The sequence below is a fragment of the Grammomys surdaster genome, unplaced genomic scaffold, assembly GCF_004785775.1.
Source record: "Grammomys surdaster isolate TR1022 unplaced genomic scaffold, NIH_TR_1.0 126158, whole genome shotgun sequence".
Lineage (NCBI taxonomy): Eukaryota > Metazoa > Chordata > Mammalia > Rodentia > Muridae > Grammomys > Grammomys surdaster.
This window is the reverse complement of record NW_021620966.1, coordinates 9,557-76,628: the sequence shown is the minus strand read 5'-3', so window position 1 is coordinate 76,628 and position 67,072 is coordinate 9,557. Positions and strand designations below refer to the sequence as shown.

At 39.0% G+C, this 67,072-nt stretch overlaps 1 protein-coding gene across 1 annotated transcript; it reads right to left on the bottom strand.

The window, feature by feature from the left end:
- Positions 1-10,347: 10,347 nt before the first annotated feature.
- On the bottom strand, positions 10,348-27,487 carry LOC114612407 (acidic mammalian chitinase-like). The gene is made up of 11 exons (XM_028757389.1): positions 27,463-27,487; positions 26,170-26,199; positions 25,445-25,646; positions 23,065-23,121; positions 22,274-22,439; positions 13,303-13,427; positions 13,011-13,128; positions 12,555-12,740; positions 11,626-11,745; positions 11,401-11,542; positions 10,348-10,673 (listed from the first exon to the last, which is right to left on the bottom strand). Exons 1-11 carry the CDS (start codon positions 27,485-27,487, stop codon positions 10,663-10,665), a joined length of 1,182 nt encoding a protein of 393 aa, XP_028613222.1. The 3' UTR covers positions 10,348-10,662.
- Positions 27,488-67,072: the final 39,585 nt, after the last annotated feature.

Here is a 67,072-nt window from a genome sequence, read left to right as displayed (position 1 = left end):
GAGAGAGAGAGAGAGAGAGAGAGAGAGAGAGAGAGAGAGAGAGAGAGGAGATGGAGGCAGTTGTTCACCTGTCTGTAGCAGTCAAAGGTAAAAGGTAGCTGGTATATCCAGGTTGGGTATTGGGTTACACTTCTGATTGTATAGGTGTCTTGCTGCTGATCATTACCAAATATATAAGCCTTTGATTAATCTTTAAGCTCTTAAGAGTCTTATCTTTCTACTGGGCCCTCATGGATGGTGGGATGGTCTGGGCAATGCCCAGCCTTGTGGAGACCATTTGGAAGATTGGCAGAGACATTGCCCACGCTAGCATCTTGTGGGTGGCAGGGCTGGTGTTTCTGGTTGGCTGTTTCTAGCTGTGGCACACACATGGCCTCTGACCGAGAATCATGGCAGCTGAGCTAGGCAGAGCTGCTGCAGCTTAGATAGTCAGCTTGACCGGAGACCGATACAAATAATTAACACAACAGAGATCAAACCATTTGCCTGTGAATTTCATGAAGTCATTGTTTTTAATAGCTTAGTAATACTACTATGGAAAAATGTACCACATTTTCTGTATCCATTCCTCTGTTAAAGGATACCTGGGTTCTTTCCAGCTTTTGGCTATTATAAACAAGGCTGCGATAAACTTAGTGGAACATGTGTCCTTGTTATATGTTGGAGCATCTTCTGGGTATATGCCCAAAAGTGGTATGGATGGGTCCTCAGGTCCAACTTTCTGAGGAACTGCCAGACTGATTTCCAGAGTGATTGTACCAGCTTGCAAGCCAAGCAACAATGGAGGAGTGTTCCTCTTTCTCCACATCCTCGCCAGCATTTGCTATCACCTGAATTTTTCTTCTTGGCCATTCTCTCAGGGTTGTTTTGATTTCCATTTCCCTAATGACTAAGCATGTTGAACACTTCTTTAGGTGCTTCTTGGCCACTCAAGTTTTGTCAATTGAGAATTCTTTGTTTAGCTGTGTACCCCATTTTTAATAGGGTTGTCTGGAGTTCTTGAGTTTTTTGTATGTATTGTATATTAGCCCTGTATCAGACGTTGAATTGGTAACGATCTTTTCCCAATATGTTGGTTGCTGTTAGGTCTTATTGACAGTGTTCTTTGCCTTACAGAAGCTTTGCAATTTTATGACATCCCATTTGTCAGTTCTTGATCTTAGAGCATAAGCCATTGGGGTTCTGCTCAGGAACTTTTCCCCTGTGCCTAATTATTCATGGTTCTTCCCCATCTTCTTTTCTATTAGTTTCAGTGTATCTGATTGTATGTAAAGGTCCTTTATCCACTTGGACTTGAGCGTTGTACAAGGAGATTAGAAGGGATCAATTTGCATTCTTCTCCCTGCTGACTTCCAGTTGAACAAGCAACATTTGTTGAAAATGCTATCCTTTTTCCACTGGACAATCTTAGCTCCTTTGTCAAAGATCAAGTCACCATAGGTGTGTGGGTTCATTTCTGTGTCTTCAATTCTATTCCTTTGATCTTCCTGCCTGTCTCTGTACCAATACCATAGAGGTTTGTTTTTTGTTTGTTTATTTGTTTGCTTTTTGTTTTTTGTTTGTTTGGTTGGTTGGTTAGTTTTTTGTTTGTTTGTTTTGTTTTTTATTTTATTTTTTTATTTTTTGTTTTTTACCACTATTGCTGTATAATACTGCTTGAGGTCAGAGATGGTGATGCCCCCAGAAGTTTTTTTATTGTTGAGAATAATTTTTGCTATCCTGTTTTTTTTGTTATTCCAAATGAATTTGCAAGTTGCTCTTTCTAATTCTATGAAAAATTGAGTTAGAATTTTTATGTGGATTGCATTGAATCTGTAGATTGCATTCAGCAAGGTGAACATATTTTACTATATTAATCCTGCTAATCCATGACAGGGTAGATCTTTCCATCTTCTGAGATCTTCTTTGATTTTTTTTTTCTTCAGAGGCTTGAAGTCCTTGTCATACAGATCTTTCACTTGCTTGGTTAGATTCACACCAAGGTATTTTCTATTATTTGTGACTATTGTGAAGGGTGTCATTTGACTACTTTCTTTCTCAGCCTGTTTATCCTTCGAGTAGAAGAAGGCTAGTGATTTGTTTGAGTTAATTTTACATCCAGCCACTTTGCTGAAGTTGTTTATCAAGTTCAAGAGTTCTTGAATCGGAAGTTTGGGGTCACTTAAGTATGCTATCATATCATCTATAAATAGTGATATTTAGACTTCTTCCTTTCTTTTTTGTACCCACTTGATTTCCTTTTGTTGTCTAATTGCTCTGTCTAAGACTTCCAGTACTATATTGAATAAGTAGGGATAGAGTAGGTAGACTTGTCTAGTCTAGTCTGATTTTAGTGGGATTGCTTTAAGTTTCTATCCATTTAGTTTGATGTTGGCTACTGGCTTGCTGTATAGTGCTTTTACTATGTTTAGGTATGGTCCTTGCATTTCTGATCTTTCCAAGACTTTACCATGAAGGGATGTTGAATTTTGTCAAATGCTTTCTCAGCGTCTAGTGAGATGATCACGTTTTTGTTTTGTTTTGTTTTTTGTTTTTGGAGTTTGTTTATATAGTGGATTAAGTTGCGGGATTTCTGTAAATTGATCCATCCCTGCATTCCTGGGATAAAGCCTAGTTGATCATGACAGATGATTGTTTTGATGTGTTCTTTGATTCGTTTTATGAGTATTTTACTGTTTTTGCATCGATATTCATAAGGGAGATTGGTCTGAAGTTCTCTTTGTTTGTTGACTCTTTGTGTGCTTTAGGTATGAGCATAATTTTGGCTTCATAGAATGAGTTGTGTAGTATTCCTTCTGTTTCTGTTTTGTTGAATAGTTTGAAAAGAATTGGTATTAGGTGCTCTTTAAAGTGCTGATAGAATTCTTCACTAAAATTATCTAGTACTGAGCTTTTTGTTGGGGAGACATTTAATGACTGCTGCTATTTCTTTAGGGGTTATGGGACTGTTTATGTAGTTTATCTGCTCCTGATTTAACTTTGGTACCTGGCATCTGCCTAGAAAATTGTTCATTTTACCCAGACTTCCCAGTTTTTGGTGAGTATAGACTTTTGTAGTAGGATCTGTTGATTTTTTGAATTTCCTCAGTTTCTGTTGTTATGTCTCTCCTTTCAGTTCTGATTTTATTAATTTGGAATCTCTCCCTTTGCCCTCTGGGTAGTCTGGCTAAGGGTTTATCTATGTTGATGATTTTCTCAAAGAACCAGCTCCTGGTTTTGTTGATACTTGTATAGTTCGTTTTGTTTCTACTTGGTTGATTTTAGCCATGAGCTTGATTATTTCTTGTTTTCTCCTCTTGAATATGTTTGCTTCTTTTTGTTCTAAAGCTTTCACTTGTGCTTTCAAGTTGCTAGTGTATGCTCTCTCCAGTTTCTTTTTGTAGGCATTTAGAATTATGACTTTTTCTCTTAGCACTGCCTTCATGGAGTCCCACAAGTTTTGGTATGATGTGTCTTCATTTTCATTAAATTCTAAAAAGTCTTTAATTTCTTTCTTTATTTCTTCCTTGATCAAGTAATCATTGAGTAGAACATTGTTCAGTTTCCACGTGTATATGGGCTTTCCATTGTTTTTCTTATTATTGAAGACCACCCTTAGTCTATGGTGATCTCATAGAATCCAAGGGATTATTTCAATCTTTTTTGTATCTGTTGAGACCTGCTTTGTGACCAATTATATGGTCTGTTTTGGAGAAAGTCCCATGAGGTGCTGAGAAAAAGGTATGTTCTTTTGTTTTAGGATGAAATGTTATATGTATATGTATATGGGGTTATGGGACAGTTTATGTAGTTTATCTGCTCCTGATTTAACTTTGGTACCTGGCATCTGCCTAGAAAATTGTTCATTTTACCTAGACTTCCCAGTTTTGGTGAGTATAGACTTTTGTAGTAGGATCTGTTGATTTTTTGAATTTCCTCAGTTTCTATTGTTATGTCTCTCCTTTCAGTTCTGATTTTATTAATTTGGTATATATACATATACGTATACATAAGTGTATACGTATATGTATGTGTGTGTGTGTGTGTGTCTGTGTGTGTATCTTAAATCCATTTGGTTCATAACTTCTGTTAGTTTCAATGTGTCTTTGTTTACTTTCTGTTTCCATGATCTATCCATTGCTGAGAGTGGGGTGTTGAAATCTCCCACTATTATTGTGTGAGTTGCAATGTGTGCTTTGAGCTTTAGTAAACTTTCTTTCATATATGTGGGTCCCCTTGCATTTGAAGCATAGATTTTCAGAATTGAGAGTTCACCTTGGTAGATTTTTCATTTGATGTGTATGAAGTTTCCTTCCTTTTCTTTTTTGATAACTTTTGGTTTACAGTCAATTTTATTCAATATTAGAATGGCTACTCTAGCTTGTTTCATAGAACCATTTGCATGGAAAATTATTTTCTAGCCTTTTACTCTGAAATAGTGTCTGTCTTTCTCACTGAGATGTATTTCCTGTGTGCAGCCAAATGCTGGGTCCTGTTTATATATCCAGTCTGTTATTCTACTTCTTTTTATTTGGGAATTGGGTATATTTTATGTTAAGAGATTTAAGGAAACCTGATTGTTCCTTCTTGTTATTTTTGTTATTAGAGGTGGAATTATGTTTGTGTAGCCATCTTCTTTTGGGTTTGTGGGAGGATTACTTTCTTGCTTTTTCTAGGTTGTAGTTTCTCTCCTTGTGTTGGAGTTTTCCATTATTATCCTTTGTAGGGCTGGATTTGTGGAAAGATATTGTGTAAATTTGGTTTTCTCATGGAATATCTTGGTTTCTCCATGTATAATGATTGAGAGTTTTGCTGGGTATAGTAGTCTGGGCTGGGATTTGTGTTCTATTAGGGTCTATATGATATCAGTCCAGGATCTTCTGGCTTTTATAGTCTCTGGTGAGAAGTCTGGTGTAATTCTGATAGGTCTGTGTTTATATGTTACTTGGCCTTTTTCATCTTACTGCTTTTAGTATTTTTTCTTTTCTTTTTTTTTGGCCAATAAATGTTTTGATTATTATGTGACAGGAAGAATTTCTTTTCTGGTCTAGTCTATTTGCGGTTCTGTAGGCTTCTTGTATGTTCATGGGCCTCTCTATCTTTAGGTTAGGGAAGTTTTCTTCTATAATTTTGTTGAAGATATTACTGGCCCTTTAAGTTGGGAGTCTTCACTCTCATCTATACCTATTATCCTTAGGTTTGGTCTTCTCATTGTGTCCTGGATTTTCTGGATGTTTTTGGGTTAAGAATTTTTTTAATTTTGCACTTTCTTTGACAGTTGTGTCAATGTTTTCCATGGTATCTTTTGCACATAAGATTCTCCCTTCTATCTCTTGTAATCTGTTGGTGATACTTGCTTCAATGACTCCTGATCTCTTTCCTAGGTTTTCTATCTCCAGGGTTGTCTCCCTTTGAGATTTCTTTATTGTTTATACTTCCATTTTTAGATCATGAATGGTTTTGTTTAATTATTTCACCTCTTTGGTTGTGCTTTCTTGTTCTTCAAGGGATTTTTGTGTTTCCTCTTTAATGGCTTCTACCTGTTTACCTGTGCTCTCCTGTATTTCTTTAAAGGAGTTATTTATGTCCTTCTTAACATCCTCTATTATCATCCTGAGAAGTGATTTTTAAATCTGTATCCTGCTTTTCCAGTATGATGGGGTGTCCACGACTTGCTATGGTGTGAAAAGTGAACTCTGATGATGCCAGATAATCTTGGTTTTGTTGCTTATGTCCTTGTGATTTCCTTTCACCATCTGGTTATCTCTAGTGCTACCTGCACTCACTGTCTCTGACTGGGCCTTTCCTGTTATCTTGCTTGTGGCAGAACTCCTCAGAGTCCAGCTGTCTCTGTGATCCTGTGATCCTGAGATCCTTGGTAGAAGATTCCTGGGAGTCAGGCTGCCTCTGGGATCTTGAAATCCTGCTGCTCTGAGTACAGTGATTCCTCCATTCCTCTGAGTACAGTGCTTCATCTAGGATGGGTCAGGATATGGTGTCTTCATGGGAGCAGACCAGCTAGAACTCTGTCCCAACCAAAAAGACCAAGGGAGGGACAGAAGGGGAGTGGTATTCCAGAACGGGAGGTTTTGGGTGGCTGGTGGGTCCTGAGTGCCCCAGGCTCCTAGTTGTAGCTCTGAGGCATTGGGTTGTGGGAAAGGGTTCTTACCCATGCTCTGAGTGCAATGGTGGACAGGGTTAAGGTGTGATGGGTCATGAGTGCCCCGGGCTCCTAGCTGCAGCTCTGGGGCTTAGGTTTTGGGGGAAGGGTCCTTATCCACTGCTCTGAGTGCAGTGGTTTCTCTAGGATGGGTCAGTATATGGAGTTTTCAAGGGAGTAGACCATCTAGGAGTCTCCCTCAGCCAAAATGACCAATCGGGGGGCAGAAGGTAGTGGTATCTCTTCAGCTTTTTTTTTTTTTAACCCAAGAATCTGCTTAGTTCATTGTGGTTATGGGTATGGGCAGAACTTCCTATATTTGTAAGAGATCAGGATCCATGCTCCTAAACAAAACTGACTCTCCATTAGTCAGCAGCAATCTATACCAAGAGGATCTCAGGAATATTTAAAAGTTCCTTCCTCCATTTTCTATGCTTTAATTTAGTCTGGTTTGATTTGGCATGAGTCCTGCGCATGTACCTACAACTGTTGTCAACTTCTAGGTGCATTATCCTGCTGTGTCCAAAAAACACAGCTTGACTAGAGTAATCCACTGCTTCTGACTCTGACAATGATGCTGCCTCTATCCTGGATGATCTCTAAGATTTTGGTGGTTTTATAGTGATGTATGTGTTACATTTATGGGTATACATTCTGCAATCTCTTAATCTCTACACAGTGACAAACTGTGTTTCTGGGTTGGTCACCATCTACTTCAAGAAGAATCTTCTCTCATAAGGTTCAATAAATGCATCTAACCCTGTAACTCACACTAAAACTTTAGGAGATAGTTTAGTATTATAACATTTTAGAAGAATAAAAGCAGGAGAAAATCCCTAGGAAATATGAGCAACTAGACTGCCAGGTTTCAACACACTAACACAATTAGAAAGTGTACAATCAGTGCAGCTTACAATAAATACTGTAGAAAAAAACAAAAGTAATTTTAACTTGACAATTAAAAGAGCCTTATCACATGCCCTAACACTTGTTTGAAATCCAGATCCTGTCCCAACTTTATCTCTTGCTAACATAACATCATAGAGAACTGCCTCTAACTTCCAAATAAGTCTCTGAAAATGTCCAGATCCAACCTTCCTAATGAATACTGTTATTTCCAATATTGGATTGATTTATAGACCAGTACATGATTGAGTCTGAATAATTGGTCACATTTAAGAAAAATACAAGAGTCATTATAACTTCTCTTTTTTATTCTCTGTCCCACAAGGTCTAAAAACATTATGCAAGGCAACTTGTCCCTTCTGAGATATAGGAAAGCAAAAGTGAGTCAGGAACATATGTCCAATATAGTTTCCTAGTCACCATTGTCAGGGCACACAGCAACCTCACAGGTCAGCGTCATTTTTTGTCCAGGCATCAGCATGTCTCACCAATCTCTCTGGCAGCCACTGTAACAGTATATTTTTTCCTGCTACATTAAACTTGGTATTTTGGGAGGAGCTAATGTGGGAGGAGTAAGAAGAGGAAGAGGAGAAGGTAGAGGAGGAGCTAGGAAGAGTAGAGAGGAGGGAAGATGTAGGAGCCATGGAGCACCATGGGTCCAGGACCACCCTGGGTAACAACTTATATCTAGGTTAGGTAACTGGGTAATACCTCTAATTGTGTGAACATCTAGTTAGTTGAGCATTACAAAACATATAAAGTCTTTGTGTAATCTTTAAGCATTAGAATCTCATTTCTACCAGGTACCGCATGGATAGCGGGATGGTCTGGGCTCAGCCCAGCCTTGTGGAGACTGTGTGATAGATTGAAAGAGCCATCTTCCACATTGGTGTATCATCTGTGCCAGGGCTGGTGTTTCTGGGTGGCCGTTTCTAGCTGTGGTGTGGACGTGGCCTATGGCCATTTCTAGCTGTGGCACACGCATGGCCTCTGGCCAGGGAATATGACAGCAGAGCTAAGCATTTCCACCACCACTTAGATAGTTGGCCCAAGAAATAGCCTTTCTAAAATATTACCTTAATAAGCCACCACACTCCTGCAGCATCCTGCAGAAAACACAAGCATGCCATCTTCCTTATATTAGATACCTGGTCTGAATCATGCTATATTCCAGTAAGTGGATCCTTCCTTTTCACCTAGGTATAAGTATGCCTGGTTGAAAGGTGCCATAGACACTCAGCAGAAAGTTCCTTGGCATCCAAATTTAAAATATACAAATCCACTTTTCATTTTTTAAAGATGTTGTTTTAAAGTTTCATGGGCCTTTTCCATATTACCTTGTCCTTGAGGATTATAAGGAATCCTTGTAATAAATTGTTTACAAAAAGTCTCAAATGCTTGACTGCAATTGCCAGTTCCATTATCCATTTTTTATTGAATATTTTATTTACTTACCTTTTAGATGGTATCTTCTTTCTCCATTCCCCCTGAAATCCTTTATCCCATTCCCCCTCCTCCTTCTATGAGGGTGTGCCCCTATCCAACCATTCCTGTCTCCATGCTCTTGAATTCCTTGAAATTGGAGAATGCAGCCTTCCAGGTACCAAGGCCCTCCTCTCCCAATGATGTCTGACAAGACCATCCTCAACTACCTATACAGCTGGAGCCATGGGTCACTCCATGTGTGCTCCTAGGCTGGCAGTTTAGACACTGGGAACTCTGGTTGATTTGTACTGTCGCTCTCCCCATGGGGCTGCCAGCCCATCAGCTCCTTTAGACTTCTCTCTAACTTTTCCACTGGGGACCCTGTGATCAGTTCAATGGTTAGCTGCTAGCATCTGCCTCTGTTTATGTCAGGCTCTCGCAGAGCCTCTTATGAGGCAGGTATATCAGGCTCCTGTCAGCATGCACTTCCTGGCATCCACAACAGTGTCTGCATTTGGTGACTGCACATAGGATGGATCCCCAGGTGGAGCAGTCTCCAGACAGTTCCTCCTCCAGTCTCTGCTCTACACTTTCTCTCCATACTTGCTCTCCTTCTTCTCCTCCTACTCTCTATGTTTTCTTCTCTTCTTCTTCTTCTTCTTCTTCTTCTTCTCCTCCTCCTCCTCCTCCTCCTCCTCCTCTTCCTTCTTCTTCTTCTTCTTCTTCTTCTTCTTCTTCTTCTTCTTCTTCTTCTTCTTCTTCTTCTTCTTCTTCTTCTTCTCTCACTCCTCCTGCTCCTCCTCCTCTTCTTCTTCATCTTCTTCATCTTCTTTGTGGGCATTCATTGTCTCCTTCTTTCCTGATCCTTTCAGTCTCCCTCCTCATGGTAAGTTCGCTGTCCACATACTTGGAATCAGTGAACTCATCTGAGAGTTGCTTCTAAATGAACCTGCCTTTATATGCTTTAATCTGGCTTGAATTGACTTTTACCCATGGAGAATAACCAGCCATACAGTCTGTTTTGGCATTAATGGTCTCTTATTTTCTGTAAGCACATCTGTCCAAGAACTTCTTGATTTTATCATTTCAATCGCGAAGTTAGATGTAATTCTAATAGGTCTGGCTTTATGAATTACTTACTCTTTTTCTTTTACAGCTTTTAATACTGTTTATTTAAACCTTTAGTGTTTTAAATATTATGTGTCAAAGGAACTTTCTTTTCTGGTTCAGTCTATTTAGGGTTCTTCTTTTACTATTTGTTATTCTTCTTGTACTTTGATAAGCATCACTTTCTTTAGGTTAGGAAAATTTCATTCTAGGATTTTATTGAAGATTATCTGGGCTTTAATTTGTGTTTCTTTCCCTTTCTGTGGCCTGTAGTCATACCATCTATCTGTGGAAGGGCTAGTAGGGGCTTTGTCCTACATGACTGATGGCCATAGATCACTCTGTGGGGTGCTGTAGCTGGGTGAAAGGAGCCAAGGGCCCAAGAGCAAGGCCAAACCCTGACCTTCTTTGAGGGTCTCCAGGGTTGAAAGTCTACTCGACCAGGTACTCAGCTGCCTCTCACAGCCCCACACTCTTGAAGTTTTCATCCACCTCTGCACTAATATCAAATTTTCCCCTCAGAGTCACAACCATTATGGATACAAATATTGACAAGAAAAAGACTAGGAATTCTTTGGCTACACAATTACTTAGCAAATTGTCTCTAATACTACAACTTATTCCAATACACAGAACTGTTATTTTCACAAGGATGAAAGATGTTCTCAACACATAAACATACAGACACACACATACACATACACACACACACACACACAGAGAGAGAGAGAGAGAGAGAGAGAGAGAGGGGGGGGGGAAATAGACTCATATTTTGAATGCTGATTTTATTTTAGCAATGCAGTGATTAACAAGGTAGCTGTGCAAGGAGCAAGGGAGGCTGTTCAATTCAGAACAGTGAAAACATCTGAAAAGACAAGGTCATGCCTAGTCTCCTCATAATAGATAAAGTGAGGATAAAGTCCATTTGGGATTTATGCAAGGATTAGATTGCATTCAGGCAATACAGGCAGGCATTTTTATTCTCTTGGCACAGGAGACAGATGATCCACTGCCCCAGAGATGTCCTACCAACCTGTACTCTTACTGTCTAGTGGAGGATTTAGCTGATGAGTCTCTGAAACAGATTACATGCAACCTGAAAGACACAGCACAAAGTTATGAAAGGGACAATCATGAGATAAGAGGCCTTTCCTAGAAGTGAAGTGTGGACATAGTACCATGCATTAGAGAGGAGAGGGACAATTATCTCCAGAATTCCTCTCAGGTTATCTCAGAAGAAATCTCCATATTTCAATGTTTAAGAAGGATGTCATCTCAACACATGTTCTCATAAATTGTCTTCCCTGTTTATTCTGTGTTAATGACACTCTTACAATTTACTATGGCTTGTAATATAATTCTTTTATAACACTAACTAGTGATGGAAGCCAAGTGTGCAAAAGATTCTTAAATAAAAGGTTTTGTTATGAACACAAGTTAAAAGGTCATTTTGGTAAGAGAACTAAGTACTCTTGTATAATTCTTGTTATGTTCCCCCAAGAAGACAGTGGTATTATGAGGATGGCTGTCACAAGGAATCAGATACCTACAGTGAAAGTCAGTACCATTTTTGAATACTCTCATACATCTTGAAAATTAGGAAACTGTATGCCCCCATTGTTCACAAAGGAAATCCTGATTTCCTTTAGGATCTGAAAATTCTAGTAAGGACTTTCAGGCAATATCTTTCTCCCACTGGGGGAACAGCAATGGGATGAATTGAAAAGATTCTCCCTGTACTATGGTGATGTGCATGTTGAGGGTGTCTTTGAGTCAGTAAAGAGACATTTATAAACTATTACCATAATCTTGCTGTCACTTACTTTCACTATACACCCCGAGGGCTTTCTTCAGTGTAGAGGTTAGAGGGAATTTGCTTTGTTTACAGAAAGAGCCAGTAAAGTCATCCATCCCAAGGGTCCAAATCATGGCACCTCCAAAATTGTTCTGCTGAAGCCAGTTGGCCTGGTTAAGAAGAGAGGGCTAAATCATTTGGATTCTTGCCACTCAGGTGTGGGCCCTCAGTATATCCAAGGGACTGTACTTACCTTGATAAGGAAACTGTGGACATCATCATACCCAACCCACTCATCATCATGATATGCATAGGGAACATCCTGAGGCTCATCCCAGGCCTGAGTAGCTCCTTTGGCCAGGAAATCACAAACCTGTTAAAAGACGAAAGCTCTAATCCTTGAAATGTTATGGTATGAAAGAAAAATGTCATTTTACTTGATATTCTTTGTGCCTCAATTTTAATGAAAGTTATTTATTATTAAAGACATTGAGATACATTTTTAGTAGGGTTGAGCAAGAGTCCCCTGTTAGAAAAAATCACTGCAAATATACTATATTAAAGATCAACTTTCCTTTTTTTCCTTTTGTTTGCATTTAGTTTTGTCCCATTGTTTCATGTTCTGTTTTAGGTGTGCTTTAGGTGTATAGCATAGACTAAGTTTACACAAGTGCATTTCCTCCATATGTGGCTTGAATGTTGTCTACAGGTTTGAGAAATCACAGTTGCCAAATCTACTCAACCACAATTTTCCCCATACTGTACTAAAGATTGAACCCACAGTCATTTTCATTAAAAAAAAAAGGTGGGGGGAGGAGGGAGCTGGAGCACAGCTGAAAACCCATCTCACATTATTTTATATGCTCATTTAAGGTACAGATTTCAGCAGTCAAGTAACAGAATCCAGAGTAGTATGATACTTTTATTTTAATTTGCCTTTCCTCTAGGTTAATGTAGCTATACATCATGATGTGGCCTGTTATGTGTATAAATGCTGTTCAACTTTAAGTATTCTACAGGTGTATTAATGTAGAAATATGCAATAAAACATTTTACAAATTTAGAACTGATAAAAATGAATATTCAGATTGAGATGATACTACCATCCTGCCTCCAGATCCTGAGCTACAGCACAGTTCTGAGCCTGAAACTGAAACAACACTGGACATCCAATCTACTGACCTCATAATAGGCCAGGATCCCACTTTCTTGCGTGTAGGGGCCTTTAGGGCCAGGGCTTGAGGCTGGGGCACCAATTCCCTTGATAGAGGAGTCAGTCAAGGAGAAGGTCTGCGCATATGTTGGGAATCCAACAATAAGCTTCTCAGCTTCAGCCCCATTTGTCTTCCAGTAGTTCATAACGGAATCCTGAAACACAGCTGGGAATCAATAGATCCAGCCAGATGCTGAGTTGCTATTATATATGTTTACTCTTATATTCTAATAGTACAGATTCTGTGATTAAACATGGATTGATTCAATTTTTTCATAAAATATATCCCACTAAATTTATTGTTAATGTTTTATGACCAGTAGTTTGAGAAGATTGCTTATGCTGACTTTCTATTTATTTTATGTCTTAATATTTATTTAGGTTATCTCTAGTGTAATCTGAATTATAACTTTTTAGGGTCTTACCACATTACAGAAGGTGTTAGTGTCAGTTGGGTATTTGTAGAGGGGACTGTTTTCTCCAGTGACTCTCTCTTTATAGTCATGAAGATTATAAGTCATGACAAGGAAGTAGTCCAAGACCCTTGAGAGGAACAACTCTTAGATCATTTCTGATGTATATTTTTCATATTTATTCAGAAAAATGATATAATTTCCAAGACCTGTACACAAAGCACTAAAGCAGCAATTCCCCCTAAGAATTAGTGCCCTCTGCCTGAATTCCAAGAGGTAATAAAGAGTATGAAGGACCACTTACTGAGACAGCTGGGGGATCTCATAGGCAGAATCAATGGTGGAAATTATACCAGCTACTGTAGCAGTGACCATCAGCCTTGGCTTACTGCTTTGCATGGATTCCTGTTGAAAAGCTTCATACATTTCCTACAAAATATTTAGGTATACTGCACATTCATTTTTCCTATTCAAACTTATATATATGGGGATATATATATATATATATATATATATATATATTATAATTATTAAAATATTTTTTACACTTTGTTTCATCTTACTGTGACGCCTTTATCAATCAACTCATTAAACATTTGACATATATCTAATAAGTATGGATATCATAAAGTTTCACTATGCCCATCTAAATTTCTTATCTGGTCATCCAAAATCTAACTTTCAGCTTCCTGGTCAGAGCTTCTCCAAATCCCACCACACTGAAAAGTTTTGTTAGCAGGCTTTTCTCACAACTAGTTTTACATCGTAGTTAAAAAAAAAATCTGCTTTCTCTGAACCTGAAGTATGTCATGAAAGCAAGATTTCACAGAATGAAATGTACAGTTAGAATAATCCCATGAGGAAGTTAGTAAGGACTGGGTAACAAGTACAATTTTATTTCTGAGGAAATTCATATGAATTAAGGTCAGCTCTAATAAAAAATTAATTTGACATGAGGCAAATAATTTTCTAAGAGAATGCCCACAGACATTATCATATATATCCGTAGTCATTTGATTAAAAGGTTTTAAAAGATGGATAGATCAAAGAAAAAGGATTCAGTATCTGCCTTCAAATAATAAAACCATATATGTGATATTATATGTGCATTGATTTTGTGTTGTTCCAAGGGCAAATTGGCATCAAGGACCAGGAATCATAACTGTACTTGTAGACTGTTTTCCTTGAAAGTAAGAAGAATTATGTCTGACAGTTAGAGCTATTAAACAAAAGAAAACTATATTTCACTTGGTGTCTTATGTTAAAACTACTCAGAATAGCTGAGGATCTGGTGTTGGTGGTGTGTCACTAGAAGCATCTATCAGTGAAGATAAAGGTAAAGAATAAGAAAACAAATCTAGGTATCTATCCAAGAGTGGTATAGCTGGGTCTTCTGGTAGATCTGTTTCCCATTTTCTGAGAAACCTCCACTACGCCACAGGGTCACCTGTTCCACCATATTCATAGCAGCTTTATGTATGATATCCAGAAGCTGGAAGCAACCCAGATGTCCCACAACAGAAGAATGGATACAGAAAATGTGGTTCATTTACACGGTGGAATACTACTCAGCAATTAAGTATGAGGACATCATGAGTTTTATAGATAAATGGGTGGAACTAGAAAATATTATTCTGAGTGAGGTAACTGAGACTCAAAAGGTCATGCATGGTATGTACTCACTAACAAGTGGATATTATCCCCACAAGTACAGAACACCCAGGATTCAATCCACAAAACTCAAGAAGCTTAATAACCTGAAGGCTCCAAATGAAGATGCTTTAATCCCACTTGGGAGGAAGAATAAAGCAATCAGGGGAGATCTGTATAAGAAAGAGGATGGGGGAAGAAAAGGGGAACATGATCAAGTATTGTGAGGTAATAGGACTAAAGTCCTGAGGGTCCCAGATAGAATGGAAACAGGAAAACTAGGGAGGTAGGAGAACCCTTTAGAATTTACCAAAGATCTGGGAGATGAGAGTCCCTCAGGACTCAAAGGAAGGGATTTTAGATGAAATGTCCTACAGTGGGAGAGTGAACTTGAAGTGTCCACCACCAGGAGAAAGACATGATATCAAGTGGAAGGATGGGGTTGCCATCCCACAGTCAAAACCTTTGACCCAGAATTGTTCCTCTCTGAAAGAACTGCAGGGTCAAAAATGGAGAAGAGCCTGAGGGAAATGAGGTTTAGTGACAGGCTCAAAATGGATCCAGCTCAAGGGGAGGCCCCAAGGCCTGACACAATTACTGATACTATGATGTACTTGAGAGCCTAGCATGACTTCCCTCCAAAAGGCTAAAGAAGCAGCTGAAAGAGTAATATCCAGATACTTACACTCATCCAATGGACAGAAGCTGCTGACCCCTGTGGTTGAATTTGGGAAAACCTGAAAGAAGCTGAGGAGAAAGGCAACCCTATAGGAAGACAAGCAGTCTCAAATAACATGGACCCCTGACATTGCTCAGGCACTGAGCCACCAATCAGACAGTCAGCTTATAAGAGGCCCCCAACACATATATAGTAGAGGACTGCCTGGTCTCTACTTAGTGAGAGAAGAGGAACATAACCTTAAAGGGAGTGGGGAGATATGTTGGGGTGTGGGTCAGACATTGTCTTGGATACATGGAGGGGGATGTGGTATGGGATGTGGAATAGTCAGAGGGCAGACCATGAGGAGGATAAAGACTGAACTATAAAAACAATTTGAAGAATAAACTGAAAGGAAAGGAAAGGAAAGGAAAGGAAAGGAAAGGAAAGGAAAGGAAAGGAAAGGAAAGGAAAGGAAAGGAAAGGAGAGGAAAGGAGAGGAAAGGAGAGGAAAGGAGAGGAAATAAAAGGAGAGGAAATAAAAGGAAAGGAAAGAATTCTAGAAAGTAAAGATTCTGGGTTGCAAATGGATAGATGTGGAAACCATTTGTAGTCCTTGACTTTACATTATTTACTCATTTTGTTTCTTGGTCACCTACTGTTGATGATAACATCAGTAAAGTAGATTATCTCAGGTTCTTCTTCATGAACCATTGGCTAGTATTCATTCCAATCATTTTGGACTTCCAGATTTATCACACTCAGAAGGTTTGTGGATATTTATCAGTTCTTATTCAAAATCTGTGTTTACTGTCTTAGCTACCATAGTAAAGCTCGAATGATCCCATCAGAAACACGAGATTCTCAATTTGTCCACAAAATGCTTCCAAGATTCTATTGACACTGTCTTTGTTATATTTTTGTATACCTCAGTTTTCCAACTCTTGTTTGGTACAGATTTAACTTTTACATTGTTGAACTTCTATAATAATAGCCAGAAGTTGGAAAGAACCCCAAGGTCTTTCAACAAAGGAATGGATACAGAAAATGTGGTACATTTACACAATGGAGTACTACTCAACCATTAAAAACAATGACTTCTGAATTTCCTCAGTTTCCATTGTTATGTCTCCCTACTCAACTAAATTGAAAAATCTGAATGAAATGGACAATTTTCTAGACAGATAACATGTGGCAAAATTAAATCAGGATCAGATAAACCATCTAAACAGTCCCATAACCCCTAAAGAAATAGAAGCATTCATTAAAAGTCTACCATACAAAATAAACCCCAGGAACAGATGGGTTTAGTGCAGAATTCTATCAGATCTTCAAAGATGACCTAATAACAATACTCTTCAAACTGTTCCACAAAATAGAAAAAGAAGGAACATTACCTAATTTGTTCTATGAAGCCACAATTATACTTATACCTAAACCACACAATGACCCAACAAAGAAAAAGAATTTCAGACCAATCTCCCTTATGAATATCAATGCAAAAATACTAAATAAAATTCTCACAAACCAAATCCAAGAACACATCAAAACAATCCTTCACCACAATCGAGTAGGCTTAATCTCAGGTATGCAGGGATGGTTCAGTATATGGTAATTTGCCAACATAATCCACTGCATAAACAAACTCAAAGGAAAAAAACACATGATAATTTCATTAGATGCTGAAAAATCATTTGATGCAATACAACAACCCTTCATGTTAAAAGACTTGGAAAGGTCAGGAATTCAAGGCCCATACCTAAACAGAAAAAGCAATATACAGGAAACCCATAGCCAACATTAAACTAAATGGAGATAAACTTGAAGCAATCCCGTTAAAATCAAAGACTAGACAAGACTGCCCACTCTCTCCCTATCTATGCAATATAGTACTTACTTGAAATTCTAGTCAGAGCAATGAGACAACAAAAGGAAGTCAAAGGGATACAAATTAGAATGGAAGTGTAGAACAGTAACAGGATGGTTGGCTTTGGTCGAAGCACTGGCTGGAAATAACCCGGAGACCCAACAGGTGTCCATTGCCTGTGAGGGATGAGCATATGTTCTGATGTGCTCCCAGAATCCAGGCTACTGACACTTGGTGTGATCTCCATTTGATCTGCACCTTGCAGTCACATTTGGCTAGGGAGGGCATGACTACAGGCTTCAGCCTCGAGAGATTTCCATATTCATGATTTACCTAAAGGTGGGCGGGGGGCATAGCTAAATTAAGCTATTGCTTTTCCCAGCCCCTCTTTTTTCCCCTACCTATTTAAGTCAGGCTCGCCCTGGCTTAGATTGGGGGTTGCACATCCAGATCCAACTACCACACCATGGCAATAAAACTCTTGGAACCCATGGACTTCTTGTATTATTGGGGCCTGCCATCGCCAAAGCTTCCAGCCTTTGGATCACCTGACTTTCTCAAGTTATTGGGACCAGCTGACACAGAAAGCACCCCCCCAGGTTTCCATCACAGTTTTTTCCACAAGGAAGAATTCAAAATAACACTATTTGCAGATGATATGATAGTATAATTAAGTGATGCCAAAAATTCCACCTGAGAACTCCTAAAGCTGATAAACAACTTCAGCAAAGTGGCTGGATATAAGAATAACTCAAATCTGTAGCCTTCCTATACTCAAAGGAAAACAGACTGAAAGAAATTAGGAAAACAATACCCTTCACAATAGTCACAAATAATATAAAATACCTTGGTGTGAGTCTAATCAAGCAAGAGAAAGATCTGTATGATAAAAATGTTAAGTTTCTGATGAAAGAAATCAAAGATTATCTCAGAATATAGAAGTATGTTTCATGTTCATGGATTGGCAGGATTAACACAGTAAAAATGCAATATAAAATAATATAAAAAACATAGTAAAAATGCAATTTCAAAATTCAATGCAATCCCCATCAAAAGTCCAACTCAATTCTTCATAGAGATAGAAAGAGCAATTCTCAAATTTATCTGGAATAACAAAAACTCCAGGATAGCAAAAAACATTCTCAACAATATAATACCTTCTGGGAGAATCACCATCCTTGTTTTTAAGCTGTAGTACAGAGCAATAATAATATAAAACTGCATGGTATTGGTACAGAGACAGGCAGGTAGAACAACGGAATAGAATTGAAGACCAGGAAATGAACCCACACACTTATGATCCCTTGATCTTTGACAAGGAAGCTAAAACCCTCCAGTAGAAAAAAAGACAGCATTTTCAACAAATGGTGCTGGTTCAATTGGAGGTCAGCATGTAAAAGAATGCAAATTGACCCATTCTTATCTTCTTGTACAAATTCCAAGTCCAAGTGTATAAAGGTCATCCAAATAAAACCAGATACCTGAAACTAATAGAGGAGAAAGTGGGAAAGAGCCATGAAAACATGGGCACAGGAGAAACTTTCCTAAACAGAACACTAATGATTTCTGCTCTGAAATCAAGAATCAATAAATGAGACCTCATAAAATTGCAAAGCTTCTATAAGGCAAAGGACACTGTCAATAGGACAAAATGGCAACCAACAGATTGGGAAAAGATCTTTACCAATCCTACATTCAATAGAGGATTAATATCCAATGTATACAAAAACTCAAAAATTAGACTGCAGTGAATCAAATAACTCTATTACAAAATGGGGTACAGAGCTAATAAACAAAGAAATCTCAACTTAGGAATACATAATGGTTGAGAAACACCTAAAGAAATATTCAACATCCTTAGTCACCAGGGAAATGCAAATCAAAACAACCCTGAGATTCCACATCACACCAGTAAGAATGGCTAAGATCAAACAAACAAACAAAAATACCCAGGTTCCAGAAGATGCTAGTGAAGATGTAGAGAAAGAGGAATACTCCTCCATTGTTGGTGGGATTGCAAGATGGTACAACCACTCTGAAAATCAGTCTGGTGATTCCTCAGAAAATTGAACATAGTATTACCTGAGGATCCAGCTATAACCACCCGTGGGCATATACCCAAACATTCTCCAACATATAACAAGGACACATGCTCCACTATGTTCATAGCAACCTTATATATAATAGCTAGAAGCTGGAAAGAACCCAGATATCTTTCAACAGAGGAATGGATACAGAAAATGTGGTACATTTTCCCAAAGGAGTACTACTCAGCTACTAAAAACAATGACTTCATGAAATCCTTAGGCAAAAGTATGGAACTAGAAAATATGATCATAAGTGAGGTATCCCAATCACAAAAGAACATACATAGTATGTACTCACTGATAAGTATATATTAGCCTAAAAGCTCATAATACCCAAGACACAATTTACAAACCACATGAGGCTCAAGAAGAAGGAAGACCAAAGTATGGCTGCTTATGTCCTTTTTAGAAAGGGGAACAAAATATTCACTGGATCAAATAAAATAGTGAGGAGCAGAGACTGAAGGAAAGGCCATCCAGAGACTGCCCCACCTAGGGATCCATCCAATATACAGTCACCAATCCCAGACACTATTGTGGATGGCAAGAAGTATATGCTGACAGGTGTCTGATATAGCTGTCTCCTGAGAGGCTTTGCAAGAGCCAGACAATACAAAGGAAGACGCTCTCATTCAACTACTGGACTGAGCATGGGATACCCAATGGTATCCCCAGTGGAAGAGTTAGAGAAAGGACTTAAGGAGCTGAAGGGATTTGTAACCTCATAGGCCCATAGGAAGAACAATAAAAACAACCAACAAGACCCCTCACAGCTCTCAGGGACTAAACCACTAACCAAGGCATACACATGGAATGACTCATGGCTCCAGCTGCATATTTGGCAGAGGATGGCCTTGTCAGGAATCAATGGGTGGAGAGGCCCTTAGTTCTGTTAAGACTCAATGCCCCATTGTAGGCAAATTCAAGGGCAGGGAGGTGGGAATGAGTGGGTGGGCAGAACACCCTCATAGAAGCAGGGGATAGGGCATGGAATGAGGGGGTTTCAGGGGTGGGAACCAGGAAAGTTGATAACATTTGAAAAGTAAATAAAGAAAATATCCAATTAAAAAAGCCAATGACTTCATGAAATCTCAGGCAAATGGATGGAACTTGAAAATACCACCCTGAGTGAGGTAACACAGACACAAAAGAACACAGATAACATGTTATTACTGATAAGTGGATACTAGGTTAAAAGCTCGGAATACCCATGATACAACTTACAGACTATATGAAGGCCATGAAGAAGTAAGACCAAAGTGTGAATACATCAGTTCTACTTAAAGGGGGAACACAGGAGGTACAAGGTGGAAGGGATTTTGGAGGAATAAAGAAAGGGGAGAGGAAAAAAAGAGGGAGCTGTATCAGGTGTGATAGGAGACAGGGGACATGTACAGAGAGTCAGGAAACTGAACAGAGATGTGTAGCAATGGGAGAATAGAAAACTAGGGGTAGCCACTAGAAAGTCCCAGATGCCAGGAAAGCAAAGGGCTCCAAGGATCCAACAGGATGACATTAGCTGAAAGACCCAAAAAAGAGGAGAAAGAACCTGTAGAGACCATATCCAGAGGTTAAGCATGGCCCCTGGTTGAGGGATGGGGCCACCCACCCTTCTCAAAATTTTAACCCAGAATTACTCTTATCTAAAGGAAATACAGGGACAAAGAGTGGAGCCAGAACTTCTCCACCTGTGGATCCATCCCATATGCAGACACCAAACCCAGACACTATTGCTGATGCCAAGGATGCTTGCTGATAGGAACCTGATATGGATGTCTCCACAGATGTGGAAGATTACATCCAACCATCTGACTGAGCATGGGGACCCCAATGGAGGAGTTAGGGGAAGAACTGAAGAAGCTGAAGGAGTTTGCAACTCCATAGGAAGAACAACAATATTAACCAACCAGAACCCCCAGAGCTCCCCAGGACTAATCCACCAACCAAAGAATACATATGGTGGGATCCATGGCTCCAGCTCCATATGTAGCAGAGGACAACCTTGTCAGGCATCAATGGGAGGGGAGGCCCTTGGTCCTGTGAAGGCTTGCTGCCCCATCAAAGGAGAATGCCTGTGCAATGGGGTGGGAGTCAGTGGGTGAGTGGGTTGGAAAGCACCTTTGTGGAGGCAGGGGGAGGAGGTGTGGGATAGAAGGTTTGGAGGGGAATCTAGGAAGGGAGATAACATTTGAAATGTAAATAAAGAAAATAACCAATAAAATTTTTAAATAAATAATTCTAAATACTTGAATACATACAAAGTACCCCATTATCAGATGCTAGGCATTTTTCAAATGCATCTTCTACCCAAGGTGAATACATATTTGCTTACATAGATCCCTATGTCACATCCCTAACATGTCTATCCTGACCTTAGTGGATAATACCTGAGCTTTTCAAACCTTAGATCAAGTATCAATATAGGAATTTCTTTCTCATCCTGATATATCACAGACTTGGTTAATGAGCTGTAAGAAATTTTGCACCCCTTAATCATTTTAATTATCTAAATGAGCTGTGACTGTGTCAGTGTATGTCAGGATTCCAAATCAGATATGCATTTTTTAAATCTAATGATACTCAGTCTTCTCAGTTTTGGCCTTGTCCCAAAATTTTTCATAAACCATACCTTACTCATTAATAAAAAAATTCTCATATAATTGGTCCAGCCATTGAACTTTGTAATCAGATTGCTCTGGTAGTTACAACATTCAGTATCTTCATGCTCTCAAATGAGCCACTTATAAATTTTCTATACTTTACTTAGTCATTTGTGGATTAAAGACACATGTTAAGGGTACCTTTAAGATAGAAAATGTGAAGATAAATTGTGGTTATTTTTAAAACACACAGAGTAATGTATTTATATAGCTGGTTTCAGTAATGCATTGCAATATCTAAGAATCTTGGTGACACTCAAACCCTAAACTATTGTTAGACTTCACTCAGCAACACTTCTTAGAAATAACATACTTTTGTTCTCAAGCTCAAAATATTTTCTCCTTTTCCTCACCTGCACCAGGACAGTGAAGAGATGCTTGTCCTCAGGAGAGCCCCCCGGTGACCCAGGGTATTGCCAATCCAGATTCAACCCATCAAATCTATACTTGCGAAGGAAGTCAATAACTGAACTGATAAAAGTCTCACGGAACTCAGGAGTGGACACCATGTATGAAAAACTGAAGAAATCCATCAAAGTTAGTGTAAGGCCTTGAGATGGACACATTAAAAATAATGTGAATAACTTAAATTTTTCCTTTGACCCCTTCCCCCAGCTTCCCTGGTTTCCATCTACAACCTTCCATAACAATGGCTCTTCCTATTTTACCATGGCATGATTTTCTTGTCTCTGTGATTCCAAATTGCCTGTGACATTGTTAGTAATCAGATACCAGACTTAACCATGTTTATTTATTTTCAAAATGCCTTCCAAATACAAGACACTCAACAAATCTTATACATAAGTTGCCCTTTTATTTCCTTCTTCAGAAGACAGAAAAGGAGAATTTTTTTACATCTTCTGTTCACAAAATTTTTAAGAAGAGGAGGCTCTTCTGAAGGCATAAACATACAGTTCAGAGGATTCTGCTCATTCATGTCATTGCAAACTCAAATATTTGAAAGCCAGAGTAGTCTTTCCAATATGTTCCACTTACTATTAAAGCTCTACAGGAAGTTTTGATTGAATTTCAACATTCATGAATAGATATCCTTAACAACCTTGCTAGTGTTGTGAAGAAACTGTAGACATGGACTAGGTTGTATCAAAGCAAATAGAACAAAAACTCTGAAAAGAGAACTCACGGTGCAGGTCCCATATCACTGCCTCCAATGGCCAGAAGAGTTTTCAGCTCAATGTTCCTTTAAAGAAGAAGTAAAGATAAGGATTTCACAATCCGTGGGTCTCTGGTTATAAAGTAGCACTGTTGTTTGTAATATTGCTCATGTTATTCAGTGTTATCTAACATAACACAACATACTATAGGTTAATTGTTCATATGCCTGAAAGTTCTCTGTTTTGTGATAAATAGGGTCCAAAGCCCATAGGATATAATCCAATTTTCAATCTGATTTTCTGGAGGTAATAACTACCTGGCACTTATATTTCTATAATGGAAAAGTAAACTTAGATTATATTCTTTAGCACAACTAATTTTGTTCAGTTTTCAAATATGTACAACAAAATATGAAATGTTACATAATTCTTTGTTATCTACACTTGGCTCCTGGAACAAAAGGGTGAACATCATTTGCTGTTATCTGGCTTTAAATAAGGTCATCTCCACATACATAACAAGAAAGTTGACTTCCAGTGTTACACTATATGCAAAAGTCATTTGTAATTGAAATAAAGATGATGTGTATTTGTGGAATGATTAGAATAAAGTATTAATAGATCTCTGTAACAGTGCTGGTGCAGTGTTTTTCTTAATATGAATGCAAATCAAAAACAACAAATTCCCAAAGGAACAGTGGGATTGAATCCTTAAGGTAAAAAAAAAAGAGAGAGAGAGAGAGAAGGAGAGAGAAAACAAAATAGTAAAAGAAGTTTGGAATAGAAGAAAATATTTGTCAGCCATTCGTATAACAGGTTTAATTTGAAATGATGTGAGGAACATTCAAGATCCACTTAGATGAAGAAAGGCAGTCCTTCTTTATCCACCATCTGCAACTTTTTGCCCTTTTGAGCTCACTGAGGCCACAGCACCCATTCAAAGATCATGGTAGATACCATCAGGTACCATTTCAAAGTGAAATTCCTATAACCTTTCCTGTCTCCTATAGCCCACTGAACTATTCCTGAGCCAGGCAATACTGAGTAAGTCAATCATGTCAAACTCCATGTCTATACATCCTTCTTTAACTCTAAAGAATGCTGGAGCTTCCCAAACACTAGTGATCCAGCTCATCCCAGATCAGAAACACACTCCATCCTCACCCCAGTGTCCTATCTCATGAAATTCAGAATGGCTGTCATTAAATAATCAAAAGACTATACATAATGGTTTATATGGCAAATAAATGCCACTGATGTATATTTAAATTGGTACAGCCAGTCTAAAATTTTTACTGATAAGCCACAAGAGTTCTAAGAATTCATCCTACATAATGTAGATCTCAATACTTGCAATCTCTGTTCCTTACAACTCTATACAATAGCTATGTAAAAGAATCACTTAACATTACATTAAGTAACAAAAGTATAATGAAAATTTGGTACATTTTAGGCAGCTATACAATAAAAGAAAAATGTAAAATTTTCAGAAAAAAACAATAAAATTGGAAAGAATTATAAATATACTGAGAGAAGTAACGCAGGTAGAGAAAGATGAGTGTAGCATATTGTCTTTCGTATATTGATATAGCTCCATAGTTTTCTGGTATTTGCTTTTAATAACTTAAAAATTCAACAGAAGAGGAAGGAAATGGATTGTATAGGCAAGTCAAACCAATACAGACAATTCCAAAAAGCTTAAATGAGTATAAAGAGGAATATACTGATGGTGTAAATTTTCACCAGGGAGATGTGTATAAGTTGAGAAAATAAGGGGAAACAGAGGAAAGAGCATTACAAAAGTGAAATGTGTATGACAGAGCCACTGCATAATCTACTATTGGGAAACACAGTTAAACTGGGGAAGTTTGAAGACAGGAAACCTACAAGATGAAACAGTGCATGGCAACAGGAAAGGAGTCATAAAATAAAAACTCACTCAAAGTATAAGGACCTGTCTACAAGAGTCACGAATTAATGAGTCCACAGGGGCTGCAAAACAGTACAAGATCTTGCCAATATTCTTGGTTTCACTTATGAAACTACATGATGAGACCATTAGGCCAAGTAGAAAATAAAAGGTTAAAAAGTTTTGATGAGAAAACAAAATCACAGTGAGATAAGGATAGATTCTAGAATGCTATATCAAGGAATTCATTGATGAAAAAGAAAATATGTAAGGATACATGCCAATCATCCTATAAAACATTCTAAAACATAGACTGGATGCAAAGTTTGTGTGGTAAAACTCCATAATCTCACTCAATTAAAATATAGAAAAGCAGGTATTGGCTGGGTCCACATGCCAAAAAAAAAAATTAACTTCTGAGCTACTTTTTTAGAAGAATTGATGTGTGACAACTATTACAAATAAAGACACCAAATTAGACATCTCTGCCCTTCTCTGACCTGTTTTTTAGTGTATTTAAAGTTTGATAGTCAGTCAAGAAATCCACCCTTTGGGGGATGATCCTGTTGTTCTTCATCCCAGCAAAGGCATAAATGAGGTGAGTACACAAGCAGGGGTCGATATCTGCAGGACTGAATCTGCCCATTCCTGGCCTGGCCTTGGCCACATTGTTGTAGTAGCACATCAACTGGTAGGAAGAACCTGTGGAAGCTGAAAAGTATAAAGAGCAGTCTGCTGTTAGATGACAGTGAAATCTGCTGATATTTTGGCTTTTCCTCTTTCCCTTTCTGTGTCTCAGATACTTTTCATCCCAGAGAACTTGATTATATGAACACTCATGAACATGAGTCCAGAGATTTCATCTTAAGTGTCAAACTCTGACTTGATCTTTTTTATTTAGAGTTGGTGAATATCGATGTTCAGAGATTGCATGAATATAGTAGCTTACATTTCCTGTGAAGCTCTACACTTAGCAGTTTCTTAATTTCCAGACAGGCATACTAATGAAAACAGTACAGAGAGCTTAACTAAGAGTCATTCCATGATAACCTGTCTCTTTACCTGGTTGGTTTATCTCTTCATATTGTTCTATAAGTATACTAATATGATATAATTTTAAAAGCACACATAACAAGCAGACATCTAGCATAAAAATAAATTTGGTTACTTGATATTTATGATCGACAAAGACTGTCAATAAAATAAGGGAACATCACTAACATACCTAGCAGAACATTCAGCAGAAATGCCAAACCTAGAGAAAGAAAAAACATTTACTGAGGCAGCTGTAGGAATCCTTAAGAATTCTGAGAAATTTGATCAGTTCTACTAGAAGTAGATTGGTACAATACAGAGGAAAATTCACATCTTTACTAAGGGTTGCACTTTCTATTAACATTCATACCATTCCTGATATTATTTATACATTCAGAAAACAAGGAAAGAAGCTCCTGCTCCCCCTTCTGTGTCATAATTGAGAATTATTTTTGTCAAAAATAAACTGTCTATACTCACAACATGCTATGAAATTTATACAAATTGGTTTTCTCTGTGACTCAACATCCAGAAGTGCCTACCCTGCCAGAGGCATGGTGATCCCAGACTTCTAATACCAGAGGCATACTCAAGCATCAAACAACACCAACTATAGATGAGGTTTATTGGAGGCATCTTTGAAGACTTTTTTCCATAGACAATATGATGTGAGAATCCACAAGCCTATTCTGGGCTTCCAAATAAATCCCTTTTAAATGGATTTTATCTTGCATTTTGTTTTGGTTGTTTGCCAGCACTCTTACTATGTAGCCCAGTCTGGCCTTCAACTGAGACCCTCCGAACTGTGGTTTCCAATACATGAAATGATAGACATCCAACATTAACATGGTGTCCAATCTCTGAGTTGCTTATGCTTACACATTGAACTTAGGATCATTTGAATATATTCTACATCTTAACAAATTTGGCAAAAATAAATTTAGAGCAACTAACAGATTTACAATGCCATGACTTCAGTAAGAACTGACACAATCTCTTTAAATGCTCCAATCCTCAAGACTGTCACATTTATGTCACCTGTGCCAAATAGTCAAGGACAAGTGAAGGAAATATCTCCAAAGGAACAAATAATACTTGGATATCTCTAGCTTCTCCCACTCATTTTCATCTCTGCAAAACTCTAGTTTCAAGACACTAACAGACAGGTAAGCACAATTGCAACATCAGGCAGCAGGTAAACAAAGAGTAGCTGAGAGAATGAATAGCTACAAAAAATAAAAAAGATTACAAGCATTGGACATGAGTAAGACTTTCTTCTAGGACAGTGGCATTAATATCAAAGAAGCAGAAGTGTCACAGTAGCCCATTGTAGAAGAACATGAGAAATCTTGACTAAGTAAAAAGAGAGAAGTCAATTCATAATGGCAGAATCTGTACTGTGAAATATGCTCCATGGTTGTCAGATCATGAGATGAGAGAAAACCAGGCAAGACTGAGGGTCTCCACTTGATTATCAACTCACCTATGACAAGAATTAGCCTAGACATGGTGCCTTCAGGACTGCTAAAGCAGAGCCTCCCTGAGCTTTTTATACATCTGAGACCCTGATTATCTCAAGGGTTTTCAGGTGGAAAGCAAACACTTAATATATGTGTGAGTGACTAATCAGTAAATCTACAGATGTGTGTATAATATGTCTGAGCTCCTTCAGTATCCTAACACAATCACCATTGTTTCCACCATTTATTGAAAAACAATGCCATGTCTTCTAGAATTATGGTGTATTAAATAGTCCTAGGGAACATTCATTCAATCAGTATCTCTGGGTAAGCAGTCTGTCACATAATACCTCCTTAAGATTTGTTGTGCAGATATTTTATATCTGGAATTGACTAGCATTCTTATTGAAAGGCAAATAATTCTGTGGAAGTTACTAGCTTTTTCAAACAAATTTTTTTTCCTGGAACTATTACCACAGAAGCCTTAAGTGTCCACTTGATATAACAATAGACAACAAGGAAATCCTAAGAATTATAAAGGCATACTTTAAAAAGCAGCATTCCACCAGGTTAGAAAATATAAAAGAAGTAGATGATTTTCTTGAAAGGTACCACTTGCTAAACTTAAATAAAAACCAGATATGCAATTTGAACAAATCTTTAACCTCTAGTGAAAGAGAAGCTGTCATTAAAATTTTCCCAACAAAATTTTAATTATTCAATTATTCAGTAAATATAGTTCACATATAATCAAACTGAAATACAAAACTACATTATCATCTTGTTAGATACAGAAAATGCATTTTATGCAATCCATTGCTCCTAACAGAAAAAAGATCTGGAGATATTTGTGATACAAGGCTACATAGCTAAACATAATTAACTTAAATGGAGAAAACCTCAAAGTAATTTAACTAAAATCTGGAACAAGGGAAAGTTGTCTAGTCTCTCAATACCTAATCAATACAATCCTTGAAGTCTTTACTAGAGCAATAAAACAACTGAAGAAAATCAAAGAGGGAAGCTTGACTCCCAGGGGCTCTGACACACCCAGGATCACAAGTGAAGCCAAATATCTGCCCAACACCGGATGTAACTAAGATCCCTGGAATCCAGGGACACAGGAACAGGCTTTATCTGGTTTGAACCTGTACCATGAACTGAACAGGCCTGGGGTGCTGTGTCCCTACCATCCATTCCCACAATACCCAGAAGAAGCTCAACTCCTGACACACCCAGGATCACAGGATCTCAGAAGCTGGGACAAACAAGAAGCTCAGCATCCCAGAGGCAGCTTGATTCTCAGGAACTCTGAAAACACTGAGGATTTCAGGATTACAAAACCTCAGATCACAGGATCACAGAAATAGCTGGACTCTGAGGAGTTCTGATATAATCAGGCTCACAGGATGAACAAGGTCTAGTTAGAGACAGCCAGGGCAGTTAGCACTACAGATAACCTGATGGGAAGAGACAAGCACAAGAACATAAGTGTCAGAAACCAACTCTATGTGATAACACCAAAATCCAGTTCTCCCAACACACAAAGCCTAGATAACCCAATACACTTGTAAAGCAAGAATCAGATTTAAAGTCCCATCACATGAATATAATAGAGGACTTTAAGAAGGACATAAATAATTCATTTAAAGAAATACATGAGAGTCTTCCAGTCTGCATCGGTGTCCTGAGCAGACCTTGAGCATCACCTCTGCACCCAATCCCACAAAACTCAAGAGAAGGCTGGACTCCCAGGAGGTCTAACACACAGGAACATAGGCTCATAGGATCACAGGATCTCAGGAGATTGGTCACACCAGGATTTCAGGATCCCAGAGACAGCCTGACTCCAAAACCTCCTACACCCAGGATCTCTGGATCACAGAGACAGCTGGACTCTGAGAAGTTCTTACAAAAACAAGATAAGGAAAGAGACAGGCTCCAGTCAGAGACAGTGAATGCAGGTAGCACTAGAGATAACCAGATGGCAAAAGGCAAGTGCAAGAACATAAGCAACAGCAACCAAGGTTATTTGGCATCATTAGAACCTAGTTCTCCCACTGTAGCAGGTCCTGAATACCCCATCATGCTGAAAATTCAGATTTAAAATCACTTCTCATGATGATGAAAGAGGACTCTAAGAAGGACATAAATAACTCCCTTAAAGAAATACAGGAGAACACAGGAAAACAGATAAAAACCCTTAAAGAGGAAACACATACACACACACACACACACACACACACACACACACACACGAAACAACAACAACAAAAACAAAAAAAAACAAAAACAAAAACAAAAACCTTTAAAGAACTGCAAGAAAACACAACCAAACAGGTTAAAGAATTAAACAAAACCATCCAGGACGTAAAAATGGAAGTAGAAACAATAGACAAGTCACAAAAGGATGCTGTGGATAGCCCCAGCCTTGTATTTTGATGCTAATTCTACTTTCCTGGGAAAGGCTGCAGAGGAGGAGTGAATCAGTACACAGGTGATTTCTTGTGAGCCTTCTGTCCACCTTAATTTGTAAAATAAAGGCTAGAGCCAGTGATTGGGCAGTAGAAGTGGAGAAAAAGGCTTGGGAGAGGAGAGAAAGAGAGAGAGGGGGGAGGGAGGGAGGGAGGGAGGGAGGGAGGGAGGGAGGGAGGGAGAGAGAAGAAGGCAGTGGAAGAGGGAGGCAACAGAAGAGGAAGTCGACAGGGGAGGAATACAACAAAGGAGCAGGAGGTGGAAGGACAATGGAGGAGAAAACCTCAAGTTAACAGGTATCTCATAGCTGGAAAATAGAGTAGTGTAGTGGCAACTCTGCCCAATCTAGGCGTGCAGTTTATATCCATATTTATTAAGTTGTTTTTTCCTTGACTGGTCTTATTTGGGTTGGAGAATTAACACAACAAAGGGAGACTACCGTGGAGATAGGAAACCTAGGAAAGAGATTAGGAACCATAAAAGCAAGCATCACCAACAGAATACAAGAGATAGAAAGAGACAGTCAAGTGCAGAAGATACCATGAAAAACATTGACGAAACTGTCAAAGAAAATGCAAAATGCAAAATCTCCTAACCCAAAACATGCAAGAAATCCAGGACACAATGAGAAGACCCAACCTGAGGATAATAGGTATAGAAGAGAGTGAAGATTCCCAACTTAAAAGGCCAGTAAGTATCTTGAACAAAATTATGTAAGTAAACTTCCCTAACTGAAGAAAGCCGAGGCTTGTGCTGGCAACATTCGCCATTGCAAGATGGCGCTGGCATCCGGTGCTCCTCCAAGTAAACAAGTAAACTGCGCATGTGCTACGGTAAAAGCGCGCCAAAGTCAAAGCCCATCCCAGGGCGTTTTGTCGGGCAACGAGTAAGCAGCCAATCAGAACTGAACACGCTGCTCCAAGGGTATATAAGCAGTGCCTTTTCTGGGCCTGGGGTCTTCCTCCATTTTCTTTTGGAATAAACGTTTCCTGCGGAAGGATCCTGGTGTGTTGCCGTGTCTTCCTTGCTGGCGAGGTGGGCGCGCGTCACAAGTGGTGCCGAAACCCGGGAGATTCACCATCACCGGCGCCAAAGAGACCCCCGTTTATGGGAAGGGTTCAGAACCACAGGACCAAGGTAAAGCTCTGAGAGACATGTTTGGACTTGATCTATTTCGTCTCCCTCCCCAGGCGGCATTCGTTCTCTTCCTTCTGGTTTTGCGGGATGAGAAATGCCACTCGACTGTAGTGGCAGGCCAGGGAGTGCTAGACGGATTACAGGCCAGCGGGTCAGAAACAGAGCAGCATAAGCGCTTAGGAGTTCAGAAAAAAAAGAGAGCTCAGAAGGCATGCCTAAGTAAACAGACCCTTCCCAAGACACTCAGTCCGCGGAAGGGAGAGGTAAGGGAAAGCACGCCCTTGGGTGAGTTGAACACGAAGGAAAGAGAAGCCTCCAAAAGAAAATCTCTTTATCCGGTAAAGGAGCAGGAGGTTTTGGGGCTTGGTGGCTCTGAGTCAGAGGAGCTAACTTCCTCCGAGGCGGAAGACTTAGACGAAGAGACAGATGAGGAGGAAAGATGCCAGCCAGATGAGCGGTTGCCGCCGCGAAATTTAAAGCAAAGGAAAACTGGAGATAGGAGCTGCATGGCCTCTTGGCCTGTCGCGCCCTCCCAACCTAATGTTCCCAGCGCACTTCTGCCTTATGCGGACAAGTGCTGCTCAGACTCCTTCCTTTCAGAGGAAGACAAAAGAAGGATGTTACAAGCCTTTCCAGTATTTGAGGACGAGTGGGGAGGCAGTGTCCACACACCTGTAGAGTATGCCTCTATCAAAGAATTTGCTGAATCAGTTAACAAATATGGAGTTAATGCTAATTTTACAGTTATGCAGCTTGAGAGATTTCCCACTATGACAATGACTCCGAATGATTGGCAAAATACAGTAAAAATACAGTAAAAGCTGCTCTCCCTAATATGGGAGAGAGAGAGAAAAGGTTTTAGAAAAACAGTTGTCCTCTCTCTGAGCTGTGTCAACAAAAAAGAATGTAAAGGCTATTTCAGAGCTCATCTAGAAAAAGAAAGAAATTTGGGAGACGTCCTGAATTTCTCTTTATTTAGCTCCTAGATGTCCTTCTTTGTTGTCTGTCCTTGGCGCGCCAATGTCCACGTGTTTGTGTTTGTCTTTTGTTTGATTGTCTAAATGTTCTGTGTTTGTTACATGTTCAAAAGAAAAGATCATTAAAACTGCTTGATCCAACTCTTGGGCTAGTTTACCTTTGTTTTAAAGGCAGTCTTAATTTACACAACAGAGGCTGATAAGCTACCCTACACCTGTAGCTAAGAGTTGAGCTGAGCTGAAAAAGCCTTTCCAGGAATTGAAGTTGGCATAAGCTGCTTTTAAAAGAGACCAGTAACTTTTTGGGTTTTATAAGGAAGCTAAGAGTTGTTTTGTCCTAGAAAAATCTCTGTGACAAGGTGCTTTTCTCTTGAAATTACAGATAGAAAAAGCAACAGATTTTGTTTGATCTAAAAATAAGATATGTAGCCATTTTATTTTGTTTCTAATTGGTTTTAAAAGTATAAAAATGTTCTACATGTCTTGGTTATAGATTATTGGCTTAAATTATTGGATGTGATTAGAAATTTACAACTTTGGTAATGGAAAGTTGGCGTAAAACTAACTCAGGGTTGGAGTCATTCAAAAACCAGATGTATAAAAATAAGATTTTAAAACAGTATCTCCTCAGTGAGATATTAAAAGCTGCTTCATACACTCATATATAAGAATTGGCAGCAAAACATTGTAACATAAAGGTAATCTACTTGGTCTTGATTTTAGAGAAAATAGATTGTTTAAATTGGTTTTGCTTTTGCTTCTCAAAATTAATGGTTATACTCTAATGTTACAAAAGAAATTTAAAAATTTAGTTAAACTGTCAGTATTCCATTGACTACAGTTGGCAGTTCAATTGTGAGTTTAGAATTCTTTGACTCACCCATGTTTATGGTTGAGAAGAGGATAGAGGAGAGTTGCCTATTTTGTCAAGAAGAGATTACTTGATTTAGAGCTCAGATTAGAGTGATACTAGTAAAAATCATAGTGCCATGATGAATGCTCAGACAGGCATGTAGACTGGGATCTTAACATGCTTCTAGAAGAAGGTCAGTGTGAAGACAGTGTTAATCAGGTTGAATTGCCTATACAGCTCTCAGACCATACAAGCAAAGACAGACTTAGATACATTCATCTTTGCGATGAAATTACACCCTCATACAATCAGGATCTGGCCATAGCTTGCACAGAACCATAAAGATAAAAGATGTTTTAGATGTGGAAATTTAGATAGTTTTTAAAGTGACTGTCCCAGGAACAGAGGCTTGAGCAACAGTCAGGTGACCAAGGTTACATGACAGAAACTTGTCCTTGGTGCAGGAAGGATAATCTTTGGGCCAGGCCTCAGGATATAGGCCAAGATTAAAGACATTTACATTTAAATTTAGGCTACATACAGAGTGGGTGCGGCAGAAGCTTGTGTTTCAGACATTCCTTTTGTCCTGACCTGCCTCTAGAAGGGTGTTTTCTAGAATTTGTTTATTGCCTTGTTTGTTCCTTAGGGAGGTGCCAGCCTCAGACTCAAAAGAAATTCAAAACAGCTTATGGGCCAGGAGTTAGAGATAATGAAAAGTTAAACATTTAAATCTCTCAGTGTATATTTTCATTTTCTTGAATCTTCCCCTGCTTCAGCACAAATAATTAAATTATGTGCTGTAACCACTGTTTGAAATGATGAAAAATCAAGCTTTCAATTGGTACACTCATAGCCAGTATATGGCTCATGGTTTGTAACTACTTAAAATTGTTGCCTTTTTAGACATTGCTAATTCTCAAATTTTACAGTTATTTATACAAACACAGTTTAATTTAACCAGCTTACACTTCTCAAAAGTTTGGACAATTTTGTCGCCAAATGGAGGTGACCCATGTGACAGGTCTCCCTTATAACCCTCAAGGACAAAGCATTATAGAACGGGCTCATCGCACTCTTAAGTCTTATCTAATTAAAACAAAAAGGAGGAGTCGAGGAGGCTCTCCCTCAGTGCCACGAGTCACCGTTTCTATAGCACCTTTTACCCTCAATTTTTTAAAAATCTGGACAGTCAGGGCCATTCGGCAGCTGACCGTCACTGCTTAGAGCCTGACAGGCCAAAAGAGATGGTCAAATGGAAGGACATCTTGACCGGACAATGGAAAGGCCCGGATCCTATTTTAATAAGAGCCAGGGGAGTGGTTTGTGTTTTTCTGCAGGAAGAAGACAACCCGTTTTGGCTACCAGAGCGACTGACGCGAAGACTCGCGATATTAGAAGATGACACACAGGCAGACCCTCCAAACTCTGATGACAGCCCTCGTGCTGATCCAAGGGATACAGGTTCCTAGTATATCGGGGGAACAATGATGGGCCATATTATCTGCCTTTCCAAAACCCATACCAGTCAGGCATAATGTAGCTAATCTGTCCAGGAAATTGTCTCAATATCTCGCAGGAAATTGGTCAGAAAACTTCGATGAGACACTCAAAAAATTGAGAGCGTCTGTGGTGGCCATCAACTCGACGCGCTTGGATCTGTCCCTGACTGAGGGACTCTCCTCCTTGATCTCTTCAGCTTTCTCCTTCTTTTAATAGTGGGTGGGAGTAGGTCTGTTTGGTATGCCCTAGGTTGCGGATTAGTGTTCATGCTTTGGTTGGTTTGCAAACTCAGAGCTCAACAAAAACGTGACAAGGTCGTTATTACCCAAGCACTTACAGCCCTAGAACAAGGCTCATCTCCTGAAATTTGGTTATCCATGATTAAAGAAATAGCCAGTAGACAGATTCCTCAGTTGTTGCACCCCAAGGGATTTGCCCATTGCACTGGGTCGGTGAGGAGTCTTGGCCTGGCTGGTCCTTGTCTGTGTAGCTGTGGTACCTGAATTTTGAGGCAAACAGCCCTTGCACCCCTAGGAGATGACTTCATTGCACAGGGATGGGTGTTTGCATCTCTTTCTGTTTCCCTTAGCCCTTGCACCCAGAGGACTTGTTTCCATTGCACCTGGTAGGGTAAGGGAGACCATCTTAAACTATTAGTCCTTGATCGCTTATTCCCCCATGATGGAATTTGCTTGATCGGGCTTGAGTTTGAGTCATATTGGTACCACGCTAGACAGGCCAAGGACAGCTCCATCTTTTCTTCTCCAGGCCAGCTGCCATTGGTCCCAACGACGGGAATAGGTTGATGCCATATGCCAGAGGTACACCATGAGCTGTGAGTTTACCCCATGACGGGCATTGCGAGTGGCCACAACCTGGGAAGCACATTCTGAGAATGCCAGGTGTGGGTGCGTGACCCTCGTAGCCTAAGACAGGGAGCTCACCATTCTTTGGTGCTGGCTATGGAAGAACGTCAACTAGCCTAAGACACGGGAAATGGCCAGTGCCTGTGATTCTTATTAAAACAGAAAGGGGGAGATGTAGAAAGCCGCGGCTTGTGCTAGCAACATTCGCCATTGCAAGATGGCGCTGGCATCCGGTGCTCCTCCAAGTAAACAAGTAAACCGCGCATGTGCTACGGTAAAAGCGCGCCAAAATCAAAGCCCATCCCAGGGCGTTTTGTCGGGCAACGAGTAAGCAGCCAATCAGAACTGAACACGCCGCTCCAAGGGTATATAAGCAGTGCCTTTTCTGGGCCTGGGGTCTTCCTCCATTTTCTTTTGAAATAAACATTTCCTGCGGAAGGATCCTGGTGTGTTGCCGTGTCTTCCTTGCTGGCGAGGTGGGCGTGCATCACATCTAACCTAAAGAAAGAGATGCCTATGAACATACAAGAAGCCTAAAGAATTCCAAATAGACTAGACCAGAAGAGAAATTCCTCCCATCAAATAATCAAAACACCAAATGCACAAATAAAGAAAGAAGCCTTCTGAAAGGCTCTGCCAGAGTCTGACATATACAGAGGCTGATGCTCACAGCAAACCACTGAACTGATCAGTGTCCCCAATGGAGGAGTTAGAGAGAAGCCTGAATGAGCTGAGGGGGCTGGCAGCCCATGGGGAGAGCTACAATACCAACCAACCGGAGCTCCAAGGGTCTAAACCACAAGTCTGGGAACACACATGGAGGGACCCATGACTCCAGCTGTATATACAGTTGAAGATGATCTTGTTGGGCATCAGTGGCAGAGGAGGGCCTTGGTCCCAGAAAGGCTGGATGCCCCACTGCTGGGGAATTCAAGGGCAGGGAGACAGGAATGGTTGGATGGGTGGCGGCACACCCTCAGAGAAGTTGGAGGATGGGAGATGGGATAAGGGGGAAAATGAGGAAAGGGGTAACATCTGAAAGGTACATAAATAAAATATCCAATAATTTAAAAAATAGATAACGGATCTGGCTATAACAATCAAGTATTTGAGACTTTTTGTCAACAATTTACTATTACCCATATTACTGGAATTCCTTAAAATCCTCAAGGTATTATGGATGGGGCCCAAGGAATGTTAAAACAATAACTTCATGAAATAAAAAAGGATGAGGCATATCCCCATATACCACTAATTTATTTAAATCATGCTCTTTTATTTTTTTATTTTCTTTTTTTGTTTTTTGTTATTTTTTATTGGATATTTTATTTACATTTCAGATGTGATCCCCTTTCCAAAATTTCCCCCTACCCAGAAACCCCCTACCCCATCCCCCCTTCTCATGATTCTATCAGGATGTGCCCCAACCAACCTGCCCACTCCTACTTCCCCACCAATGAATTCCCCCACAGTGGGGCATCCAGCCTTCACTGGACCAAAGAATTCCCTCCCACTTACATCCAACAATGCCATCCTCCCCTACATATACAGCTGGAGCTATGGGTCACTTGCTATGTGCTCCCAGACTGGTGGTTTAGAACCTTGGAGCTCTGGTTGGTTGGTATTGTTGCTTTCCCCCTGGGGCCACAAAAACTTTCAGCTCCTTCAGTCTTCTCTCTTGTTCCTCCATTGGTAACCCCTTGATCAGTTCAATGGTTAGCTGGGAGCATCACCTCTGATTATGTCAGGCTCTGTCAGACCTCTAAGGAGACAGCTATATCAGGCTCCTGTCAGCATGCACTTCCTGGCATCCAGATCAACACCTACTTTTGGTCAATGCACATGGGATGGATACCCAGGTGGAACAGTCTCAAGAATACCCCTCCTACAGATTCTGTCCCACGCTTTGTCTTCATGCTTGTTCCCTTGAGTACATTGTTACTCCTTCTAAGAAGGACCGAAGCACCCACACGTTGGTCTTCCTTCTTCATGAGCTTCATGTGATCTGTGAGTTGTATCTTGGGTATTGAAAGCTTTGGGGATAATACCTAACTATCAGTGAGTGCATTCCATATATGTTCTTTGTGATTGGGTTACCTCACTCAGGATGATATTTTCTAGTTCCATCCATTTGACTAAAAATTTCTCAAATTCATTGTTTCTAATAGCTGTATAATACTCCTTTGTGTAAATATACCACATTATCAGAATGAATTCCTATATTGAAGGACATCTGGGTTCTTTCCAGCTTCTGGCTATTATAAATATGGTTGATACAAACATAGTAGAGCATATGTCCTTGTTATATGTTGGAGCATCTTCTGAGTATATGTCCAAAAGTGGTATAGGTAGGTCCTCAGATAATGCTATGTCCAATTTTCTGAGGAACTGCCAGAGTGATTTCCAGAGTAGTTGTACCAGCTTTAAATCCCACCAACAATGGAGGAATGTTCCTCTTTCCCCACATCCTTGCCACATCTGCTATCAACAAAATTTTTTATCTTAGCCACTCTGACTGGTGTGAGGTGGAATCCAGGGTTGTTTGATCTGCATTTCCCTGATGACTAAGGATGTGGAGCATTTCTCTAGGTGCTTCTCAGCCATTCGAGTTTCCTCAGTTGAGAATTCTTTGTTTAGCTCTGTACCCCATTTTTAATAGGGTTGTTTGGTTGTCTGGAGTCTAGTTTCTTGAGTTCTTTGTATATATTGGATATTAGCCCTCTATTGAATGTAGGATTGGTAAAGATCTTTTCCCAATATGTTGGTTGCCTTTTTGTCCTATTGACAGTGTCTTTGCCTTACAGAAGCTTTGCAATTTTATGAGGTCCCATTTGTCAATTCTTGTTCTTAGAGCATAAGCCATTGGGGTTCTGTTCAGGAACTTTCCCCCTGTACCTAGATATTCAAGGGTCTTCCTCACCTTCAGTGTATCTGGTTTTATGTGAGGGTCCTTTATTCACTTGGACTTGAGCTTTGTACAAGGAGATAAGAATGGATCAATTTGCATTCTTCTACATACTGATCTCCAGTTGAACCAGCACCATTTTTTGAAAATGCTGTACTTTTTTCCCTCTGGTTAGTCTGGCTAAGGGTTTATCTATCTTCTTGATTTTCTCAAAGAACCACTTCCTGGTTTTGTTGATACTTTGTATAATTCTTTTTCTTTATACTTGGTTGATTTCAGCCTTGAGTTTGATTATTTCCTGCCATCTACTCCTCTCCAGTGTATTTCATTCTTTTTGTTCTAGAGCTTTCAGGTGTGCTGTCAAGTTGTTAGTGTATGCTCTCTTCAGTTTCGTTTGTAGGCACTTAGAGCTATGAGTTTTCCTCTTAGCACTGCTTTCATAGAGTCACATAAATTTTGATATGATGTGTCCTCATTTTCATTAAATTTTAAATAGTCTTAATTTCTTTCCTTATTTCTTTCTTGACCAAGTCATCATTGAGTAGAGTGTTGAGTTTCCACGTGTATGGGGCTTTCCATTGTTTTTTGTTTATATTGCAGACCAGCCTTACTCCATGATAATCTCATTGGATGCAAGGGATTATTTCAATCTTTTTGTATCTGTTGAGGCCTCCTTTGTGACCAATTATATGGTCTATTTTGGAGAAGGTACCATGAGGTGCAAAGAAAAAGGTATATTCTTTAATATTAGGATAATACATTCTATAGATATCTGTTAAATCCATTTAGTTCATAATCTATGTTAATTTCACTGTGTCTCTGTTTAGTTTTGGTCCATGATCTGTCCATTGCTGAGTGTGGGATGTTGAAATGCCTCACTATTATTGTATGATGTACAATGTGTGCTTTGAGCTGTAGTAAAGTTCCTTAATGTATGTTGGTGCCCTTGCATTTGGAGAATACATGTTCAGAATTGAGTTTATCTTGGTAGATTTTTACTTTGATAATTATAAAGTGTCATTCCGTATTTTTTTTTATTACTTTTGGCTGAAAGTCAATTTTATTTGATGTAAGAATGGCTACTAGAGCTTGTTTCTTGGGATCGTTTGCTTGGAAAATTGTTTTCCACCCTTTTACTCTGAGATAGTGTCTGTCTTTGTCACTGAGGTGCGTTTCCTGTTTGCAGCAAAATTCTGGGTCCTGTGTATCTATCCAGTCTGTTAGTCTTCATCTTTTATTGGGGAATAGGGTTCATTGATGTTAAGAAATATTAATGAAAAATGATTTTTGCTTCCTGTTATTTTTGTTATTAGAGGTAGAATTATGTTTGTGTAGCTTTCTTCTTTTGGGTTTGTTGGAGGATTACTTTCTTGCATTTTCTAGGTTGTAGTTTCCCTACTTGTGTAGTGTTTTCCATCAGTTATCCTTTGTAGTGCTTGATTTGTGGAAAGATATTGTGTAAATTTGGTTTTGTCATGGAATATCTTGGTTTCTCCATCTATAGTGATTGAGAGTTTTGCTGGGTATAGTAGTCTGGGCTGGTTCTCATAAGGCCTGTATGATATCAGTCCAGGATCTTCTGGCTTTTATATTCTCTGGTGTGAAGTCTGGTGTAATTCCTATAGGTCTGCCTTTATATGTTACTTGACCATTTTCCCTTACTGCTTTTAGTAATTTTTCTTTATTTTATGCTTTTGATGTTTTGATTATTATGTGATGGGAGGAACTTCTTTTCTGGTCTAATCTATTTGGCATCCTGTAGGCTTCTTGTATGTTCATGGGCCTCTCTATCTTTAGGTTAGGGTACCTTTCCTCTATAATTTTGTTGAAGATATTTACTGGTCCCTTAATTTGGGAATCTTCACTCTCATCGATACTTTTTATCCTTAGGTTTGGTCTTAGGTTTGTGTCCTGGACGTTTTGGGTTAGAACCTTTTTGCATTTTGAACTTTCTTTGACAGTTGTGTCAATGTTTTCCATGGTATCTTCTGTACCTGATATTCTCTCTTCTATCTCTTGTATTCTGTTGGTGATACTTGCATCTATGACTCCTAATCTCATTCCTAGGTTTTCTATCTCCAGGGTAGTTCCCTTTGAGTTCTCTTTATTGATTATACTACCATTTTTAGATCCTGGATTGTTTGGTTTAATTCCTTCACCTGTTTGGTTGTGTTTTCTTGCAATTCTTTAAGGGATTTTGTATTTCCTCTTTAATGGCCTCTACCTATTTACCTGTGTTCTCCTGTATTTCTTTTTTTTTTATTAACTTTTTTTTTTGAACATGAAATGCTTTTTTATAGAATGTTTTACAAGGGGAGGGGGTAAGAGGGGCCAGGTGGTGGAAAAGTACAGAATCTTCTTGGCCTGTGCCTTGAAACATGTCATGGTCTATACGGTACACTGCCTTGAATTATGATCTACCTGATGTTCTTCAGAAGATATGGTACACTGCTTGAGTTATGGTCTCCCTGCTATTCTTCAGAAGATATGGTACTCTGCTTTGAGTCTATCTGCAGTTGCTAAGCAGGATCTTGCAGTTGCCAAGCTTCAGAGGACATTGTGCAGGTAGGGAAAGGTAGGGGGTGAGGGTAAGGGCGAGGGTCCTGGCTTCTGGCATCTCCCCCTTCTCTGTTTAGTTAGAGAAGGCATCTTATGATCAATCCCAACTATGTGAATTTTGAATTTGGATGTCTAATTAAGGGGTGTCTTAGACAAGTTCACAACCGCAAAACACTGATGTGAGACGAGTCACATCGATGGTCGAAGGCTTTAGGCTGTCGAAGATGGGCAACGTCAAGGGACTCCGATGTGGGTGAAAGGAGGGTGAGAGCCCTGTCTTAGGCCATGTAGGCTGCACCCACTCCCAGCACCACACACTCCTTTTCGGCTGCATTGGGTGGGCCCCTGGGAAGTGGACCTACAATAATCCCGTCATTGGGCTAACTCACAGCCATCCTAGTCTCTTGTAAATGTTCAAGTTACCAACCATTTGTCAGTTTGGGGTATAATATTGTCATAAAGGAAGGCTCCCCAATGTTAGTGGCCATATCAAGGGTGGCCTTGGTTTAGGAAAAAGCCAATTTTTGTTGTGGTGATCAAGAGGCCAAGCTCTCTAGCGAGAGAAACGAGGGCAAAGCCAGGCATACCAGGAACACATCTGGAGGGCGTGGAAGTCTAGGGGTCGACCGTAGGGGGAGGCAGGGGAGCTGGCAGCTGTGTCAGTCTCCTGCGGAGTCACTTCTGGATCCTCTTCAATTTTCAGCTGATGGTAATGAACTTCAACCGTCTTCTTGATGGCAGCATCAACCTGGTTCCATGGACGACAGGTCACGGGTGACGATCTCTGTCTCACTCAATCTTGATGTCATGCGCACATCCTCTCAATGAGGGTCCGTCCGGAGAGGTCCGTGCCTCGAGCCCCACGTCTGGGTGCCACTTGACCTGACCGGCGGGTCCTAGTTATTCATGGGGGCGAGGAGGACTGCAACCTGCTATTCTTCAGAAGATATGGTACACTGCTTGAGTTATGGTCTCCCTGCTATTCTTCAGATGATATGGTACACTGCTTTGAGTCTATCTGCAGTTGCCAAGCAGGATCTTGCAGTTGCCAAGCTTCAGGGGACCTTGTGCAGGTGGGAAAAGGTAGGGGGTGAGGGTAAGGGTGAGGATCCTGGCTTCTGGCCCATCTGGATTAGAACTTCTAACAGCAGGCATCACGGGTGATTCATTTTTACCTTGAAAGAAAAAGAAAGGGGATTCTCAGGGAGATTTCTCTTCCCTGGATGTAAATTGTTATTCATCTTATCTATGGTTGGGCCTGGCTTTGTGAGGGTATCTATTTTTTTCATTAATATTTGAGGTAGCCGGTTAGCTGTGCCTTCTGTGGTATTGGACAGGCATATCAGTCCTCGGCTCCATAAGGGAACTGGGTCTGGGCCATTCCCTTTACGGGTATGAGGGTCCTTCCCCATATCTGTGGCAAAGTTTTGTTGGTCTTGGTGGTGCCCGAGGTCACCAACATGGTTAGCAAGAGATTTGCCATGAGCTTTCAGCTTTAGATAGAGAAAAGTGAACAAGGCATGATGGAGAGTATTTCAGGGGGACTCCTTCTGAGGGGGTACCGTTCCCCCTCTTTTGTTTTTAAAGCCAATTTTTCAGAGTTCTTGTAAAATCAGGGCAGAAGTGCCAACAGTTGCTCCTTCCACACTCAGAGAGTGATGAAGACCTTATTTAAGGATATATAAATCTATATTAATAATCTTTTGTCTAAGGACTTTTATCACACCACTGACAATTAATCAGACTATATGATATATCGATTAGAAATAGCTTTTTCTACTTTTTGTGAGATTACCTCTCTTTTGTCAATTAACTGTTGAGGAAGTTAGGGTTTACCTCTCTCTTGAGAATATTGAACAGAGATTTAAATTCTTTTGTGGAGAGCTTAAAATAGGATCTTAGCCAATTTGCAACTCCTAGAAACTTTTGAAATTAATTTAAAATAAGTAAACTCCCTTTTTTAAAATCCTTTATCTGTGTGGGTTTTTTATTGGATATTATATGTATTTACCTTTCAATGTTATCTCCTTTCTCATTCTCCCCCAAAACCCCTTATCCCATACCCCCTCCTCCTAATTTTTGTGACGGTGTGCTCCAAACATCCTCCCAGTCCCATCTCCCTGCTCTCGAATTCCCACACAGTAGGGGATCCAAACTTTCAGGGACCTTGGCCCTCCACTTTCACTGAAGTCTAACAAGGTCACCCTCAATTCCCTATACAGGTGCATTAGTCCCTCCCTTTGTGCTCTCTGGCTGGCGGTTTAGACTTTGGGAGTTCTGGTTGAAACTTTTGATGCTCCTTCTAAAAAGGACCAATGCATTCATACTTTGGTCTTCCTTCTTCTATGTGAGTTTTATGTGGTCTATATATAGATTCTTAGAAATTGTGAGCTTTTGGGCTAATATCCACTTATCAGTGAGTGCATACCATGTATGTTCTTTTGAGATTGGGTCATCTCACTCAAGGTGATATTTTCCAGCTCCATCCATTTGCCTAGGAATTTCATGAACTCATTGTTTTTAACAGCTAAGTAGTACTCCATTGTATAAATGTACCATATTTTCTGCATCCATTCTTCTGTCGAAGGGCATCTGGGTTCTTTCCAACTTCTGGCTATTATAAATAAGGCTACTATGACCATGGTGGAGCATGTGTCCCTATTGTATGTTGAAAGTTCTTTTGGGTATATGCCTAGGAGTGGTATAGCTGGGTCCTCAGGTAACACTATGTTCAATTTTCTGAGATATCTCCAGACTGCCTTCCATAGTGGTTGTACCAGTTTTCAATCCCACCAACAGTGGAGGAGTGTTCCTCTTTCTCCACATCCTCCCCAACATGTGCTGTCACCTGTGTTTTTGATCTTAGCCATTCTGACTGGTGTGAGGTGGAATCTCAGTGTTGTTTTCATTTGCATTTCCCTGATGACTAGTGATGCTGAACACTTCTTTAGGTGTTTCTCAACCATTCGAGCTTCCTCAGTTGAGAATTCTTTGTTCAGCTCTGTGCTCCATTTTTTAATAGGGTTCTTTGATTGTCTAGAGTCTAATTTCTTCAGTTCTTTGTATACCTTGGATATTAGCCCTTTATCAGATGTAGGGTTGGTGAAGATCTTTTCCCAATCGGTTGGTTGCCGCTTTGTCCTATTGACTGTGTCCTTTGCTTTACAGAAGCTTTGCAGCTTTATGAGGTCCCATTTGTCAATTCTTGGTTTTAGAGCACAGGCCATTCGTGTTCTGTTCAGGAACTTTTTCCCTGTGCCTACGTATTCCAGGCTTTTTTCCCAGTTTCTCTTCTATTAGTTTCAGTGTGGCTGGTTTTAGGTGGAGGTCCTTAATCCACTTGGAATTGAGCTTTGTACAAGGAAATAAGTATGGATCAATTTGCATTTTTCTACATGCTGACCACCAGTTGGACCAGCACCATTTGTTGAAAATGCTATCTTTTTTCCATTCGGTGGTTTTAGCCCCTTTGTCAAAGATCAAGTGACCATAGGTATGGGGGTTCATTTCTGGGTCTTCTATTCTATTCCACTGATCCTCCCGCCTGTCTCTGTTCCAACACCATGCAGTTTTTATCACTATTGCTTTGTAGTACAGCTTGAAGTTGGGGATGGTGCTTCCTCCAGAAGTTCTTTTATTGCTGAGAGTAGTTTTTGCAATCCTGGGTTTTTTGTTATTTCAAATAAATTTTAAGATTGCTGTTTCTATCTCTGAGAAGAATTAAGTGGAAATTTTGATGGGGATTGCATTAAATCTGTAGATGGCTTTTGGCAAAATAGCCATTTTTACTATATTAATCCTTCCAATCCATGAGCATGGGAGATCTTTCCATTTTCTGAGATCTGCTTCGATTTCTTTCTTCAGGGGCATGAAGTTCTTGTCATACAGGTCTTTTACTTGCTTGGTTAGGTTCACACCAAGGTATTTTATATTATCTGTGACTATTGTGAAGGGTGTCATTTCCATAATTTCTTTCTCAGCCAGTTTATCTTTTGAGTAGAGGAAGGCTATTGATTTGCTTGAGTTAATTGTATATCCAGCCACTTTGCTAAAGTTGTTTATCAGGTTTAAGAGTTCTCTGGTGGAAGTTTTGGGGTCACTTAAGTATACTATCATATCATCTGCAAATAGGGAGATTTTGACTTCTTCCTTTCTAATTTGTATCCCTTTGACGTCCTTGTGTTGCCTAATTGCTCTGGCTAGGACTTCCAATACTATATTAAATAAGTAGGGGGAGAGTGGCCAGCCTTGTCTAGTCCCTGATTTTAGTGGGATTGCTTCAAGTTTCTCTCCATTTAGTTGAATGCTGGCTACTGGTTTGCTGTATATTGCTTTTACTATGTTTAGGTATGGACCTTGAATTCCTGACCTTTCCAAGACTTTTATCATGAAGGGGTGTTGAATTTTGTCAAATGCTTTCTCAGCATCTAGTGAGATGATCATGTGGTTTTTTCTTTGAGTTTGTTTATATAATGGATTACATTGATGGATTTCCGAATATTGAACCAACCATGCATTCTTGGGATGAAGCCAACTTGATTGTGATGGATAATTGTTTTGATGTGTTCTTGGATTCGGTTTGCTAGAATTTTATTGAGTAATTTTGCATCAGTGTTCATAAGGGAGATTGGCCTGAAGTTCTCTTTCTTTGTTGGGTCTTTGTGTGGCTTAGGTATGAGCGTAATTGTGGCTTCAAAGAATGAGTTGGGTAGTGTACCTTCTGTTTCTATTTTGTGGAATAGTTTGAAAAGAATTGGAATTAGGTCTTCCTTGAAGGTCTGATAGAATTCTGCACTAAAACCGTCTGGTCCCGGGCTTTTCTTTGTAGGGAGACTTTTAATGACTGCTTCTATTTCTTTTGGGGTTATGGGACTGTTTAGATGGTTTATCTGGTCCTGATTTAACATTGGTAACTGTATTTGTCTAGGAAATTGTCCATTTCATCCAAATTTTCCAATTTTGTTGAATATAGGCTTTTGTAGTAGGATCTGATGATTTTTTTATTTTCCTCAGTTTCTGTTGTTATGTCACCCTTTTCAGTTCTGATTTTATTAATTTGGATACTGTCTCTCTGCCCTCTGATTAGTCTAGCTAATGGTTTATCTATCTTATTGATTTTCTCAAAGAACCAGCTCCCAGTTTTATTGATTCTTTGGATAGTTCTTTTTGTTTCTATTTGGTTGATTTCAGCCCTGAGTTTGATTATTTCCTGCCGTCTACTCCTCTTGGGTGTATTAGCTTCTTTTTGTTCTAGGTCTTTCAGGTGCTCTGTCAAGCTGTTAGTGTATGCTCCCTCCAGTTTCTTTTTGTAGGCACTTAGAGCTATAAATTTTCCTCTTAGCACTGCTTTCATTGTATCCCATAGATTTTGGTATGATGTGTCATCGTTTTCATTAAATTCTAAAAAGTTTTTAATTTCTATCTTTATTTCTTCCCTTACCTGATTATCAAGGAGTAGGGTGTTGTTTAGTTTCCATGTGAATGTGGGCTTTCCATTCTCTTTGTCATTTTTGAAGACCAGCCTTAGACCATGGTGATCTGATAGGATGCAGGGAATTATTTCAATTTTCTTATATCTGTTGAGGCCTGTCTTGTGCCCAATTATATGGTCTATTTTGGAGAAGGTACCATAAGGTGCTGAGAAAAAGGTATATACGTTTGCTTTAGGGTGAAATGTTCTATAGATACCTGTTAAGTCCATTTGGTTCATAACTTCTGTTAGTTTTACTGTATCTCTATTTAGTTTCTGTTTCCATGATTTATCCATTGCTGAGAGTGGGGTGTTGAAGTCTCCCACTATTATTATGTGAGGTGCAATGTGTTTTTCGAGCTTTAGTAAGGTTTCTTTTATGAAAGTGGATGCTCTTGTTTTTGGCTCATAGATATTCAGAATTGAGAGTTCATGTTGGTTGACTTTTCCTTTGACAAGTATGAAATGCCCTTCCTTATCCTTTTTGATAGTTTTAAGTTGAAAGTCGATTTTATTCGATATTAGAATGGCTACTCCCGCTTGTTTCTTAGGTCCATTTGCTTGAAAAATTGTTTTCCAACCTTTTACTCTAAGGTAGTGTCTGTCTTTGTCACTGAGGTGGGTTTCCTGTAAGCAGCAAAAAGCTGGGTCCTGTTTGCGTATCCAGTCCATTAACCTATGCCTTTTTATTGGGGAATTGAGTCCATTGATGTTAAGAGATATTAAGGAGAGGGTGTTGTTGCTTCCTGTCATTTTTGCTAATAGTGGAGACATCGTTTGTGTGGTTATCTTCTTTTGGGTTTGATGGAAAAGGATTATTTTCTTGCTCTTTCTAGGGTATGATTGCCCTCCTTGTATTGGAGCTTTCCTGCTATTATCCTTTGTAAAGCTGGATTTGTGGGAAGATACTGTGTGAATTCAGTTTTGTCATGGACTATCTTAGTTTCTCCGTCTATGGTAATTGAGAGTTTTGCTGGGTAAAGTAGCTTGGGCTGGCATTTATGTTCTCTTACGGTTTGTATGATATTTGTCCAGGATATTCTGGCTTTTATAGTATCTGGTGAGAAGTCAGGTGTAATTCTGATAGGTTTGCCTTTATATGTTATTTGGCCTTTTTCCCTTACTGCTTTTAAAATTCTTTCTTTGTTTTGTGCATTTTGTGTCTTGATTATTATGTGACGGGAGGTATTTCTTTTTTGATCTAGTCTGTTTGGCGTTCTGTAGGCTTCTTGTGTGATTATGGGCACCTCATTCCTTAGGTTAGGGAAGTTTTCCTCAATAATTTTGTTGAAGATATTTACTGGCCCTTTAAGTTGGGAATCTTCACTCTCATCTATACCTATTATCCTTAGGTTTGGTCTTCTCATTGTGTCCTGGATTTCCTGGATATTTTGAGATAACAACTTTTTGCATTTTGCATTTTCTTTGATAGTTGTGTCAATATTTTCTAAGGTATCTTCTGCACCTGAGATTCTTTCTTCTATCTCTTGTATTCTGTTGATGATGCTTGTGTCTATGACTCCTGATTTCTTTCTTAGGTTTTCTATCTCCAGGATAGTCTCCCTTTGTGATTTCTTTATTGTTTCTACTTTCATTTTTATGTCCTGGATGGTTTTGTTCAATTCCTTCATCTGTTTGTTTGTGTTTTCTTGTAATTCTTTAAAGGATTTTTGTGTTTCTTTAAGGACTTTATCCTGTTTTCCTGTGTTCTCCTCAAGTTTTTTGATAGTGTTATTTACTTCCTTCTTGTAGTCCTCTATCATCATCATTAGAAGTGATTTTAGATCTGGTTCTTGTTTTCCTGGTGATATGGGGAGTTCAGGACTTTCTAATGTGGGAGAACTAGTTTCTGATAATGGCAAGTACCTTGGGTTGCTGGTGCTTGTGTTCTTGTGCTTGCCTTTCGCCATCTGGATCACCTTTGTGTTATCAGGGCTGTCTCTGACTGGGGCCTGTCTTTCCTATTATCTAGGTTGTGTCAGAACTGTTTGGGATGGGTTTTGCTGCTTGAGTTAGAGCTGAGGCCCAAGATGTGCTCGGTGCTCAGGTGGTAACCGGAAGGGGCCGGGGCTCCTGGTCAGGAGCGGATTCCTGGGTCCCAGTGAGTCCCAGTGGGCCCCAGTGGGTCCCAGTTGCTCCCTGATTGGGGGAGAGCACTGCCACCTCCTAGCCTAAGAAACTGCTTGAGCTAGCTAGAGCCACCGAGAGCCCCGCTGCCTCTAGGATCTGTGAGACTGGGTGCAGAGCTGACTCTCAGGATCTGCTCAGGCACAGACCAGAAGGAACCCTTGCTCCGGGCCTGGAGTGAACTCCTGGGTCTCAGTGGGTCCCAGCCGCTCCCTGTTTGGGGGCAAGCACTGCCACCTCCTAGCCCAAGGCCCTGCTTGGCACAGAGGTCCTGTGAGCCCTGTTTCCTCTGGATTCTGCGAGATTGGGTGCAGAGCTGCCTCTCGGGATCTGCGATTGCTTGGGCCCAGACCAGATGGAGCCCGCTCCGGGCCAGGAGCGAATTCCTGGGTCCCAGTGGGTCCCATTTGCTCCCTGTTTGGGGTGAGTGCTGCTTTTTCCTTACCTGGGATGCTGCTTGAGTTCAAGCTCCTGGGAGTCCCTGTTTCTCTCGGTTTTCTGGTTTCCTGTATTTCTTTAAAGGAGCTATTTATGTCCTCTAAAATCATCATGAGAAGTGATTTTAATTCTTTATACTTACATTTTTAGATCCTGGATGGTTTTGTTTAATTGCTTTACCTGTTTGGCTGTGTTTTCTTGCAATTCTTAAAGGGATTTTGTGTCCTTAATCCTGCTTTTACAGTGTGATGGGATGTCCAGGATTTGCTATTGTGGGAGAATTCTTTTCTGATGATGCCAGATAACTTTGGTTTTTGTTGCTTTCGTTCGTGTGATTTCCTTTCACTATCTGGTTAACTCTAGTGGTACTCGCATTCACTGTCTCTGACTGGAGCCTATCTTTCCAGTTATCTTGCTTGTATCAGAACTCCTCATAGTCCAAATGTCTCTGTGATCCTGTGATGATTCTGACCTCCTAGGTGGAAGAACTCCTGGGACTCGGGCTGCCTCTGGGATCCTGAAATCCTGCTGCTCTGAGTGCAGTGGTTCCTTAGCTGCTCTAAGTGCAGTGGTTCCTCTAGGATAGGTCAGGATATGGTGTCTTCACGAGAGCAGATCAACTTGGTGTCTGACCCAGCCAATAGAACCAAGGGAGGGGAAGAAGAGGAGTGGTATTCCAGAGGGGCATGTTTTGGGTGGCTGGTGGGTCCTGACTGCCTCAGGCTCCCAGTAGCAGATCTGGGGCTTAGGGTTGTGGGGGAGGGTACATACCTGCTGCTAGAGTGCAGTGGCTCCTCTTGGATGGCTCAGGATACGGTATCTCCAGCTAGGTGTCTTCCCCAGCCACAAGGAAAAAGCAAAGGGCAGAAGGAGTATTTTACATTTTTTATAAAAATTATATGCAAAGGCTCTTTCTGCTGAGTGTCTATGGCACCCTAAATCTAGGTATACTTATGCCTAGGTGAAAGGAAGAATCCATTTACTGGTATATGGCATGATGCTGATCAGGTATCTACTATGGAAAAGAGGGCATGTTTGTTTTTTTTCTGCAGGATGCCTAAGGTGCAAAATGGATGCTAGAGTGATTTGTAAGACATGCTGATGATGGGACAAAGAATAATGCTGACCTGTGAGATTGCTAAGTGCCCTGACAATGGTAACTGGGAATCTGTATTGGACATAGGTTTCTGACCCACCTGTGCTTTCCTATATTCCAGATGGGACAAATTGCCTTGCCTCAAATTTTTAAACCTTGTGGGACAGAGAATCAAAAAGAGAAGTTATAATGACACTTATATTTTTCCTAAATGTAACCAATTATTCAGTCTCAGTCATGTACTAGTCTAGAAATCAATCCAGTATTGGAATTAACAGTCTTCATTTGGAAGGCTGGATCTGGACATTTTCAGAGACATATTTGGAAGTTAGCTAAAGTTTTCTATGATGTTGTTTTAGCAAGAGATAAAGTTGGCATAAGATCAGGATTTCAAAAAGTGTTAATGCATGTGTTAAAATTGTTTTAATTGTCAAGTTAAAATCACAGGAGTGTTCACAGAATTTTGATTATTGCCTTGTTTGTTCTGTGACTGTTTGTGTTTATTGTCTTACTTGTTCCTTGACAATTTGCATCTATTGTATTGCTAGTCCTTTGACCTAGAACTGACCTTAATACTTCACGTAATTTAAATGGTATAAAAGAAAAAGGAGGAGGGAGGATGGGATAGAGAAGTTCTAGGTAGAGGAAATGGGGAAAGGGGATGACATCTGAAATATAAATAAATAAAATATCTAAAGAAAGAAAAAATTAGGTTTGTTTCTTTTATAGTATTTATTGTAAGTTGCACTGATTGTACACTTTCTAATTGTGTTAGTGTGTTGAAACCTGGCATGTCTATTAAGGGGGTATATTAACCAGTTTTGGCCTTATTGTCCTGAGTACTACAGAACCTCGGTTTTCTGAAAAAAAGGTTGCAACTACTGAAAGAAGTAAGTTAGGCTTTAAGTAGAAGCAAGAGTGTAATAGGGCTGGATTATTGCTGGTATAACAGCATTAATTACATTATTTGCTAGCACCTCTCTTTCTGCAATTGCTTTGACACAAGATGTTAAGACAGCTACTTTAGTTCATCATTTACGAAAAAAATTTACTAATGTGTTGAGTATACAAGAGGATTCAGATAGGCATTTGGAACATCAAATTGATGCTCTTTATCCTATTCAAATTATTAGAAGGAGGTTCAGAATTTAAGAATAAGGAGCCATCTTGAGTGTCATGACAAATACCAATGGATTTGTATTACTTCTAAAATTTACAGTGATAGTCATTATAATTAGAAAAAAAATAAAGACAAATGCAGGGCATTTGACATAATTCTAACACTTCTCTGGATGTTTTAATTTTGCATAATGAGATTAAGAGTTTTAAAAATGCTGGTCTGCTGAGCTTTGATGCTGCAGATAATGCTGATAAAATTATCCGTGGATTGAGATAAGTATTCCCATTTGTGTTAAGCATCAAGAATGGCATATATAGCTAGTCCTTGTTATCCTGGGAATACTTTTATTTCTGCCCGTTATGTTAAAGCTTGTCTTTAACAACATCAACATGTTGATAGCCAAAGTACATGACTTGAAAGAGGAAATGGACCCCTAGACAGAGTTATTAATTTAACAGGCTGGCAAGCCAAGGACAGGTAAAATTCTGAACAGAGATTTACCAACCTAAGCAGAAGTGCATTGTTTTTGATAATGCATATTCAACAATGGGTTAGGAAAGCATTCTTGGCAGAATGACCTAAGGCAGGCTCAGTCTTGTTTATGAAATAAAAAAGGGGAAGATATGGAGAGCATTTGGATTGCTTGGCAGGAATCTGACATTGGCCAAGGACAAAGAAATGGGCTGCTTGGCAAGAATCTGACATTGGCCAAGGACAATGAAATGGGCTTCAGGCAGACATCTGACATTAGGCTAAAACAAAGAAGTAATTTCAGGCAGGACTAAATCCTAGGCTACGACAAAAAAGTAATTTCAGACAGGAATCTAAATTGTAGGCTAGAACAAGAAAGTAGGCTTCAGACATGAAAATGACTTTGGGCTAGGACAGGGATGTAGTCTCAGATATTTTGGTCTTCCTGATAGGCCCTTAGAAATAGTGATCAAGGAAATTATCATGAAACTTTGTTTACTTCCTTGCTTGTTCTTTGACTATTGGTGTTTATTGTCCTGCTTGTTCCTTGACTATTTGCATCTATTGTATTGCTAGTTCCTCAACCTAGAACTGACATTAATACTTGCATGTAATTAAAATTGTATAAAAGCAAATAGGAAGAGGAGGGATGGGATGTGAGTGTTTAAGGGAGGATGGGGAAAGGGGACAACATCTGAAATGTAAATAAATAAAATATCCAATTAAAAGGGGAAAAAACAAAATACATGAGTGGACAGGAAAATAAGTAGAAGCCTTTAAAGAGAAAATGTATATGTCTCTTAAATAAATACAGAAAAACACAATTAAACAGGTGAAGGAGTTGAACAAAACCATCCAGGATCTAAAAATGGAAGTAGAAATATTAAAGAAATGACAAAAGCAGACAACACTGAAGATGGAAAATGTAAGAGAGAAATCAGAAGTTAAAAATACAAGCATCATCAAAAGAATACAAGAGACAAAAGAGAGAATCTTAGAAATTGAAGATACCACAGAAGAAATTGACTCAACAGTCATAGAAAATACAAAGAGCTAAATGCTCTTAACTCCAAACATTCAAGAAATACAGGACACACTACAAAAACTGAACCTAAGAATCACAAGTATAATAGAGAGTAAAGATTCCTAGATCAAAGGACCAGCAAACTTCTTCAACAATATTATAGAAGAAAACTTCTGCAACCTAAAACAAGAAATGCCCATAAACATATAAGAAACCTACAGAACACCAAACAGATGGGACTATTAAAAAATTCCTACTGTCACATAATAATTAAAACACCATTAAGCACAAATAAGGAAAGAATATTGAAAGTGGTAAGGGAAAAATGTCAAGTAATATAATAGGAAAACCCTTCAGAATTACACCAGACTTCTCAATAAAGACTCTAAAAGTCAGAAAACCTTGGGAAGATGTCATTCAAAGTCTAAGAGAACAAAAATGCCAACCCAGGCTGCTATACCCAACAAAACTCTCAATAACCAAAGAAAGAGAAACCAAGAGATTCCATGACAAAATCAAACTCAAAAATTATCTTTCCACCAATCCATCCCTATAGAGGATAATAAAAGGAAAAAAATTAACACAAGGTGGGAAACTACACTCAACAAAAAGCAAAAAACTAATCTCACAATAAACTCAAAAGAAGAGAACCACAAAAACAAAATTCCACTTCTAAAAAAAAATAACAGGAAGTAACAATTATTGGTCTTTAATATCTCTCAACATCAATGGACTCAATTCACAAATAAAAAGACGTAGACTAACAGGCTGGACATGAAAACAGGACCCAGTATTTTGTTGCATACAGAAAACATACCTCTGTGACAAAGACAGACACTACCACAAAATAAAAGGTTAGAAAAAAATTTCAGGGAAAATGGTCCCAAGAAACAAGCTGAAGTAGCAATTCTTTTTTTTTATTATTATTGGATATTTTCTTTGTTTACCTTATAAATGTTATTCTCTTTCCCAGTTCCACCCCCCAGGAGCCCACAATCCCATAGCCCCTACCCATGCTTATGTGAGGGTGTTCCCTCACCAATCCACTCCCACCTCCTTGTCATGGCATTATCCTACACTGGGGCATCCAGCTTTCACAAGATCAAAGGCCTCTCCTCCCATTGACACCCAGCAAAGCCATTCTCTGTTACATATGTTGCTAGAGCCATGTGACCCTCCATGTGTATTCTTTGGTTGATGGTTTAGTCCATGGAAGCTCTGAGGATTCTGGTTGGTTGATATTGTTGTTCTTCTTATGGAGTTAAGTATTTCTTAGGCTACTTCAGTCCTTTCTCTAACTCATCTGTTGAGGAAGCAGTGATCACTACAATGGTTCGGTGCAAGCATCTGCCTCTGGATCTGTCAGGCTCTTCCAGAGCCTCTCAGGAGACAGCTATATCAGGCTCCTGTCAGAAAGCACTTCTTGACATATACAATAGTGTCTGAGTTTGGTGACTGTATATGGGATGGATAGCCAGGTGGGGCAGTCTCTGAAAGGCCTTTCCTTCAGTATCTGCTCTACATTTTCTCTCTGTATTTCCTATTTCCTCCTGTGAGTATTTTGTTCCCCTTTCTAAGGAGGACAGAGGCATCCACACTTTGGTCTTCCTTCTTCTTGAGCTTCATGTGGTCTGTGAATTTTATCTTGCATATTCCAAGCTTCTAGTCTCCAATAAGATAGACTTTGAACTAAAAGTCATCAAAAAAGATGAGGAAGGCCACTACGTATTCATCAAAGGAAAAATCCACCAAGAGGAATTCTCAATTCTGAACATCAATGCCCCAAATGCAAGTGCACCCACATTTTAAAAGAAACATTACTGAAGATCAAAGCACATATTGAAGCTCATATAATAATAGTAGGAGACTTTAACACTCCACTTTCTCCAATAGATAGATCATGGAAACAGAATCTAAACAGAGACACAGTGAAACTTACAGAAGTTATGAACCAAATGGACTTAACAGATATCCACAGAATACTTCAGCCTAAAAGAATATACCTTTTTCTCAGCACCTCATGGTACCTTCTCCAAAACTGACCATATAATCAGTCACAAAACAGGACTCAATCAATAAAAGAGTATTGAAATAATCCCATGCACACTATCAGATCACCACAGACTAAGGCTGTTCTTCAACAACAACAAGAACAACAGAAATCCCACATACATATGAAACCTGAACAAATCTCTACTCAATGATAACTTAGTAGAGAAGAAATAAAGAAATTAAAGAGATTTTAGAATTTAACAAAAAAAAATGAAGGCACATCATAGCAAAACTTATAGGACACAACGAAAGCAGCACTAAGAGAAAGATTCATAGCTCTTAGTACTTCCATAAAGAAATTGCATAGAGCATATTTACACTAGCAGCTTAACATCACATCTGAAATCTCTAGAACAAAAAGAACCACATGCACCCAAGAGGAGTAGAGGACGGGAAATAATCAAACTCAGGACTGAAATCAACAAAGAAACAAGGAGAACTATAAAAAGAATCAACAAAACCAGGAGCTGATAATTTGGGAAAATCAACATCATAGATAAACCCTTAGCAGAGTAACCAGAGGGCACATAAACAGTATCCAAATTAACAAAATCAGGAATGAAAATGGAGATGTACAACAGAAATTGGAGAAATGCAAAAAATCATCAGATCCTATTAAAAATCCTATACTCAACAAAACTGGAAAATGTAGATAAAATGGATGATTTTCTAGGCAAATAACAGGTACCAAATTAAGTCAAGATCAGATAAGCTATCTAAACAATCCCAGAAACTCTAAAGAAATAGAAGCAACAGTCATTAGAAATCTCCTAGCCAAAAATTTCCCAGGAACAGATGATTTTAGTGCAGAATTCTATCACACCTTCAAAGAAGACCTAATACCAATACTTCTCAAATGATTTCATAAAATAGAAAGAGAAGGAACACATACATTCTCTGAAGCCACAGTTACACTGATACATGAACAACACAAAGACCTAACAAATAAAAAGAACCTCAGAGTAATATCCATCATGAATATTGATACAAAAATACTCAATAAAATTCATTCACCATGATCAATTGAACTTCATTGCATGGGTGCAGGAATGGTTCAATATATGGAAATCCACCAATGTAATCCACTATATAAACAAACTCAAAGAAAAAACACATGATCATCTCATTAGATCCTTAAAAAGCCTTTGACAAAAATAAAAGTCTCCTTCATACTGAAAGTATTGTAGAAATTGGTGCAAACCTAAAAATAATAAAAGCAATGTACACCAAACCAATAGTGAATATCAAACTAAATGGAAAGAAACTTGAAGCAATTCGACTAAACTCAGGGGCAAGAAAAGGCTAAACACTCTCTACAGATCTATTCAATATAGTACTTGAAGTTCTAGCTAGAGCAATTAGACAACAAAGGAGTTCCAAGGAACACAAATTAGAAAGGAGGAAGTCAAGACATACTATTTGCAAATGATATTACAGTATACATAAGAGATGCCCCCAAAAAAATCCAGGAGAGAACTTCTACAGCTGATACACAACTTCAGCAATTTGGATGGATACAAAATTAAACAGATGAGTAGCTTTTCCTATACACAAAGAATAAATGCACTGAGAAAGAAATAGGAGGAAAGACATCATTTACAATAGTCACAAAAAATATAAAATATATTGATATGACTCTAACCAAGCAAGTGAAAAATTTGTATGACAAGAAAAGACAATGAAGACCTCAGAAGATGGAAAGATCTCCCATGCTCATGGGTCAGCAGGATAAACAATGTAAAATTTGTCATCTTACCAAAAGCAATCTACAGATTCAATGCAATCCCCATCAAAATTCCAACTCAATTCTTCACAGAGATAGAAAGAGAAATTCTGAAATTTATCTAAAAAAAAAAAAAACAAAAAAAATCGAGGATAGCAAAAATCACCATCCCTGACCTCAAGCACTCATACAGAGCAATAGTGTGAAAAACCGAATGGTTTTTGTACAGAGACAGGCAGGTAGATCAATGGAATAAAATTAAAACCCAGAAATGAACCCATACACCTTTGGTTACTTGATCTTTGACAAAGGAGCCAAAACTATCCAGTAGGAAAAACGCATTTTCAACAAATGTTACTGGTTCAACTGGCAGTTGGCATATAGAAGAATCCAAATATTGACACATTCTTATCTCCTAGTACAAAGCTCAACTCCAAGTGGATCAAGAACCTTAATATAAAATGAGATACAATGAATTTAATAGAAGAGAAAGTGGGAAAGAACATTGAACACACTGACACAGGGAAAAAAATCCCTGAACAGTAAACCCATGGCTTATACTGTAAAATCAACAATTGACAAATGGGACCTCATAAACTGCAAAGCTTCTGTAAAGCAAAGGATAACAACCGCAAACTCACAGAGTTGGAAAATATTGTTACCAACCCTACATTCAATAGAGAGCTAACATACAAAATATACAAAGAACTCAAGAAGTTAGACTCCAGGGAAACAAGTAACCCTATTTAAAAATGAAGTACAGAGCTAAAAAGAGATCTCTCAACTAAGAAATCACGAAAGGCTGAGAAGCACCTAAAGAAATGTTCAACATCCTTAGTCATCAGGGAAATGCAAATCAAAACTACCCTGAGATACCGCCTCACACCAGTCAGAATGGCTAGATCAAAAACCCAGGTGACAGCAGATGCTGGTGAGGATGTGAAGAAAGAGGAACACTCCTCCATTGCTGGTGGTTTTACAAGCTGGTACAACCACTCTGAAAATCAGTCTAGCGGTTTCTTAGAAAATTGGAAATTATTCTACCTTAGGGCCCTGCTATACCACTCCTGGTCATATACACAAAAGATGCTCCAACATATAACAAGGACTCAGGCTCCACTAAGTTCACAGAAGCCTTATTTAAAACAACCAGAAGCTGGAAGCCACCCAGATGTCCCTCAACAGAGGAGTGGATACAGAAAATGTGGTACATTTACACAATGGAGTACTGTACAACTATTAAAAACAATGACATCACGAAATTTGCAGGCAAATGGATGGAACTTGAAAATATCATTCTGAGGGAGGTAACCCAGTCACAAAAGAACACACATGGTATGTACTCACTGATAAGTGGATATTAACCAAAATGAAGTTTGGAGTACCCATGATACATCTCACAGACCATAGAAAAACCTAAAAAAAAGAAGACCACACCAAAGTGTGGATGCTACAATCCTACTCAGAAGGGGGAAAATAATCTCAGGAAGTAGAGAGAGTGAAGGATCTGGGAGGGAGGGAGGAGTGGGAGGGGTAAAGGGGGTCCAGTTCAGATATGGGAGGAGATGGGAGAGAAGTGCAGAGGGTCAGGATTGTGAAAGGAGGTGTACAGTGAGAGGTATGGCGAATGAGGAGTATCCACTAGAAAGGTCCAGATACCAGTTACTCAAGATATTCCCAGGAACCAACAGGGAGGACACTAGCCGAAATATCCAACAAATGGAAGGTAGAACCTGTAGAGACCATATCCAGTGGATGAACAGTGCCCGGTTGAATGATGAGGCTACCCTCCCACCTCAAAAATATTAATCCAGAATTGCTTCTGTCAAAAATAAATGCAGGGACAAAGTGTAGAGCAGAGACTGAAAGAAAGGCCATCCAGTGACTGCCCTACCTAGGAATCCATCCCATCTACAGAAACCAAACCCAGATACTTTTGCTGATGTCAAGAAGAGCTTTCTGACAGGAGCCTGGTATCTCTGCCCTAGATTAGGCCCTGCTAGAGCCTGACCAATACAAATGCTCATGCACGCTACCAAACATTGGACTGACTGAGCATGAGGACCCCAATGGAGAAAATAAGGCAAGGACTAAAGGTGCTGAAGGGGTTTACAACCCCGTAGGAAGAACAATAATATTGGTTTACCAGGGACTCTCAGGGACTAAACCACCAGCTAAAGAGTACATATGGTGGGGGCCCATGACTCTAGCTGGATACGTAGCAGAGGATTGCCTTATCAAGCATCACTGGGAGGGGAGCCCCTCAGTACTGTGGAGGCTCGATGACCCAGGGTAGGGGAATGCTAGGGTGTTGAGGCAAAAGTGGGTAGGTGGATAAGAGAGCACCCTCATAGAGGCAGGGGGAGGGGAAGGGTGAGGGGGGTTGTGGAGGGGGAACAGGAGGTTGGTAACATTTGAAATATAAATAAATAAAATGACCTAATAAAAATGACAATAAAATTAGAAAGTCAAAGGATATAACTGGAAAGGGAAAAGAATCAAAGACTATTTATTTAAGGATGATATGATAATATATATAAGTGACACTGAAAATTCCACTGGGGAAGTTCTACAGCTGATTAATACTTCCAGCAAAGTAACCGGATATAAATCAAATTTAAAAAATCAGTAGCCCTCCTTTATTCAAATGACAGACTAAGAAAGAAATTTAAAAAGCAATGTCTTTCAAAATAGCCTCAAATAACATAAAATATCTTAGAGAAACTCTCATCAGGCAAGTGAAACACTTGCATAATAAAAAATTAAGACATTAAAGAAAAAAAAAACTTAAGAAGATATCAAAAGATGGAAAGATCTCCCATAAGCATGGATAAGGATGATTAAATATTAAAAATAATCATCCTACCAAAGACAATCTAGAGATGCAATGCAAGCTCCATTAAAATTTCAACATAACTCTTCATAGACCTTGACATTAACTTTCTCAGCTTCATACAGAATCAGAAAAAAATCAAGATAGCTAAAATAATTCTGAATGATAAAAGAACTACTGGAGGTATGTCTCAATTTCATTGCACTACAAATTTATATTAATAATGGAGCATACTATTGGGACAAAGGTAGACACATTGATAAATAAAGTAGAATTAAAGACATAAATCCATACACCTATAGAAAACTTATATTTAAGATTTAAAAGACAGAAATATAAATCAGAAACAAAAAGACTGCATTTTCAACAAATGTTGCTGGTCAAACTGGGTAGCTACATTTAGGAAAATACACATAGATCCATACCTATTATCCTGCACAAAATGCAACTACAAATGAATTAAAGACCTCAACAAATATAAAACCACACATACTGTATCTAATATAAGAGAGAGATGGGAATACATTTATTCTCATTGGCATGAAGATTTTCTTAACAGAACACCAATATCACCAGCCCTAATATCAACAGTTAATACATGAGGCCTCATAAACTGAAAAGTTCTCTGAGGCAAAGTACAGCATCATTTAAAGAGTAAGTCTCGAGATTGGAAAAAAATTTACCAACTCCATGAATGATGAAGAACTAATATCCAAAATATATAGCAAACTCAAGAAACTAGGTATCAATCAACAGAATAACAAAATTAAAGTGGCACAAATCTAAACAAAATTCTCAAGAGAAAAAATTCCAATGGCTGATAAACGCTTAAAGAAATGTTCCCCACCCTTAGCCATCAAGAAAATGCAAATCTAAACTACTTTAGGACTTCATCTTTTACTCATCAGAATGGGTAAGACAGTTTGTGATTGTAGAATGGGGAATTAGGATATGCTGGTTATTTTTATGTCACCTGACACAAGGTAAAGTCTTCTGAGGGTGCCAGCCTCAATTAAGGATATACTTCTATAAGATCAGGTTGTAGGCAGGACTGTAAGCATTTTCAATTAATAATTGATCGGTAAGGAAATGCTCATTTTGGGTGGTGCCTTCCTTTGGCAGATGGTCCTGAATTCTATAAGAAAGCACTTTGAGCAAACCATGAGGAACAAGCTAGTAAGAAGCACTCTTCTATAATATCTACATTAGCTCTTGCCTCCAGATTACAACCCCTGTTTGATTTCCTGTCCTGGCTTCTGTTAAAGATGGACCATAATACAGAAGTTGAATCCAAATAAACCCTTTCCTCTCCAACTTGCTTTTTATCTTAGTGATTCATTATCTCAGTAGAAAACATGACTAAGACAAGTTGATACTAGCACAGAGACATTGCTCTAAGAAACCTGAAAGAAAAGGGTTTTGTGGAAAATTGTGGAAGAATCTTGGAACTATGTATTAGAAAATTCATTGAGTGTGGATTGCTCAACTGAATGTTCTTTGGGATCTTGGATAACAACAATATTGCGTATAGAACAAATGATGGAAGCCTAGCTGGTGAAGTTTCAGAGGAAATTTCAAGGATTATATTTGGGGCATTTGTGAATATTAACTAAGATTCTGTGGTTCTGGTGATCTGGAGCTAAAGAATAATCTGTGATTAGCAAGATGACTGAAATACTGAAGAAAAATTTTGCTTCACTGGGATACTCAATGCCAGATGGCTGTACTTTAGAAATGACTGGATCATTGTTTTGTTATCTTCTGGAAAGTGTTCCCACAGAGACAGAACACAAAAGCTGTGTCACAGAGCTGGCCAAGGTTGTGCCTCAGGTTGGCAGATGAACTTGGTAGTATAAAAGTCACCCAGGTGGTACTAGTTTTGAAGGCATAAAAGTTTGATGGAGTGCAGCTAAGGCATAGCACTGTGATAGGTCAAGAGATGGCATGGTGATAGTGAAGCCTCCATGCAAATTGAAGGCCAGGATTGATCTATATCGTGATCCAGCTATACCTCTCTTGGGCATGAATCAAAAGTATGTGTCATCCTATGAGAGAGACACTTGCTCAACCATATTCTTTGTTGTAATATTCATAATATCCAGACATTGGAAACAACCTATATTAACCTCAACAAAAGAATGAATAAACAAAATGGGCTATGTTTACAAAATATAGTATTACTTAGCTGTTTTTTTAAAAGACATCATGAAATTTGCAGACAACTACTTTGAAACTTAAAAAAAAAACAAACAAACCATCACCCTGAGTGAGATAATCCAGACCCATAAAGATAAGTGTGGTATATATTCTTTTATATGTGGATATTAGCCATTAATAAATTGATAACCAAGCTAGAATCTATAGATGCAGAGAGATGAGGCATAAAGGAAGGGACTTAAGGGAACACACAGAAAAGGGAAATAGAATAGATATTGTGGGTCAACTAAGAGAGGGAAGTATGAGTATGGGGGGATCATGAGTATAGGGAAAGGGAATGGAATGAAGGCAAGACAGCTAATTGAAGCTAATTAGGGATCATAGTGAAACCTAATTCAGTGAAAAGTAAAATATATAAAGGTGATTCTAACAAAGTCACCAAATAATAGAAGAGACAGAGTACATGCTGGCTATCTCTTTTCAACAAATGAAGCTTCCAATCCTGGGACCTGGTTATATCCAAATGAGGTGTTGACCAAAGGACTACCATGAAAACATATCTCCAAAAAACTCATTCCGTTAAAAAGACAAGAGATTGCTAACCACAAAGTAACAGCAATGCCTCATTGCTCAAGACAACAGACACACACACACACACACACACACACACACACACACACACAATTCATTGAACACAGAGAGGTCTAGCTGGTGCCTTCCTAGAAATTCACCCATGTGTTCTCATGTCTTTGGTATGAAAAGGAACTCTGTTTGCTTCAAAGGGAGAAATGCAAACACCAACACATCTACAAAAACTTGATCTAAAATGATGTCTGTTGTCCTACTTGGAAATTATTCTAGGTAAATGGAGGCACAAAGCTTATGAGAGTAACCAGCTTGTTTCTTATAACCATTTGATTGGAAAATTTTTTCCATCCATTTACTCTTTATAATGAAAGCAAGAAAGGGAATGGATCTGGAGGGAAGAGTAGTTGAAGAGAGCCTGGAAAAAGAGGAATTGACAACCACAATCAAGGTGTATTGTCACCATGAAACTCAAGAAGAAAAAAGAAGACCAAAGTGTGGGTGCTTTGGTCCTTTTTAGAAGGAGTATCAAAAGGTTCAACCAGAGCTCCCAAAAAACTTCCAGCCTCAGAGCACAAAAGGAGGGACTCATGTCTCCACCTATATAGGTAATTGAGGGTGGCATTGTCAGACATCAGTGGAAGTGGAGGGCTATGGTCTCCGAAACTTTGGATTCCCTAGTGTTGGGGAATTCGAGAGCAGTGAGATGGGACTGGGAGGATGTTTGGAGCACACTCTCATAAAAATTAGGAGGAGGGGGTATAGAATAAGGGGTTTTGGGGGCGAATGGGAGAGGAGATAACATTGAAAGGTAAATACATACGTAAAATATCCAATAAAAAAAAAACAGATAAAGGGTATGAAAAAAAAAGAGAGTTTACTTATTTCAAATTATTTTCAAGTTTCTAGGTGATGCTAATTGGCTAAGATCTTATTTTAAGCTCTCCACAAAAGAATTTAAGTCTCTGTTTAATATTCTCAAGAGAGATGTAAATCCTAATTTCCCTCAACAATTAATTGACAAAAGAGAAGTAATCTCACAAAAAGTAGAAGAAGCTATTATGAATCGATATATTATATAGTCTGATTAGTTGTCAGCTGTGCTATAATAGTCCTTTGATAAAAGAGATATTAATATAAATTTATATTTCTTTAAATAGTGTCTTCATGACTCTCTGAGTGTAGAAGGAGCAGCTGTTGGTGCTTCTGCCCTGATTTTACAAGAACTCTGAAAAATTGGCTTTAAAAAAAAAAGAGGGGGAATAATAGCCCCCAGACGGAGTCCCCCTGAAACACTCTCCATCATGCCTTGTTCACTTTTAACTCTCTACAACTGAAATCTCATGGCAAATCTGCTGCACACTGCCTCTGGCATCACCGAGACCAATAAAAACTATGCCACAGCTATGGGGAAGGACCCTCTTACCCTTAAAGAGAATGGCCCAGACCCAGTTCCCTTATGGGGCCGAGGATTGATATGGCTGTTTGATACCACAGAAGGCAAAGCTAACCGGCTACCAAAAAGGCTATTGAAATAAATAGATACCCCCACAAAGCCAGGCCCAACCATAAATAAGATGAATAACAATTGACATCCAGGGAAGAGAAATCCCGAGAATTCCCTTCTTTTTTCTTTCCAGATAAAAATAAATCATCCATGATGTCTGCTGTTAGAAGCTCTAATTCAGATGCTGGCCTCTGAACTTATACAACTCAGACCTTCGATGAGCCATTGACAAGAACATCAAACAGCTAGAGATTGACATCACTAATGTGAAGAAATCCCTCATTTCGCTGTCTGAAGAGACTTCCAAAAATCACAAAGATCCTTATTGGACTTGATTTACTCTATTACAATAGAAAAGGCTGTGTACAGCTCTTGACTGTATACAGCCCTTAAAGAAGAATGTTGCCTTTACATAGACAAGACAGGGATGGTTAAAGAGAACATGAAAAATGTCAAACAAGGCCCTGAGAAAAGTCAGAGAGAGAAAGATAAAGATGAGTGTTGGTACAAGAATTGGTTTTCAGCCTCTCCATGGTTGTCAAACAATTTCCTCCCATATTGGGACCATTAATTGGGTTATTTTTGCTTTTTCCTTCTGGTCCCTGGGCCTCAAATAGGCTGACTAACTCTGTGAAACAACAGATAAATAATTTGGTAGCAAAATCTATTCAGATACATTATCATAAGTTAGCTATGGAGGACCACGAGATTCAGATGAGGTTGTTTCTCTATCTAGGGTGTTCCCAAAACCCATCTCCACCCAACCTAAAAGAGGGGACTTCTACCCTTAGACCAATCAGAGAGGGGCCACCCAGAACCCACTTTGACTGGTGATCTGAATTCTTGCTTAGGGTGCAAGGCTAAGCACTGCAAGGGAATATAAATAAAAGATAAAAATATCTCTCTGGGTTCCCTGAGGGACAAGCCTGACAGCATAGGGGTTTATGTCAAAAGTATCCCCTCTCCAGGAAAAAGACATTGAGATGGATATGGCCCTCATGCCTCACTGGACAACAACAAGGGGACCGGAGCCATTACAAAGTCCCCTTCAATTACTGGAGGTCAAGCCTCTATCCCTGCCTTCGCAAGATTAGAATCGCCACAACCCTTCTATACTTAGAGAAGGGAGGAGACTGCAGGGGCAGCCCTGCTTATACACTGAAGGCCTAAAATCAGCCATAGGCCTAAAATCATCAATAGGCCTGTCATACATGTATACTAACACCAAGTCTTGGGTCTTTGTGGAAAAACACTGAAACAGATGGCTATAAGCTATAGTAAACAGGCAGTTTTTGTGGAAATTTACCATCCTGAGTAGTTATAGACCTTGTAAATAGGTAGCCTTGGCAGATAATACCAACTTAGATAAGGACAAGTGAATCATAGGCAGAGTCATAGCGACCCGTCCCCTGAACCTTCACCCAGTCAATACCCTGTTCTGAAAGATATCTGTATTCCCCCTGAACACCCACGCTCCAGTGTTATTCCCTTCCCCCATGTCCTGTCTTTTTGTGTTTATAACCTCTGTGTAAATGAGTACAAATTACGATTTGAAAAAAATAAATAAATTATAAACAAAAGATAAAAGCAAACAAAAACAAAAAGATGTATTGTCAGAGAAAAGAATCTATTCTCAATAAAATAAAGAAAAAAGACAAATGAGAAAATATAAGGTTCAGTCAGAAACCACCAAGTAAACTACTCTCACTACTCGCTTCACGTGAAAAAGAGAAGTAGAAGACAGGAAATTGTCTGGGTTTTGTTTTGTTTTCTACAACATCCAAATTCTGCTTTTTGTTGTTGAGGTTATAATATAGATACAACATTTCTTCTTTCTTAATCTTCCCTCCAACTCTACTTTATTCCCCTCATTGCCCTTTCAAAACCATGGCCTCTTTTTCATTATTATATCATGTAAACATGTTTGCGTATATACATATATATTCCTAAATGTAACCTGCTGCTCGTTCTGTTAAGGAAAAAAATTCCCCTTGAGAGACCAGTCTTTGGATACACAGCCCAGATCTGTTCTATAAAATGACTCCAGATTGGCCTTACAATAGAATTGTATATTGCAATTTTATAAGTACAAAATATCCAGTCTCTGGAAACTCAGGAGCTTCTACTCTTTATGTCACATGATATTCAAATACTTCCAACTTGCTATATTGAAAGATGAATGTAATGAAGTCAAGTATAATGTAGCAAGGATATAAGCATAAGACCAGATACCCTGAATCTGAAAATACAGAATAGGCTTGGACTCATTGACACAGGAAAGGATTTTTAAAATAAGACACTAGTAGCACAGGCATTAAGACCACAATTTCTAAATGTTGTACACAAACAGAAATGGTTCTATACAGCAAAGCAGATGACCGTTTGAACAAAGTAGTAGCCTGCAGCATAGCAAAATACCTTTTCCTACTACAACTCTAATAAAAGCTAAAAATTTTAATGTATAAAGAAAATTTAACAATTGAACATCTAGAAAACACAAAACGAAATTTTAAAATAGTATATAGAACTGTAGGGAAATTTCTCAAAAGAGGAGACAGAAATGTCTAAGAAAATAGCTGTCAAGAAAATTCAAATTAAAACTACTTTGATATTTCATCTTATCTCTGTCAGAATGTTCGAAATCAATAAAATAGAATACAGCTTGTGAGGATGTAGGGAAAGATAAATACTTTTCCTTGATGGTGGTAATGCAAACTGCAGCACTGCTTATGAATATCAGCATGGAGTTTCCTCCAAATTATTAAAAATTAATCCACCGCAACATCCAACTATCCTAATCTTGGCCATCTCTCCAAAGGCTTCTACATCTTGCTTCAGGGATACTTTCACATCACATTCACTGCTGCAATATTAATACTAGACCATATTCAGAAATAAGCTATATGTCCAGAATCTTGTAAATATGTCATGGAACAATTGGACACTAAACACAGTGAAATATTTATCTGCTAATAAAAATTATTCTTAGCATGAAATGAATGGAGCTCAGATTCTAAAAGACAAATATTGTGTTTTATATGAATGTGGATATTAGATTTAAGCTTCAGACATATATGTGTTGTAATCTAAATAACTCACAAAGTTAGTTTTCTCATAATGGACAAGAAAGTAGCATGAACTTTTCCAAGAATGGGGGAATTGTAGGATTACAATAGCTAATAGTTAGGCTAGAATATAAGGATTAAATTGAGAGGATAGCACTAGTGATGGATAAAAAGAGAATGGAGGGTCATAAAACCAGCATTAGGGGTCTTTTGAAAGCCATATAGAAACCTATGAAACAGCTGGTTTTAAGATAGGATTTAAAACCTTCTGCATGAATTAGAACCTACATCTGACACTGGTAAGGTGGACAATAATCTGAGACTATATAGTTAATATGCCTCTTGGGAAAATCTATAAATATAATTCTGCTAAATGAACATAACAATAAAGTGAATCCTAATCACATATTATTATAGCCATAGATCTGAGCATTACTCAACTCTCTTCAGAGAACACAGGTCTTATTGTAGATGGTAATTAACAGGACACAAAACTGAACAGTGTGCTGAGTGTAAGAGACTTATGAGTACTCAGCTCTAAATGGAAATTATTAAACTCCTCAATTATCCCATCAAGGCTCACGGATTTATGACAGAGGAGGGAAGGAGGAGGAGGATGGGAAGAAGGCAGAAGAGGAGCAGGGAGAGGAAGAGAAGGAGCAGATAGAAGAAAAGGAGAAGTAAGGAGGGTGT

Excerpts from the sequence above, each read along its gene's own strand:
- LOC114612407 (XM_028757389.1), bottom strand. The coding sequence starts at position 27,487 with ATGTCTAGGCTAATTCTTGTCATAG. Across the intron at positions 25,647-26,169 it reads TCTGCTGAATGTTCTGCTAG|GTTCTTCCTACCAGTTGATG; the intron begins GTATGTTAGTGA and ends CAGCTTCCACAG. Across the intron at positions 22,440-23,064 it reads AGTGATATGGGACCTGCACC|TTTTTCATACATGGTGTCCA; the intron begins GTGAGTTCTCTT and ends GGATTTCTTCAG.